At 33.7% G+C, this 72,089-nt stretch overlaps 3 protein-coding genes across 3 annotated transcripts; all 3 read left to right on the top strand.

Moving 5' to 3' along the window:
- The first annotated feature begins 21,530 nt into the window (after window positions 1-21,530).
- Window positions 21,531-22,028, top strand: LOC145035178 (uncharacterized). The gene has a single exon (XM_078983768.1). It carries the CDS (start codon window positions 21,531-21,533, stop codon window positions 22,026-22,028), a length of 498 nt encoding a protein of 165 aa, XP_078839894.1.
- A 3,694-nt stretch (window positions 22,029-25,722) lies between these two features.
- Window positions 25,723-35,492, top strand: LOC145034402 (respiratory burst oxidase homolog protein A-like). Its single transcript, XM_078982806.1, has 13 exons — window positions 25,723-26,806; window positions 26,937-27,096; window positions 27,233-27,281; window positions 28,786-28,899; window positions 32,129-32,551; window positions 32,657-33,043; window positions 33,132-33,343; window positions 33,433-33,600; window positions 33,676-33,835; window positions 33,926-34,123; window positions 34,212-34,340; window positions 34,657-34,735; window positions 34,828-35,492. The coding sequence occupies exons 1-13, from the start codon at window positions 26,146-26,148 to the stop codon at window positions 34,935-34,937; spliced, it is 2,850 nt and encodes a 949-aa protein (XP_078838932.1). The 5' UTR covers window positions 25,723-26,145; the 3' UTR covers window positions 34,938-35,492.
- A 34,185-nt stretch (window positions 35,493-69,677) lies between these two features.
- On the top strand, window positions 69,678-71,824 carry LOC145034403 (reticulon-like protein B2). The gene is made up of 5 exons (XM_078982807.1): window positions 69,678-69,976; window positions 70,757-70,937; window positions 71,009-71,150; window positions 71,245-71,314; window positions 71,418-71,824. Exons 1-5 carry the CDS (start codon window positions 69,787-69,789, stop codon window positions 71,591-71,593), a joined length of 759 nt encoding a protein of 252 aa, XP_078838933.1. The 5' UTR covers window positions 69,678-69,786; the 3' UTR covers window positions 71,594-71,824.
- Window positions 71,825-72,089: the final 265 nt, after the last annotated feature.

Genomic DNA, 72,089 nt, shown 5'->3' on the forward strand with positions numbered 1-72,089 from the left:
GTTAATCAGACAACAGTTTTTCGGGGTTTTTGGCCAGAATTGGATTAGGATCATTACCACAAACTGTTTTGAATCATAAAATCTGTTTTTATATGGTAGTGACCATGCTCATCCAATTAAAAGATAATTGTCAAAAATTCAAGATTTGTATTAGGTTATGTGATAGGCTAATTTCTTGTAAAATTGTTGATGCAAATTATCTTGACTTATGGGTTTAACTAGGTCATAGATAAATTGTTTGATAAATTTTTGTTAGAGCTCTGAACCGGCCAGTCAGGGTCGAATGCACCAATGTCGACCCTTTTCGGATTTGTATCTGGGTTTATTGTATGTGGATATGTTAGTGACCTGTTAGGTTGGTATCCAGATATATAGGATGATGTTATGTTGGTGACCTGTTAGGTCGGTATCCTGGTATATAGGATGATGTTATGTTGGTGACATGTTAGGTCGGTAAACTGGTATATAGGATAATGTTATGATTAGTGATCTGTTAGATCAGTTTGACTGTTGTATATGCTAGCTCATGATATTATATGTTGATTGTGTGTGTGGGGTTAAGTTAAGGCGGACATGCTTTGCGCTCTAGGCCAACATACCCAGGGCGGCCCAGATAGACTGTAGACCCGGTAAGGGCGTACTAGTCAAGCCGAAGGCCCGACGAGCGGTCAGGATAGGTTGAAGGCCTACGAGGCGGTCTAGACATGTTGATGGCTTGGAGAGCGGTCCAAATAGGCTGATGGCCCTGCGAGGCGGTCCAATCAGGCTAATGGCTCATTATGTTTTTTTTTAACCGACAAATACAAATATATAATCTACACTTAAACTAACACCTAATTCCACCTATGTCCACGATGGGACTTGAACCCTCGATCTCAATGAGGGAGGGCACCACCTGATACCGCTGGGTTAGAAGCCTTTTGGTAATGGCTCATGTATGCTCGTTGTTTACTTACTATAATATAGCTATGATTTATATGGCGTTGGTATTTTGGGGGAAAGTCACTAAGCTTCGGGCTTACAGTTTTTTATTTTGTTTCAAGTACTTCAGATGATTGCGGGAAGGCGAATGCGTAATCGTGCACCTCATCGCATTTTTATGATTATGTTTCTGGAATACTCTGATATGAAACTATTTTGAAAACATTTTGTAATAAATACTGGTTTTTAAATGTTTGAAAATATTTTAAATTGACTTGAACTTTATTGATGTTACATTGGGCTCTTTATATTAAATTATATGTGTATCTACATGTGGTATAGGTCACCTATAAATTATCATGTCACGTTGACTATGAAATTGTAAATTTTGACTACGAATTTCAAACATTTAATAAGAATTACAATTTCACATATGAATTGTCGTTTCACCATGAATTGTCCTGTCACTCTAACTATAAAATTTTACACTTTGTTTACGAATTTTAAACATATAATAAGAATTGTCATTTCACCATCTTGTTAACTTTAATTTTACTTTTTTTGATGTATCGAAATGCATACCGAACTGAAATAGTGAACATTTTACTACCACCTACTCAGTGAAAATTACCAAACTATGTAAAGTATGAATTCCTGACCTTCAAATCAGAAGTGTGATATGTCCATCGACAAATCTTATTACGAAGAACACAACAATTTTTTTTAGCCCAAATGAACTTTTTATGTAAAAGTTATTGGCGTGTTTGACAAAAGTAGCTGTTAGCTGGAAGCGGGTAGCGAGTAGCTGGTAGCGGGAAGCTGTAGTTTTTATTTGTTATATGAATGTTTGGTAAAAGGAACTGGAAGCTTTTGAAATATATAAAATTACATAAAAGGACAATTGATTAAAAATAAAAAAGTATATAAATATATTTTTAAGGGTAATTATGGAAATTGATTTCAAAAGCTCCGGAGCGTTTTGTTAAAAGCTACATGAAGTAGCTTTTAGAATCGGAACGTTTTGATAAAACTAAAAGTTAAACGTTCGTACTGCCAAACGAAACTTTTTGTTTAAACTAGAGCGTTTTGTCAAAAGCTAAAAGCTAGAAGCTCCTAAACGCTTCCAAAAACTCTGTGCCCAACATGTCCTAAGTTTTAAAGTTCAAAAAAATGGATTTTTAAAGGCCACATATGCGGAATCCACGTAATCTGCAAAAATGCTGTTATTATTTGGCTATTTTATAATTTTTCTTTTTGAAAAAGAATTATGTTATGTTAGATCATTTCCACAAATTTCAAATTTTTGCAAACATATCTACGATTTAACGTCATGATAAGAATTAAGAAAAGTTAGATTTGGTTTCATTAGCTTTCCTTTTTGATGGTTTGACAAAAGGTTAAAGGAAAAATCTCATTTTCCACCTAATCGAATAACTTATGCCACAAGAAAAGAAAACGTTGGAAAGATTGTACATCCGAATTTTATAACCTCACCAATTACTCTACTATTAGAAACAATGTTACGAAAAGTCTACACATCAATTTGAAAAGAATGTAACCACTTATAAACTGCGACCGAAATTAAAATTGTCATATATATTATTTTCTTAATCCAAAATAAATACAATCTTTAATTATGTATAGCAACTAACAAACACTAACATTTGATTTGTAAATATGTAGTTCAGTACCAAGATTTCACTGTAAATCATATACATAAAATACCCCTAAATATGGATAAAAAAGAACTGTGTAAAATGAAAATCGATATTACAAACGCTTATTAATATGAAAAGGAATAATTTCCATTAAAAAGTCACCCTAAAATTAAACTATTATGTTTATTCTATTTGCTAATACATTCCAAAAATTATTACAAATTTAGTTAAAATAATTTAAACCGAAAATTTAAGTTATTTAAACATATTTTTCTTTAAATAGTTGAACATTCAAACAAAAAAGCAAGAAGCTAGTTAAAAAACAATTACAATGAAGTTGTATTAACTACTAAGACTGTTAGGTGTGGGCAACATGTTATTACATGTTATAACACCCAAAGTGTTCATCTCATCATCCTACGGCGTACTTTTGGTGTTATAACACCCAATGTAGAAAAGGACAATACCAAATAACGTATAATAACACCTATCATTTTCTATTTAATTTTTTTTTCAATATTTGTAATTTCCATTTTTCTATGTTGTTTTATTTTTTAATTATGTCATAATAATTTTTAAAAAACATATAAATTAAATAACACATAATTAAAATAAATACTAATTAAAAACTACATTACAACGAAAAAAAATAAAAACGAAATTACAACGAAAAAAAACATTGACCGAAAAAAAAAACATTGACAAAAAAAAAAACACTAATATTCGTCTAAATATTTCTGCTCGATCTCCGCCTTCATTTTTCGGAGTACCTCCAACCGTTTCGGTGGCAAATTCTTCTTGCTAGTTTGAAGAATTGTCAAATCTTTCGCAATGCGATCTTCTGCGGCTTCACGACGAAGGAACTCCAAATGATCCTGTTGCAACTCATATATTTTACGCGCGATTTCGTTGTGATTGTCAAAATTTTGTTTCATTTCGGCTTGCTCTCGATGTCTACTTTCGGCTTCATCCGCGTGTCGTTGAGCACGTCTCGCTTTGTCGTGGCCTATCGGTCGTCGAGGCGGGGAGATCTCTTCAAGGTCGTTCAAGTCATCTGGTATGTCATCCGTGTCCGCATTGAGGTCAATGTTTGTGCGTGCTTTTGAAACATCAACCGAACCCGAGCCGCGCGACCTCTTCGATTGTTGTTCCATAAATGTGTCTGTTTTATTCCACTTTGGATCTTCCTTGACAATCTCCCAAATTTTTTCCAGCTAAAAAACGTGACCAGTCTCGACATGATATTGTTCCATCGCCGCTCTATAAACATCAAAATCGGTCGCAGTGCGAGGAAATTTTGTTATGGATGGAATTGAACTTGGTGCACTTCTTGCTTATTTGAGTCAATTTGCTACTCAAGGTGTCGTGATTGCAGTACTTTTCATCTTTATTCAAAATTGTACGAAATTTCCCGATCACGACTTCCCAAAATACACCTTTTCACATATCGTTTCCTTGCGTTGGATTTTTTGATGTACCGCACCAAGGCACCGCCAACGCATATTCCTCCTCCGCGGTCCACCATACTGGAGGTTCATCATCTGATTGCTCCACCGGAACCACTTTCCCTTTCCTTCATGCTCTCCCTTATTGGGCCGTTATTTTCCGCTCCCCCCCCCCCCCCCCCCTTTTGTGTCTCGGGTACTGTTTGTTGGGTGGGCAGTGGTTGTGTGATCTTTTGTTGCATTGTAGCAAATGGGTTGAAAAGGTTTTGTAGAAGGTTTATAGGCAATTGTGGTGGGGTGAGGCGGGATTGAAAAAATTGCTTTGAGTGTTGATAATATTCACGTACATTTCGTATTGTACAAAACCAAGAGGCGGATGTGTATTTGTGTTTGGAGGAGTGTTCGAGTTTTGATCCATAGTATTCAAAAGAGAAATTTGTTGAAGATTTGAAATATGAGTTGATATGAGATAAAAAAAATGGTGTGTGTATATATATATATATATATATATATATATATATATATATATATATATATATATATATATATATATATATATAGGTGTAAAAGAGGTAAAAAGATAGAAAAAAATAATTTTTTTTAAACGTTTTTGTCCATTTTACAACGGTTCAAAATCGAAATGTATACTTTGGAATTGAATTTGCATCGAAATAATTGCTGCTTTCAAGCGTTAGCATGGTAACGCGTTATACCATAATGCGTTATACCATAACGTGTAATAACGTATATGGAGCGCGGTGTTTCAGACGTTATAACATCGTTTTTGCTAGTCTACGTCGGAATAACGGCAACTGCCACTCCTAGCCGTCTAAGTTTCAATCAAATCCGTCAGGTTAAAAGCAAAGTTTTGTATTTCTATTAATCATTCAAATAAAAGACTGATAAACTATAAAATCGAACATCTCCTTTTTAAGAGTTTTGTAACCAAAGATAGTGTCTCGTCATATCACCCACACACCCACCATAAAGAGAAAACAATCGCCTTCATAACCAACATTTTTTGTCTTCATTGCCCATAAAGAATCAACCCACGTCACTACATGTTGAACGTTGTTAAAGCCCACCAACTAGAATATATTACCACCAGCTTACACTCAACCAAATATTTCGAGAACTTTCACATTTTAAGAAGAAGGGTTTACTATCTTATGTATGTTTACGTATCTCAAGATTCTTACTCTTTTCTCCAATATTTTAAAAAGTTCGTTACGACTCTAAGGCTTGTGTCTGCCGCCAAATTTTACTAAAATACCGTCTTAACTCATATATGTGTATAAATTATAATAATAGTTGAAAATACATTATAAAAATATTAATTATATACAAAATTGCCGTCATAAGTCACGCCTTACAAACGACGTGACTCACCAAGGCTCGGAAAGCTTGAGGTTTGACATTACTGTCAAGTCACGTCTTACATTATTTAGAACCTTGGTTTTTTTAAATGTTTTTTAGAATCTTTAAAAATGGCTACAATTTTGCAATAAGAATAATTATATTTTGATGCATATTTTTATTATTTAGAATACATATTGTCATATTATTTAAGAATTTTTAATCCGCATTAATTCTTTTGAATGAAACGTATTTTTTAAGAATGTACAATTCTAAAAGAATGTGGAAACAATAATCAACAAAAAAAATGAAAGATTTATTTTAAGAATTCAACTGTTCAAAATTTATTACACCTTATTCTTGAAGAATAGATAAATAATAAAAAAAAAAAATTAAATCTCCAGACACTTTACCAAGGCCAATGAGTATATCTACACCGCACAATGCAATGGAGTGATATGACAGCGAGAGAGTGCAAGGAACACCACACCCTTTGGGTGAGAGGAATATCACTTAAGGATGATTAATATATTATAAGTTCTATTATATTAATAAGGTTATTTAATTAGTATTGATCAAAAATTAATTTGGAATTAATTAAGTGACCAAAATGAGACTAATTAAATATATGGGTTGATTGTGTAAATCATTCATTCTTATATATATGGGCTTGTGATCCAAGATTCCTTATGTTGGAATAAGTCCATGGGTGACCCATGGATACTCCATGGAGGTTAAAATCAATGGAGCATAAGGAATGGGTAAAGTTATGAGTTACATGGTTTAACCCTAATAGCCACCATTTAAAAGAATCCCATGGCTCAACAAATCGTGCACTAGGGTGTGAATATGAGGGCTAGACGATTTCAAAGAGTGTTCCATTTTCTCTCAAGTCATTCCATGTGCATTTTGTGTTGTGTGAACCATTTGATGTATCACACTTGGGGCACTAGGCACTCAAGCTTCATGAATACATTCTACATCAAAGAGGTATGTAATTCTAACTTGAGATATCCATATGAATCAATGTTATTTTTGCTAGTTAGGATGAATACCTTGGAAAGTTCATATTTGCATATATAATAGAGAAAACATAGATCCAAGGTATTTAGGGTTGCATGTACACTTAGGAGTGTTAGAATGCTTAAAACCCAACAGGGGTATCAGAGCCATGGGCTGTTTTCTGTTATATTTATGCAAATGTTCTATTTTCAAAGTTGAAAAAAAAAAAAGAAAAAAAAATGACGTTTGTCAAATTTTAAGATAATTACTTGTTTTTATGAAAAACTAATTATTTGTAAAATTTGAATCATTTGCCATATGAGTTAAATTATGTCAAATTTAGTAAAAGATAAAATGATATGATTATTTTATTAGTTTTAAAAGTTTGATCGAAAGAGTTTTTTGAAACCTCCATAAGTTATGGATATGAAAAGGTTTAAAAAAAATTGATTCCAAGTTTTTTTATGGAGTTGCAAAAATTGGTGTTAGTATTTTAAAGAATTCCATAACTTGTTATTAAGTTATGGAACATTAAAAGTTTCATCCTTAAACAAACATTAAAATCCATAAGCTATGGAATCTAAAAGTTTTTTTTTTGAATTATCTTGATCTTATGAGTTGATATAGATTAATGGAAATTATGTGATAATATGTTTTCAATCCATTTTAATCTAAGAGAAGATTCTAAAATGTGTTTGTGTAACTTATCCTCAAGTTACATGAAAGGTCACATTTAAGTTTCTTAAAACTCATAAAAGATGTTTCCACAGTAGATTTTGCCACAATCATTATCCAACATGCATGAAACAAAATTTCTTTATATTTTTTTCTTGCTCGGTGATGGCTTAGGTTCAATTGTGTTGAAGAACATGTTTATTGGTCCATAAGTTTGTGGATCTGGAACATAATATCGATTTTGTGGATACATTTACTCGTTTTCTTAAACAACTATGGTTAAATTGTTGTTATGTTGATGTTCTATATGAAACATATCCACCAACATTATAAGGATCATTTGGGGAGATATGCATTGTCATATTGATCTTTTGCTATCGGACCCTTTTTTGATGGTAGATCAGTTCCCCCAACAGATCGACTTGCATCATTGTCTCGAACACAATGTGTCTCCTCTATTGGATCATTATTCACCATATATATATATATATATATATATATATATATATATATATATATATATATATATATATATATATATATATATATATATATATATATATATGGTACTCGTGCAGTGCGGCAGGCGACGATTTGTTTCATTTCGAGAAAAAAATTTCAAGAAGCATTTTGTTGCTTTCGGCATGCAGAAACTTTTTTTGGTTTGATTAGTAGTTTCCTTTTGAAGATTTATTTTTTAGAAACATTTCATATTTCATAAAATAAACAGTTTATAAATTGATAAATATTACCATTAGTTTTACAAGAAACATCATATAGTTTTGAGCATTAAATGTGTCAAGACTATGGATGGGTCATCAATCTTGTCTAGTAAAATGAGGTAATGCATTTCTTTTTATTGTGTACAGAATATCACGATGTAGTTTTGATTTATTTTTCTATCAAAATCTCAAATTTAATTCGATTTAGTTCTTAAAGATTTGATCATACTAAATTAGATATATACTAAAGTATGAACTTTGGTTCGTTTTGCCTTTTACGACCTCCTGAAGTTGATTACACGGTTTCTCTCCCTAAATTACATCCTGGACTCTAAATAAATTTATTATATTTAATATTTCTTTATATTAAACCTACCAATTAATTAAAATTAAAAAAGTTACATATTTGAGCCCTCGGTATACTTATATTTGTAATTTTGACCTAACTTTTTTTTCTTTATATTTTCATTTATTTTAAGTTATAATTTTTTCATTTACTTAATTCAAAATAGAAATAAAAATTTTAAAAAATAATAAATAATCAAAATTATAAAACATAAAAAAGAAAAAAAAAATCTAATGCCAAAATTGAATCTAGCACAAACTAAAACCTCAAAAAGGATTCCCATAAAATTTACATAATCTTGTGATTCCCTTTAAGAGCTTAATACTTCTTGATATATCTCTTAGTGTTGTGAACCACTTCTCTCCTTCACCCGAATCTCATTGCAAAAGCTATCAAAAAAAATCAAACGACATTTATGCAAATTCAAGAAAAGTTTATAAAATCCCAAACAAACCTTATAAAATCTGCACCAAATTTCTGTTAAACAAACAAAATAGTATAAAAGTAGTGGCATATACACCTGGTAAAAGAACAAAAAAGAAAGAAGTCTGGACAATCTCTACAAACATATTTATAAGCAATAGTTAGTTTTGTGCTTCCACTTTAACTTGAGCTTCAAACCATCCACAACATTCAACATATTTAAGCATAACAATGAGTATCAACTTCAAATAGAAACATTTAAACCTTTTTTCAACTCAAAGAGTAGTTGAAGATATCAATACTCATTTATATTAAAAAAATGAGTAATGTTCTATCAATGAGCCATTGGTTTTAAAAAGCGTAATGCGCCCTAATACGTTAAAGCCTTTGGGGACCGATGCGCTAAGCGCTAAGCGAAAGCGCTTGCCTAGAGCACATGATGCGCCAATAATTTTAAAAAATATATAAAAATATGTAAATACTTAAAAATAGTTTTAAATATTTAAAATATCCAAAAATCATAGTTTCATAGTAGTATCATATTAGATCTAAAATACTAATAAGTTATAACTAGAGATCGTCTAAATTATCATCGTCTTCTTCGTCAACTTGGACGACACCATCTCCTCCTCCATCATCACTATAGATACCGATATCTTCTTCCACATCTTCATCTACCAAATGTCTATGAGATGGTTGAACGATTGTTTTTCCCTTATTAACGCCCGATGTTCCGGTTCCATCATTTTGTACTCTTGATGCTCTAGTTCGATAACTAGGCTCATAAGCACCGGAGGCATGAGCTACATCTCTCCAAGTTAAATCTTCACCAACAAATACTGCCTCATCATCAATCTCACCTTCCATTCTTCCCATCAACCACTCGTTGTTTTCATTAATCTCTTGTAGGATAAGGTGATCGTTCTCTTTGTCTTTTGCCCGTCGCTCCAAGGACCGATTGAATTTGACAAACACCAATCTCTCTTGTGTCAATCTATTTTGTTTCTTTGTATGAAGCTGCAAGTAAGAGAATCAAAGAAACTAAAAACACAAAGCAGTAAAAAACAGTTTTTCTGAAAAAAAAAAAAAAAAAAAAAAAAAAAAAACTTTTTTATATAAAACACTTTTTCCTATAAAAAAAACAAATTAATTTGTAAACATTAAAAAACATGTAAAAAAAGACTTACATGTTGAAAAACACTCCAATTTCTTTCACAACTTGTAGCACTACAAGTGAGACTAATAACCTTTATAGCAATTTTTTTTAGATTAGGAGTTGAAGACCCATATGCTCCCCACCAATCGGCTATAAAAAACAAAAACAGAAACATAAAGTCAGATTATAATTTAGAATTTAGAACAAAAAAATAAATTGGAATTTACCCGGTGATTTTGTTTCCCAATGTCTAACAGCCATAGGATTACCAAAGAGTCATTGTGCATTCTGATATTTGTCCAACTCTTCTGAAATCTTATCTTGAACTTGTTGCTCGGGAACAAGCCTCATAATACAATCATATAAACCTTTGTCCACTTCTTCACAAGCTACACCACTAACATCTTTATAAATGATTTATGGGTTCAAGAAGTGTTCCACCGCATGTAAAGGGCTATGTAATTGACATTCCCACATGTGATCTATAATTTCAAAAGCTGTCTTGTAGTCATCCGGTCTTGAAAAGCTATCACGAATGCCCTCCTTAGCCCTATCCAAGGCGTCATAAATGAAGCCCATGGCCGGATATTTTTCTCTATCAACAATCCTAAGAACCGTAACTAGGGGACCAGTCAACTTAAGAGCATAATGCACATTTCTCCGAAACATGTCTTGCATAAAGTAGGTTTTTACTTTTATCCCCCTCCCGTCTGAAGACCACATAAATGCTTCCCACTCTTTAGAAACCACCATATTCCTCAAATTGGCTCTCTGTTTATGGATTTGGGCAGGAGTGATGAAAGATGTTGAAAATCTTGTGATAGTCGGCCTATGTAAGTTTCTTTGCTTTGTGAACTTTCTCCTCATGTTCACAAGAGGCACATGGTTATATATATATATATATATATATATATATATATATATATATATATATATATATATACCCAATTGCTAAAATCGACTTCTTTAATGCACTTTTCACCTTTGGAACTTGTTTGCCAATATCTTCCAACATTAAATCTAGGCAATGTGCGGCACATGGTGTCCAATATAGATTTGGTCTTTTAGCTTCCAACAACTTCCCTACAAAGTCTACACATAAAAAGTAGATGAAATTAGACAAGATATTAGCATTCATAAAAGATAAGAGATTGAGTTTGAAAGTTAAAAAGTTTACCCGCCTTCACATAAGCTGATGCATTATCAGTCACCACTTGTACCACATTCTTTTCACCAATTTCCTCCACCATTTTATCAAGAACGCGGAAGAACAAATCTGTATCTTTTGAAACATCAAGTGACCTCTTGAATACCGAACCCTTTGGGGAGTTCACCATGAAGATGATGATGTCTTTTGCACCACGGAATCGCGTCATCCATCGGATAATATAGAACAACCTTTTTCAACCCATTCTTCTTCATGCTCCAAAAGTTGTTTTTGAACATTTTTTACTTTGTTATTCAGTATATGCACTCTTAAATCATACATAGATGGTGGTTTCAACCCAAAACCAAATTTTACAATAGCTTCAATCATAATTTTGAAGCTATCATACGTCGCGGCATTGAAAGGAATGCCCGCATCGAAAAACAATCTCCCAATGTGATGACAAAATTTATCTCTAAGGTCCTTTTGACAAACTTCATTGATGGTTTGTTCTTTCACATCCTTCTTCTTACCTTTCATCGCGTCTTGTGGGTTAGGAGTATAGTACATGTCAATTTGGCTTTTTGTTCTTGGTTTTTTTTTTTTTTTTTTTTTTGGGGGGGGGGGGGGGGGCATCTTGCTACTACAGCCTACTTCAATAACATCTTACTCCTCATTTTCAATGCCCTCAAATCCATAAGCTTGTTGTTGCATCCGAAAATCTGTTTCCATATGTTGTTGTGCCTTTATTTCACCTTTTTTTTTGCATGTATGCCCTACATTCTTCTCGAACATGCTCCAGACAATTTGGGCATTTCTTTGCATCTTTATGACCACCAATTAACTGTATTTTGAGGCGGTATACTCCTCCTTTCGTAACTTGTCCACAAAAAGAGCAAGTAAAATTGTTTTTATTATTTAGATCTTGAACACCATATCTTCTACATGGGTCATCCGAAACCATTCTGTAAATAGTAGCAAAACCAAAGTTAAGTAACACTTAATTAACAGTTTAACAGTTAACACTTTAACAACATTACAGATTCACAGATCACAACATACTTTCATAACAATTAAAACACTTAATTGACACTTTATTTAACAAATAAAAAATTAACAACACATATACAGTGATATAGATTACATATTTACATCATTAATACATCTACAGATTACATCATAATCATTACTACATTTACAGGGGAAAAAGAATGTTACAGAATATAGAGTACATATATTATATATATAATATATCATATATGATATTATGAAGAAAGAAAGATCAAAATAGATGTATATAACACTTTCTGGATCATTAATAGATTTATAGATTACATAATTACATCATTAATACATTTACAGATTACATCATAATCATTAATACATTTACAGGGGAGAAAGAATGTTACAGAATACAGCGTACATATATTATATATAATATATCATATATGATATTATGAAGAAAGAAAGATCAAAAGAGATGTATATAACACTTTCTGCATCAGTAAATAATATATTATATAATATATAATACTATATAGTTATTGTTACTCTATTACATACGTGATCATGATTCATGATTCGTGAATGCATAATGAAAAGTTAAGAGTTGATATAAGAGTATAATCAGAGTAGAATGAAAGAAAGAATAGTACCTCGATTTTTAATGGAAGACTGGAACACTGGAAGTCTGGATGTACAGTTGAGTTGAAGAAGATGGATGAAGATTTGAAATTCTTGGAGAAAACGGTTGGAAAAGATGGATGAAGATTTTTTTTGTTGCCGCCTCTGAATCTTTGTTGTGCGATGTGCGACTCTTGGTTTCCAATAGTTTTTTTATTCATTTATTTAAACCTAATAGCCCACCATCTAATTAGAAGCCCGCTACTCATTAAGGCGTGCTTAAGCGCCGCTTACCGTGTCATAAAAAAGTGCTAAAAGCGGTCCGAGTCGAACACCTTAAGGAATCGCATCGCATTACTAGGTATGAAGCACTTATGTTGATCGCATTGGCACCTAGCACTTTAAGCATGCCTAGTCGGCGCATTTTTAAAACAAGAATGAGTCATAAAAAGTATTAATATAAGTTTACCTGGAATTGAGTTAAACCAATATTGTTTTCTGATAATAAAAATGATATACCCAATCCTTTGTGATGTTTATTATCTATAGAAAGTAAGAAAAAAAATAAAAGATTAAATTAGTGAATTGCATGTAGATCGAAAATATGTAACCATATTAGATGTTAAGATGAAAAATACAAACCTCGTTATGCCACTGACACCTTCGCATCCTTGAAGGCACAAATCACCACCGATGATTTAGATTAACTTGGTATCTCCTAAAAGTTGTCTAAATTCCTATTTCATTAGATGAAAGTTTATTGAACTACCTATTTTGTGGGGAATAAATGGTGTCTGTGTTAAAAGAAAACCACACATTATGAGTTTACACTTTACCATCTGATATGTTTCAAAATGCAAAGTTGTTTCCCTTTACCACATCTAATATTCACAAATTTGAACCCTCTCAAAAGTTCCTGGATCTGATCTAGTTGGATCATTTGCGAGTCAAAAGCATTTCATCCAAAGAAACAAAACCCCAAAAAACATATAACATGAAAACATCAAGAGAGAAAGAGATAGATAGATAGAAAGGAAGGGTTACCTGGACAGAGATATTGACAACAAGAGTAGGAAAAAAATAATTACCTTTACAATTTTCTCTGACAATACTTTGTTCTCTAAATCATTTATTTTCTTTTTAAAACTCTTTCATCCCAGGGACAAAAATACAATATGTACACTCATTTGGGTTTAAATCAATTTCAAAACCCCTTCATTTTCAAAAATTGCCACCCTTCATCTCATTTATTAAAAATATTTATGTAGATCTTAATGATTTAAAAAGTATACAAACGAAAATTAGTGGATAGATTAGTGGTTAGAATGAATATAAAGATAGAGAATCACAAGGGATAATTTCTATGTCAAGTTTTGTGTTTATATACAACCTTATAGTTTGTGTGTGTGTGTGTTTATGTTTAGGATAATGGTAGCAACGAAGCACTCAAATAGTAGAAGAATAGATTTCAAAAAACATTAGTACCGAGGGATACTTTCTATGTCGGGTTTTTGAACCAATTGAAGATGTCGCTTTGAAGTACAAAGGAAGGTGAATGATTCATGACCATATTGAGACTTAAGAGCGTGTTTTTGAATGAGATAAAGAATACAAGGTTGTAGATTTTATTTAGGAAGCAACTAACAAAATAATTATTTGTTAGGATGTAGTTTTCTTGTTTTTAAGACAATATCTTAAAAGTTAGGGAGCCCACAAAGATAAAAACATTTTAAAGTGTTAAGATATACTCTCTCGTCCCATACTAATAGTTCATGTTTTCTTTTTGGTTTATCCCAAAATAATAGTATGTTCTAAACATAAATGTCTTTTATCATAACATCCCTCATTATTAGTTAAACTACCATGAAATTAAATGCAATTACCATGGAAGTAAATGCAACAAAAGGGTAAGACTGTCATTTATTTAATAAAATTAATGGTAATTAATGTTTTCTTAATCTGTATCTTTTTTGTCCGTAAATAATTATTTTTGGGACACATGGAGTATATATATATATATATATATATATATATATATATATATATATATATATATATATATATATATATATATACACTTTTGTGATGGGACGGGGGCTTAAAGGCTAGAGCTTCATTGGGGAAAATTGGGGAATAAATGGAGAAAACTCATCCGACTCGCCGAGTTGTTCTTCAATTCTTCGAGTTTATGGCAAACTTCATCGGACTCGCCGAGTTGTTCATCCAACTCGTCGAGTTTCCGGTCATCTTCATATGACTCGTCGAGTCAACCTTGCGACTTGCCGAGGCCATTAAGTCCTCTTTCCATACAGACTTGTTTTGAGCCATGCAGCGGCTCCAAATCACAGATCCAAGCTTCTAGGGCATGCTTATCACGTAAAGTTGCAAACTTTACGTGCATGCATGGCCTTAAAGGCTCCAAATGTCTATTCTAAGGTCTTAATGGTACTTCATGCTCAAGAGGGACCTTAATCACAACCAAGACTGTGACTTTATGCCTCTAGAATCCAAGGAGGGTCCAGATCTGAAGTTACAACCTCAGATCTAGCCCATAGCTCATCATACCAACTTAAAAATCCATAAAAAAAACCCCTAGAACTCAACAAAAGGGAAAAATGGTAGTAGAAATGGCACTTTGATACCTCCAAAGGATGCTTGCTGAGGTAAATCTGGCCTCCCACTCCTTCCTTGCTTCAATTTCCTTTACACTCTTAGCTTTCTTCCTCTAAGATCCTCTTTTCCAAGCTTCAACACCACACCAAGGCACACACACACACAAATTAGGGTTTTAAGGGGCACTTAAAGATTGTAAATAGGCCAAAGGAGGCTAAGGCTCCTTTAAATAGAGGTGCAAACCCCGGGATTTAGGGTTTCCACTGCCAGCTCCTACTCGCCGATTCCCAACATGGACTCGTCAAGTAGGTCATTTAACATGCGATCCCATCCCGCTGCTACTCGACGAGTAGGTCAACCAGCTCATCGAGTAGAGCTTAACCTAACAAATCTTATTTAAGCAATACCTGAGAATCGGGACGTTACAACTCTCTCCCACTTGAACTAGACTTCGCCCTTAAAGTCCGCTGGAATAAACAATGTCAGGTAATGCTCGCGCATCTCCGCCTTCGGTTCCCGTGTCCACTCGGAGTCCTTTCCGATGTTCCCATTGTACCTTTACTAAAGGTATTTCCTTGTTCCGCAAAATCTTCTTCTTCCTTTCCAAAATAGCCATAGGCCTCTCCACATAGTTTAGGCGCTCATCGACCTGAATGTCATCCAACGATACCACTGCCTCCTGATCCATAATGCATTTTCGTAATTGAGAAACATGAAATGTGTTGTGGATCTGGCTAAGCTCCTCCGGAAGCTCTAGCCTATAAGACACCTTGCCAACCCTTGTTACACCATGCCCATTAATGACTAAAACTCAAGTCGGTTGGAAGAATAATATTAAATAAATGAGAATTTGGGACAAAACCCGCCAACAGTGTGGGTACATCAACCCCCAAGTTGGTATTACTTTTCTTTTTTTAATCCACGTGCCATCCTTTAAATTAACCCTTCGATTTTTTTAGGATAAAATTATATATTTAATAAAATTTAACATTATCCATTTCAGAAAAATAAAAAAAAAAATACTGAAAATCATAAATTTTTTTACCTATAAAAAGAGTATGATATAATATATCTTCATATCCAATCCTCATTTTGTATTTTAATCCCTTTTTATTTGTATTTCCTAAATATGGATGGTGAGTTTCCAAAATTTTATATAAATCTTGGAGACTCTCAAAATCGTTCTAATGCTCAATATTTTGAAAATTCTCCGTTTTTTTTTCAAATCGTAACCAAAATTTTGTCACAAATAATCTTCAAACATCACAAAATACTGAAAAACAACCACGATGAAATAAATGGGATGTTGCAGAAGATGTCGCTTTAATGTCAGCTTGGTGTTTTGCTAGTGAAGATAAAGAGCGTGGAAAAAACCAAAAAAGCATCATTGTGGGCACATTGCTACAAAAGGAGCATTTATCGCTTGAAGAAGAAAACATGAAACACTTTCTAATGTCGAAGTTTTATGAAAACTAATTATCGGTCATTATGTATTTTATATTTCCAGTTTTTCTTTTAATTAACTTGTAAAATATTTTATTACGTATTTTTGTGTGTTATGTATTTGTAAGAAGGTGTCATTTCATGTTTTGGTGAAAAGTATCTTAGAAGGCCAAATGAAGCTGATTTGTCAAGACTACTTCATGTGGGGGAGGAACATGGATTTTTGGCTATGATAGGAAGCATTGATTGTATGCACTAGACATGGAAAAATTGTCTCACTGCTTGGGTTGGACAATATGCGGGTATAAGCGGTAAACCAACAATCAGTTTGGAAGTCGTTGCATCGTATCACTGGTAAATACAGGCCACCAAAACAAGCAAATCAGAGTGCCTGATGCAAATGTGCTTGTAGGACCAACCAGAAATGTGGCAAGGGAACGCCACCAGGGGCAGGAAGAAATAACTTCCTAGTGAATAAAAAGACTTGCTTTCACTGTGGAACACCTGGACACATTGCCCGAAACTGTACAAATCGTGTATACGTTCCCTACTATGCACAAGGGTGGCCAATGCACCAAGAGGGAGATTTTACAAAAGAAACCCCTCAAGGTCACGTTCAGACAATGGCGACTGGAATGCCACGAAGGGCAAGAGTTTAACTCCCAAGGCCAAGAAATCAAATCCCAAGGGCAAGAAGGGAATGTCGGCCCAGAAGTCAAGCTCAAGAGATTCTCCTGTGAAGCCAAGACCGGTTAGGTCAAAATCATCTCGACGATCAGCTTCAAGTTCAAAATCAAGTGTTGAGACACCCATTCGCTCAAACAAGAAATGGGTTAAACTCGACTATAGATGAGTTCTAAAGGTTCACTCTCCCAAATCACTTAATGACTCTAATATTTGTTCATCTTCTGTTTGTGATAAGCAGGACATGTCATGAGAGAGAGTACCTTGCAAAGATGACAATGGTCGACCCATTTCAAAAGGGACTGGGTTCCAAAGACCAACTGATTCCGCCCTATGCTGGAGCAGCTATGGAGGCATATCATCAGACTTCGGTTTGTTGATAGTGGTTGTTCCAGACACATGATAGGGGACATCTCTCAATTTTGCAACACTCAGAACTTTTTTTGAGAGTATGTGTTCTTTGCGGGAAAGGAAGAAAAGAAGGGATCACACATGGGGTTAGTGCTTAATGACATGAGGAATTCCAGATCTGTTCTGAGATTATGCGTGCTGTCCTCAAACCTTCTGGATGTAAATTCAATCGGTGACTTATGGTTTATTTTTCTTATTGATACTCCTGAGTTTTTCTTACATTGATTCGTTTTAAAGATAATCTTTTATTTTCTTGAAGTCTTCCGTTAGTTTTGTTAATTGGGAAGTGATATGAAGTCTAGTACTAAAGGGCAATATAAAATTCATGTAATGCACTAAAGCCGAATTGTCTAGACTCTGTGTTTAATGTGCTGGTAGACACAAATGATTCAAAAGGACTAGACTTAGGTTGACAAATGAAATGACTAGACAATATGGACTTAGATAGTTTCATTTGGACTGACAATACGATGCTCGAGTAGATTGAGCAGTGAGATAAACATGGGAGCCTTCAAGATATACTAAAAATTATTTATCTAGAAATGTGGCTCAACATTTCCTTAATGTATGGACTCATGTCCTTAATTCTGGTATTGATAGGGCAACTGGGAGGTTCTGATAAAATAGGTCTGTAGGAAATTATTTTCTTGCTTTCCATCTGTCAATCATATGTTGCTTCCTTTGTGTGATTGGAACATATCCGACCTGGAATGTAACATATGCAACTATATCTCTATGCATGTCAATATCTATGTAATTCTTTTTATATGTTATCCATATGTTGCCCCCTCTATGTGATCGGAAGATCCGACCCGGGACACAACATATGCACTCTACTACCTCTTTAACCCCTATCTATGTTAGTCATATGTTGTTCCCTCTGTGTGATTGGAAGACATCTGACCTCGGATACAACATATGCACTTCTATATCTGACTTCTTTCTTAATGATTGAATACTCACCTAAAGTAAGGAGTTCTTTGGAAGTTCTTGATTATCAGGGTATATCGGGAAGTGGGAAACACGTTCTAGTACATCTAAAATTGATCTATTTAATAGGTTGTCTGTAGATCTTGCTGCTTAATTTAAGTGGACAACAATATCCTTGGTCGTCGTCAGCTAAATGTCTATTTAAGAATATAGATCACAATGAATTGTCACTTATAATTTGTCCAATTTGTCAACATCCTTTGTGTTTAAGTGGATCACAATATCAGTCATTGACCAGATCCAAACATGAAGGCATGTACTGATAAACGATATTGGATTGCCTGACAACTTTGATGCCAAATATTTTTTTGTTTTTGTCAAATTTGTTCATAGTTTTCCTCTATGCACAAATTTAGGGGGAGAATTAAAAAAAAATCAAAAAAATCAAAAATCAAAAAATTAAAAATCCAAAAAAAATAGTGTTATTTCTTTTTTATTTCTTGTGATCAGAAAAATAAAAAATCCAAAAATATTTTTGTTTCTTTTTTTATTTTTTTCAGAAAATATGAAAAATCCAAAAATATTTAGTGCTAAGTTTACCTTTAGTTTTGTTTTGTCTTGAAAAGTGAATCTAGATGTAGATGAGACTCATGGAGACTCTATCGAGATTTCTAAGCCAAGGCTTCATCCGTGATCATCGAAGAATTCTCATTCGAAGGAGCAAGAAATGAAAATTATTCTTTCAACATTCAATCTTTCAACCCCAGAAGCAATGCACGAAGTTGTTCTTGAAGATTATGTGACGGATTGCACTGAAGCCTCCTCAATCAGTACTGATATCTATGAACTTGCTGAAGTGATCTAGAAGACTCATTCTCTCTGATATTCTCTCTGAAGATTCTCAAACTGAAAGCGCTATCTTTCAAGAATAAGTACAAGAAGCCTCCTCACTCAATGTGCGTTCAATGTCAAATTTTGAAGAAAAGCCCAACTGCTCGAGATAAAGTCATTTATTGAAGATTCATATGTTCATCTTGAAGTTGTGAAGATATCGAAGATTAAAGCTGAAGCCAAACTCCAAATGAAGATTGACAAGAAAAGCCAACTATCTTTTTAGGGGGAGTTTGTTGGGTCAATTAGAAAAGAAAGCTATAAACCAAGAGGGAGATTGTTGGGTCTAAATTATGGTTTATACTCTGCTTTTCTAGGAAACTGTAATTTTCCATCTAGGACCGAAAAGTGTTTACGACCTAATGGGTGTTTACGACCGTGAACTGGTTCACAACCGTGAACCCATTTTCAGCACACGTTCCTCAAGTATATATATATATATATATATATATATATATATATATATGTGTGTGTGTGTGTGTGTTAGGTGGGTGAGGATTGATTGATGAGTTTACAACTAAGAGAGAGAGAAAGAGAGAGAGAGAGAGGGAGAGAGAGAGAGAGACAGGAGCATATGTGTGTAAGTGTGTGAATCTTGTGTAAGGGTACTTCATTATAATCAATTCAAACAAGATTCATATTCTTCTTCTTCTTTTTCTCTTTTATTTTGATCTGGCATCATCCGTTTGATTGGGTTTCTGCACCATCAAACGAATCCGATTGATACAAATTACAAAAGCAAATTTTGTTTTTATTAAACTTGTTCAGATTTTCCCTCTATATACAAATTTAGGGGGAGAATTAAAAAAAATTCAAAAATTACAAAAATCAGAAAATCAAAAATCCAAACAAAAATCAGAAAATTCAAAATTCAAAAATATGTTTGTTTCTGTTTTATTTTTCAGAAAATTTGAAAATCAAAAAATATTTTGTTTCAGTTTATTTTTTAGAATATATATATATATATATATATATATATATATATATATATATATATATATATATATTGTATGCTAAGTTTTCTTTTAGTTTTGTTTTGTCTTGTGAATTCAGATGTAGATGAAACTCATGGAGTCTATGTTGAAAATTTCTTAGCCAAAGCTTCATCCGTGATTATCGAAAAATTCTCATTCGAAGGAACAAGAAACGGAGACTATTCTTTCAACATTCAATCTTTCAACCCCAGAAACAAGGTGAAGTTGTTCTTGAAGATTATGTGACAGATTGCATTGAAGCCTCCTCAATCAATTTGTTGCCATCTTTGTACATGCTGAAGTGATCCAGAAGGTTCATTATCTCTGATATTCTCTCTGAATATTCTCAAGCTAAAAGTGCTATCTTTCAAGAATCTTTTCAAGAAGCCTCCTTACCCAACGCGTGTTCAAAGCCAAATTCTGAATAAAAGCCCAACTGCTCAAGATGATGTCATTTATTGGAGATTCATCAAGTTCATCTTGAAGTTGTGAAGAATTTGAAGATAAATGTTGAAGCCAAACTCCCAATAAAGATTAACAAGAAAAGCCAACCAACTTTTTAGGGGGATTTTGTTTGGTCAATTATAAAAGAAAACTATAAACCAAGGGGGGGATTGTTGGGTCTAAAATTAAGGTTTATACTTTGCTTTTCTAGGGAGTTGTATTTTTTTTCTAGGACTGTAAACATCCTTGGTGTTTGCAGTTAGATGTGTTCACGGCCAGGTTGTGTTTACGGCCATGAGCCCATTTTGGCCCATGTTCCTCAAGTGTGTGTGTGTGTGTGTGTGTGTGTGTGTGTGTATATATATATATATATGTATGTATGTTAGGTGGGTGAGGCGTGGTTGATGAACAATTGATGAGTTTACGCCCAAGAGAGAGAGAGAGAAAGGAGCATATGTGTGTAAGTGTGTGAATCTTGTGTAAGGGAACTTCATTCTAATCAATTCAAACAAGATTCATATTCTTCTTCTTCTTCTTCTCTTCTATTTTGATATGGCATCATCCGTTTGATTGGGATTCCGCACCGTCAAACTGATCTGATTGATACAAAAGCATATTTGGCACTTACAAAATGTGAGTTATGTCGTGAATGGTTGTGAAAATAACATGGCATATTATCTCAATGATGGTATATATCCCTCATGGGCTACTTTTGTCAAATCAGTAATTTCCCCTCAACTTCGAAAACACAAGTTGTTTGTTGAACATCAAGATGCCGCTAGAAAAGATGTTGAACGAGCATTTGCAGTTCTACAAGCTTGTTTTGCATTTCTTCGACATCCATGTCTTTTGTGGGACAAGGATATGATGAGAAAAATTATGATTGCATGTATTATCATTCATAATATGATTGTGGAGGATGAACGTTGTACATACCTTCAGTATTATGATCCATCCGAATTTCTAAATGACAGACCTACAAACCAGAAACGAGGAACCTATATTGAAGATGACGATCAAAATTTAGAGTATTCCACTCAACAAATTGCAAACCTATTTAGTTATATGATCAATAGGGCACAACTTCGCAATACAGAAGTTCATAACATTCTAAAAAACAATTTGATTGAGCATATATGGCAAAATTTTGGCATTGATGGATAATTATGTAATTTGCATCTTTCGTATCTGAAATCTTGTATTTCATGTTTTGATTGTAACTTCGTTTATCTATTTTATTAAGTCTGTTTTACAAATATAAAATACTTTTTAGTTTTATATTTAGAATAAATAATTTATTAACAGAACTAAATTGAATATTTTTTAATTTTTCTAGTAGAATAAAAAATAATCTTAATATTTATTATTTGTATAATAAAAAAATGGTTTTAGTTGGTTTGCTAATGGGTGTAAGAAAGTTGGGTTTAGTTGGGCTGAATATGTGGATGAGAAAGAAACTAATTAATTAATGGATAGTTGGGTTGGTTTTTATTGTGAATGAGAGTAGTCTTATGATCTAAAAATATTTTGATTCAATTATTTAATGATCATTAGTTATTATATTTTTTATGATTCAAATAATATAATAATCCAAATATTGTATTGAACAAAAAGTTTATTTAATTCAATATATTATGATCCAAATTAAAATGATCCAAAAGTGTATGATTCATAATATGGTTATTATTCAAAATACAACGATTTAAAATTTTATGATCCAAAAATAATATGATTCAAAAAACAATATTAAAGGCAACTATTTTAATCCTTAATATTCTTCTTATTTAAAATTTTATAATTGTTAAACATAAAACTCAAACCAATATTTAGTTTCAGAAATTAAAAAAAAATCAAAAAATAATAAAAAAAAATCCGTTTCTTTAGTTCGGTTTTGTGCTGATATAAAACCTTATAGTTTGTATGTTTGTTTAGGATAATGGTATCAACGAAGCACTCAAATAATAGAAGAACATATTTGAAAAAATATTAGTACCGAGGGATACTTTCTATGTCAAGTTTTTGAACGTGATTGAAGATGACACTTTGAAGTAGAAAGGGAGGTAAAGAATTCATGAACAATGCAGAGAGCAGCTAGGGTTTCTCAAATGCGAGAGAGAAAGGAAGGTAGAATCATCTTGTTTACATTTGAAATTTTAAAAGACCATATTGAGATTTGGAGCGTGGTTTTGGACGGAATAAACAATTCAATGGTGTAGCTTTTATTTAGGAAGAAACTAACAAAATAATGAATGGTTAGGATGTAGTCTTCTTGTTTTTAAGATAATACCTTAAAAGTTAGGAAGCTCACAAAGATAAATGCATTATAAAGTGTTAAGATATACTCTTACCGTCCCATATTAATAGTTCATGTTTCTTTTTTGATTTGTTCCAAAATATAGTCTATTTCTAAAAATAAATATGTTTTTTCCATAACACCCCTCATTATTAGTTAAATTACCATAAAATAAAATGTAATTATCATGGAATTAAATGCAACAAAATAGTAAGAGTATCATTTCATTTAATAAACTTAAATGTGATTAATGTTTTCTTAATCTGTATATTTTTTGTCCGTGAACAACTATTTTGGGACGAATGATGTGTGTGTGTGTGTGTATATATATATATATATATATATATATATATATAGAGAGAGAGAGAGAGAGATAGGATCAAGTAAGAACCTAAAAAATCGTAGTAATCATGAGAACGATTTTTGGTCTTAAGATTGAAAAAATAAATGTCAGGATTTGATTTTATTTATCGTCAAAATTTCGCAAGACGATATTGTATTTTCATAATTAATTGTGAAATTTTGATAATTTCAAGGAATGTTAATTGTTTTGAATGTAAAAGTGATAAAAACAAAAAACAATATTAAAAGAAAAAATAAAAAATAAAATGAAAATTCGGCCATGTGACCTCTCCAGGAACATGACAAGTGTCTAGCTGTTATTGGCGGATGAGTTTTTTTTACATCCACTTAGTTTTTTGGTCTAACTATTTTTTTCTTTGAAAAAAAATATGTAAAAACCAAATTCTTAAATTTTAATTTTTACAAAATGAGCACATTCATGAAAACTTGAAAAAATATATTTTTTTATTTTTATATTTATAAATAAACACAAAAAAAATCTCCAAAAATTATAAATTTTTTAGGAATACTTCTACTCACTATTCTAATAACTTTGTGAATTTTTTTTAAAAATAAATGTGTATATTGAATATGATGTAAATAAAGACGATTCAAAAATATTATTATTTAATATGTTTATGATTCTTATCTTGTTATAATATAAAAATATTTTGATTTAAATATTTAATGATCTTTAATTATTATATATCTTTTATGATTCAAAAAATATAATGATCAAATATTTAAACATTAAAAATTCAAACCAATATTTAGTTTAAAAAAATCAAAAAAAAAAAATCTCTACTATCTTCAAGTGTGAAACAAAGATATTTAAAAAACGAAACAAATAAAAAAAAAAAACGAAAAAATTATATAAAAATGAAAAAAAAAAAAAAAAAAAAAAAAAACTAAAACCTAGCATAAACGAAAAAATAAAAAATGAAAAAAAAAATAAATGAAAAGAAAAGAAAAACTCATTAAAATAACGTTTCAACGTTTGTCGTACATTATTATATTCTCGAATTTGTATTACTTTCAGTGTATATGTCTTGCGTGTGAACGTGTTACGAATAAGTAAATGGGTTTGATGTTTTTGCCATTGACGAAATAATTTGTGGAGAATAATCATCGTGGTTCATATCAAATCCGGATTATATATATATATATATATATATATATATATATATATATATATATATATATATATATATATATATATATATATATATATATATATGCATCCCGCCTAGATTTTAGCATTTTCCATTTTTTTGATAGTGGAAATTCATTTATATTCGAAAGATATTGATATAATTATATGTCAGAATATAATATTGTAAGAAAACAAATAAAAACCAAAGAAAATTCATTATTACATGGTTACAAAACTTAAACACCTACTACACCTGCTGCCATTTTCCTTATTGATTGCAATAACTAAATGAATTATTAAATGCAAATAGAAATTAATTTGGACGATCAATATAAGGTATGATTACTATATCTTTACTACAAAAGTGTTGATAGATATGCAGTCATATTATCTTTCACTACATATTCATTACTTCACTACTAGCACATACTACTTTATTACTAAGACATCGAAATGATTATCACTCCTCATTATATATATATATATATATATATATATATATATATATATATATATATATATATATATATATATATATATATATATATAACATTAGATTAAATAAAAAAACATAATTTTAAAACATAAATAATCATTTTACTAATAATAAAAATAAATAAACATATTGCTAATTTTTAAAATTAAATAAACATATATAATTATATGTATAATTGAGGGTTTAACTTCAAATATAACTAGAAGGGTGTAAAAAGATTGAGAGACATAATGTTAGTATATATATATATATATATATATATATATATATATATATATATATATATATATATATATATATATATATATATAACATTAGATTAAATAAAAAAACATAATTTTAAGACATAAATAATCATTTTACTAATAAGAAAAATAAATAAACATATTGCTAATTTTTAAAATTAAATAAACATATATAATTATATATATAATTGAGGGTTTAACTTCAAATATAACTAGATGGGTGTAAAAAGATTGAGAGACATAATGTTAGGGACCATAATTGTAACTTAAATTGAAAACAAAATTGAAGAATTCGTTGGACGTCCACAAATACCCCTTTTTTTTTTTCTTCTTCATCCGTTCTTCCACAAAAACCAGTTTAGCTATCGCTGAAAACTGAAGCTTCAATCTTCCCTTTTTACACCATTTAATTACATTTAAATCATATCTCCACATATTATTGTCTCATTTTCTAAAATTTGGAAGAAAAAAATGTGATTGGTTGCCACATAGGCTTTTACGCGTCAAAAACGGTGTCATACCCGATGGCCTAATCGGATTTAGGCATATCTGGGTCCAGAGATTCTCTGATCGTAAGCAATGAACATGTCTCTTTCCTCTCCGTCTCTCCGCCTCTAGAACAGCCGCCGCGTGTATATGTCTTTTCTTCTAATCCCCCCACACGTATTACCTTCCAATCTTCATTCTTTTTTCACAATCCATCTTTCCCAGCTTCTGTTTTTGTTGTAAGGATTTTGTTGGTGAACTAAGTTATGAGAGGTGGAAGAGTCGGGCGTCACGAGCGCCGGTGGGCTTCCGACACCGTCCCAGATGATATGTTGATCAGCGGAAGTTCTTCGCCGGCGTACACAGATACGTCGTCAGTGAATCCAGGGGAGGAGTTTGTTGAAGTGACTCTTGATCTTCAGGATGACGACACTATCGTTCTACGTAGTGTGGAGCCGGCGACGGTGATCCACGTGGATAATGATATTGGAGGAGGTATGGAGACTCCGGCATCGGCGACTTCGTCTCGATCTCCGACAATGCGACGAAGCTCATCCAACCGATTCCGGCAGTTTTCACAGGAATTGAAGGCTGAAGCGGTGGCGAAAGCGAGGCAGTTCTCGCAGGAACTCCGGAGGTTTCCATGGAGTTACGGGCACACGTCACGTGCATCGTCTTCCTCGGCGATGCAAAACACCGCCGTAGGAAGTGGAGGATTGGATTCGGCGTTGGCTGCTCGTGCAATACGTAGACAGCGCGCTCAGCTTGATCGAACTCGCTCCGGCGCGCATAAAGCTCTTAAAGGTCTCCGATTCATCAGTAAGAGTAAAATCAACGGTGTAGATGGTTGGAACGAAGTACAGAACAATTTCAACAAGCTTGCAAAGGATGGATTTCTCTATCGTGCAGATTTCGCACAATGCATAGGTTTTTCTCTCAACGAATTATTCTAGGGATTCTGAAATTAGGAGTCTGAAATCTTCTGAATATTCATTCTCCTCTCCGATTCATTTTTCGTTCTATTATTGATGCGATTCATCCATTTTTGCATATGAAGGAATGAGAGATTCAAAAGAATTTGCTCTTGAAGTCTACGATGCTCTTAGCAGAAGACGACGACTGAAAGTTGACAAGATCAGTCGAGATGAATTATACGAATATTGGTCTCAGATCACCGATCAGAGCTTTGATTCTCGCCTCCAGATCTTCTTCGATATGTACGACTAATTACAATCAATCGTTTGTTTTACTTCATTTTTTTTTATTTAACAAATTCTTCCTCTCTTCAACATTATAATCTGATATTTCAATAAACTACGACATAAACAAACAACGATCTCGATTCATTCATAGGGTGGACAAGAACGAAGATGGAAGAATCACCGAAGAAGAAGTTAAGGAGGTAAGCATTGTTCTTGTTAATTCATATACATCGCAGTCTCATTTTCGCTTACTTTAATCCAAATTCCTCGTTCATATCTTCCATTAAAGAATTGAAACATGTCCTTGATAGGAAATCGATTAAATGAACACTTATCTGAATCTTTTTCTGTTTTTGGGGTTGGTTTTGAAAAAAAAAATGGTGAGAAGGGTGGCGAGTGGTTGAAGGACTACAGGCATAAAGTCATTTTCTGTTACTTCTGCATGTGTCGAAGTTGATTTGAGTGGTCACCTTCTTTTTTTTACAAAATCTGATATAAAATCAACCCACCGCATTATAAAAAAAATAAAAAATCATTGTCTTTTATTTAGTAATTATATTTATAACTCTTTTCAATGTTCTCGATATATTTTTTTATTTTAATACCAGTCTAACAGTTACATTTACTTTGAGATGGAAACATATAACAAAATTTGTTTTTGGTCAGATTATATTTAATTAAAGCATTATTCTATAGGATATCATTATAATATAGTAATGATATTACAAGTCATGGAAAGTTCTATTGTTTACTTTTTTTTTTTTAATAAAATATATCTGGAAACAACTATCGTGAGTTTTTTTGAATGATTTTTGAAATAATAATATCTAAAACGTTGTTATGCAATATTAAAGTTGTGAGTTAAAAGTACTCGTTTGGGAATATATAAAGTTACGACATTTTCTTCGATTTTCTTTTGACAAATGCAATTTTTTATTTATGTAATTGCTTATAGATGATCATTATTAAACTCAAATTGATGATATCTTCAAATTTGAATTTTTTACTTGTATCTTTCTTATAATTTATATATTTTTTTGATTATGTAGTAATGTCAATTTATTTTTATGACGGGCGGTATAAATTTTATGTTTTTCCCAATTTTGGTCTACGAAAACCGTATTTACCATTACTTAGATACAACAATTCTATTAAACATTTTATTAATAAATTAAATAATTATAGGGATAATTATATGCAATCAAGTATTACATTTTCTTTTATTAACGTAACTCACAAGAAAGGAAATTACCATTACAACTTGTCCTATGACTATATATATATATATATATATATATATATATATATATATATATATATATATATATATATATATATATATATATATATATATATATTCCTTTTTCTAGAAAAGATTGTCCAAACTATTGTTACTATTTTGGAAATAATAAATAACCTTAGGGGATAGAGTTTTATCTTTTTTGTCTACCTGTTTTTCTTTTTTTTTTTTAAAAAAGGGTATCTATATGGTGGAATACTTTAATATCTTGAACTAATTTTGGTAATTTCGTCAAACTTAACATAAATATTATATATCATGCTAAAATCATTTATGTAGTGAAATACAAAACCTAATATTGATAAAATAATAATAATAATAACAATAAGGGGGGTTGGTGAGGACTTGTTCTTACAGGAAATTAATATATACTTTGATTTTAAATTGAAATTTTGAAAAAACAGATTATTATGTTAAGTGCGTCAGCAAACAAGTTATCAAGGTTACAAGAACAAGCAGAAGAGTATGCAGCTTTGATAATGGAAGAGTTGGATCCCGAAAGACTTGGCTACATTGAGGTACGTGTGGGTCCCACACTTCAATTTCGTAGCTTTCAACCCGTTTCCACTCTCCATTATATATAAAAAACTTGAGTTAATTCCTTTTCACATAATTTTGGTTTCTCATTAACAACAAACAAAAGTCTACGTAAATTAGCCACCACAATATATGTTACATATTTTATATAGGACACCCCGTTGTTACATATAATATAAAATGAGTTATAGCCTGATTGCTTGTTCTTATTTAAATGTTTAGGTTTGATTATACAATGATTATTGGCCTTTTAACCTTTTTATCCATAAAAGTTACGAAATTTTTAACTTTATTTTTTTCTCTCCATCTTGTTATACTCGAGGGCTTTTTATACGTTTACCTAATAGTTACAGATATTCATTATAATATATACTATAAAGTCGAGAGTGATCATCTTCTTTAAATTAATTTAAGTTAATATTATATTATTATTCCTGGTTCATTTGTCCTTTTTTACTTGGCTATAACCGGTGGTAGCAGCCAAGAAAATCAAGACATTTGTCTTGTACTTTGGTAACTTTTTTCTTATTGATTTGGTTTTCCAAATAAGTTAATGTTAATATATATATAATGCATTCTAGTAAAACAATCAAAACCTCAAAAACACAAGTAGAAAATTAAATATGATAAATATTTATGGACTCTAGCTGTGGTTGTGCTAATCCATGAGAAGTGGTTATGGTCTAGAAGTTTGACTTGGGAATAAATTAATAAAAGTCGAGGTGTCCTCATGTAATAAATATTGTTTGTCGTGTAAGTTCAAATATATAATAAAATAGAATTAGTTAATTATATTATTAAGAGAAACAGAGTTCATAGACAAAGGAAACTTGCTAATTATTTAAATCAAGTGGTGTAGTCTTTTAGAGTATGTTGTTTTTCAAAGTCAGTAACGAGTGGTTAGGCCGGAAAGCAAAGGTTAAATTGTTGTTCAACTGTCCCACGAAGAATTAAGGAACATTACATTACCCCCTTTGAATTTTGAAATAAACGTACTCTTTTGGTTGTTCAACTGCTGACTTCTTCATGTGTATCTAGAAGTCTTTTTAATCATATCATAATTCATAAAGATAAATAACTTAATCTTGAAGATAAGATTCAAAACTTAATTCATTTTCTTTCTCACACAACATAATGTAACTATTAACTTAACATTGGCACCCTAATAAAAAATAAAAATAAAATCCACTTATATCTTATTACTTATAGAGTTATATGATCAGCATCTGGACACATGTTAGCCAGGTTGCAATCCTCTGATACCGCATATTATTTGTCTCCATCATTGGATTTGTTGTGCAATTACGCGTATTCTCCACTATGCCATGTGTATAAAGTGGTCAACCTTATATATGCAAATCATCGATAATATCAACGAACATAAACAGACGATAATATTCCCATTCTCATTTATATTTCAACACAAAGCATCCAATGCTGTACCACAAGACTTTGACATTTAAAGTCTACGTCACATTTAAAGTCTAGCCCATTCTCATTTATATTTGTAAAACTAGTATCACTACATTTTTTTTGTACTTATTTATCTGGTAAATACTTGACCACCACTTGACGTGGCATGGCATACGGGTGCTGTTAACTTGGAATTATGACATTTTTTGTACACATTTTTTACCATTGCGTTCTATTTATACACATTATACCAATAATCTTACAAATTTATTAAAAAAAAAAAAAAAGAAAAAGAAAATGTGATGTTTGGTTTTGGACTCGTGGCCTCAAGAAAGGGAGTCGTCAACTCTATAATTAAGCCAAGACGCAAAGTTAGAAATTGAAAACGCTTATTGGTTCAGTGGTAGAGAGGTCACTGGTTCAAACCCAAGTATTGTCTTTTATTTATTTATTTTAAATAACATTGTAAAATTATTTGCATAATATTTATAAAAAAAAAAAAAAAAAAAAAAAAAAAGTTCATTGGTAAAATATGTAAAAAAAAAAAGTTACAATTTTATGCAATTTCTTAAAAAAACAATTTTTTTAGTTGAAAATATCTAGTTATCGGTTCCTGTTTGACCGTCGGTTCAACCCAATTTTCATAAATTTTAAATATTTTTTTATTTTTCTACATACAAAAAGATATATATATATATATATATATATATATATATATATATATATATATATATATATATATATATATATATATATATATATATAACCAAAATTTTGACTTCCACAAAAAGAAAAAAAAAAAATCGTTATCATAATGAAAATAATGAAGTATATTATAAAGACATAAACATAATACTTGAGAATTATCACCCTTCAAATGGAGTAGTAGATCAGTGTTAGACTAACGTCTAGTGTGTCGAAGTCGTATTTGGTAAAGGTGTGGTCAGCATTCAACTTGTGTACATTTCAAATAACCTGATTGATCGTGTTTTTAGTTTGTTTTGTAGATGGGCTTTTATTTAACGGTCTTAATGAAATTCAAATATCCAAATCATATAAAGCAGTTTAAATGGTTTTTTACCGGATTTATTACACCGATTCAATCGGATTATTAAAGATAAGGTTTGGTTCGATCTTATCTAAAGATTAGAATAAAACCGATCATTACTGAGCCAAACTCATTTCCGATTCGAAACGGTTTTTAAAACATTGATTTTAGGTAACAACCAGATGGTATGCCATGTCAAGTGGTGATTGTGTATTTACCAGGATAATGTGTAAAAAAGTAGTGGTATTTTTGAACAAAATTAAAAGATTGATGGTATTTTGCGAATGGAATAAAAAAAATTGTTGATAAATTAAGTATAAAAATAAAATTTGCTGTTAAAATAAATGTACTTCATGGTTAGGGATAAATAGTGATTTTAAAAAGGTAAGCGAGATATAAAATTTAAGTTAAAATAGTAAAGTTAATAAAAAATCAAACTAGGATAAATAGTGACTTTAGAGCAAATCCACAAAGCGCGTTGTCTTTAGTAATTGGAAATACTGAACAACATTAAAAATCTATTTCAAACGATTCTCTTCCTCAAATTGTTCGGAATCAATGCATTGAAAAAAATTTAACCGTAAAATCGAATCAAGTTGGGCGAAATTATGATTTAAGTGATCTGATAATATGAAAAAGGCATGTTTCCATGCATAACATAATTAACCACGCTTCTAAAATCTTTAGTATGTCAACTTCTTCAAATCATTTTTCTCTCACGATGAACTGAGATTTCGTTATCTGTCCAGCTATGGCAGCTCGAAACACTCCTGTTGCAGAAGGACACTTACCTAAACTACAGTCAAGCCTTGAGCTACACAAGCCAGGCATTGAGCCAAAACCTACACGGCTTGAGAAACCGAAGCCCAATAAAGCGAATGAGTTCCAAATTCATGTACTATCTACAAGAAAACTGGAAAAGACTTTGGATCATTACCTTGTGGATATTAATCATGATCGGTTTATTTCTATGGAAATACTATCAATACAAACAAAGGGCCGCATTCGAAGTCATGGGGTACTGTGTTCTCACAGCTAAAGGAGCAGCCGAGACTCTTAAATTCAATATGGCGATCATATTGTTGCCGGTTTGCAGAAACACCATAACTTGGCTAAGATCCACGAAATTGTCTAATTTCGTACCCTTCGACGATAACATCAACTTCCACAAGGTTCAATTTCGTTATCCTTCTACTTGTATTGTGGCCCTAATTCCATTCAATTTTAGGATTATGAAATTGTACTCAAGTGTAAACGGATTTACTTGGATTTTTCAGACGATAGCTGCAGCGATTGTGATCGGGGTAATCCTTCATGCTGGTAACCATTTGGCGTGCGATTTCCCGAGACTTATAAACCAAGATGAAATTGCATACGATCTTAGTATGAGGCAATACTTTGGGAACAACAAACCGACATACACAGACCTTGTTCGAGGTGTGGAAGGTGTAACTGGTGTTATAATGGTGGTATGCATGACAATCGCTTTCGTACTTGCAACCAGGTGGTTCAGACGGAGCTTAGTGAAGCTACCAAAGCCTTTTGATCGGCTCACCGGCTTCAATGCTTTCTGGTATTCACACCACCTGTTTGTTGTCGTCTACATTTTGTTCTTAGTCCATGGATGGTTCCTTTATTTAGTCAAGAAATGGTACAAAAAAACGGTAGGTATACTGCCTATATTCTCTCTTTCACTTGTTCTCGATTCAACAATTTCAGATGATAACCTTGAAATTATATGGTTTACGACAGACGTGGATGTATCTTGCATTTCCGGTATTGCTTTACGCTGGGGAAAGAACCCTAAGATTTTTCCGATCAGGCTCTTACACTGTCCGCCTTCTAAAGGTTGCAATTTATCCAGGAAACGTTCTCACATTGCAAATGTCCAAACCTCCTCAGTTTCGTTACAAGAGTGGACAATACATGTTTGTCCAATGCCCCACTGTATCTCCATTTGAATGGTAATTAATGGTTTCCAAAACGATTAATCTGTCATTCTATTTAATACGTGAGTATATGCTAATAATCCCTCCATATCTATCATTTTTAGGCATCCCTTTTCAATCACATCTGCTCCAGATGACGATTACCTAGCCATTCACATAAGGCAGCTAGGTGATTGGACACAGGAATTAAAAAGGGTATTCTCGGAAGTCTGTGAACCTCCAGTAGCTGGTAAAAGTGGGCTTCTTAGAGCCGATGAAACTACCAAAACAATGTATAGTTTTATCATCCTACTTTATGGTATAAAGTTTAGAAACATATAGTGATATAACTAACAACTTGATATCAGATTGCCAAGATTGTTGATTGATGGGCCTTATGGAGCTCCGGCCCAAGACTACCGTAAATATGATGTTCTTTTGCTTGTTGGACTTGGGATTGGAGCAACGCCTTTTATTAGTATACTGAAAGATTTGCTCAACAACATTGTTAAAATGGAAGAACTAGCAGTATGTGATTAAGTTGTTATATATTTTTCACATTTTGTCAGTTTGATAAATGTTTTATGATCAAATCTTTGAACCTAAATTTGGTTTTAGGATTCAACATCGGGTCACAGTAGGAGATCGGATCAGAGTTCAGGTAGTGGTGACTCTTACTCTCATGATAAAGCTTCTCCCAGAAAGAAGAAAAGTTTGAGGACTACGAATGCTTACTTTTATTGGGTAACTAGAGAACAAGGTTCGTTTGATTGGTTCAAAGGTGTCATGAATGAAGTTGCTGAACTCGATCAACGGGTATAACTTATAACCATTCAATCTAATCTTTCATATCATATCGTTTTAAAGATTCAAATAAATATTTGTTGAATTGTTATATGTGCAGGGTGTGATTGAGATGCATAATTATCTAACAAGTGTCTATGAAGAAGGGGACGCTCGATCAGCTCTCATCACCATGGTTCAAGCTCTCAACCATGCCAAAAATGGTGTCGACATTGTATCGGGCACAAGGGTAATGTTGTCATTTTATCTTATCTTTCACAGTAAAGTACAAAAACGGTCCCTGTGATTTCTGATTTTTACCCCGTTTAGTCCAAAATTGAAACCTTTTTCAGTTTTGATCCTTGTTATTGGTTTTGGTCCGTGGAACCTTTAAATATGGACAAAATTTGATATGAAACGTTGAAACAATTAAGGACCAAAATTAAAAAAGAAAAAAAAAAAAACAATTTTGTACTAAACACAGTAAAGATGAGAAAGCAGGAAGATTATTTTTGTAATTTGTTAGACCCTGTTAAATTATGTTTGATAAGCTTTTGATTAAACAGGTGAGAACTCATTTCGCAAGGCCAAATTGGAAGAAAGTTTTGTCAAAAACTTGTACAAAACATGCTGGTGCTAGGATAGGTGAGTGTTTGTTTAATGGTTATGTTGTGATGATGTATTATGGTTGTGGTTATGGTGGAGTAATATTGGGTTTTGTGTGAACTATGAATCAGGTGTGTTCTATTGTGGTGCACCGGTGCTAGCCAAGGAACTGGGTGAGCTGTGTCATGAGTTCAACCAAAAAGGTTCAACCAAATTTGAATTCCATAAAGAGCACTTTTAAATTTTAAGCTGGTTAATTGTTAGAAGAGAACACCAATGTACAGTTTTTTTCATAGTAAGAATTTAAAGGAGGATCGTATCGGATGACAGTTTTGGTTCATGGTAAATGGTAAATGGTAAATGGTATTAGTAGGTATAAAAAAAGCATCCTTTGTTGGTGAGATGAATTAAACCAATAAAAAAAAAAAACAAAAAAAAGTTATTGCGCTAGTGGTTGGATCCACATGCACAGCAACCCATGTAGAGGGTTGACATTTGGAGGGGGGACAAGACAACGACAGCTACAACAACATGGACAGAATTCTTGTAAAAGAAAGATTGATGAAATTAGAATTGCAAGGTGTGGTGGGGTGGGTGTTGTAATGAATATGAATAATGATGAAGATTGGAGAGGAATCCATCCACATCCACCTTGGCTTCAATTGAATTATTTTGAATTTTTATTGTTTTTTTTCTTTATACACATATATCTTGTACAGACACATTTCTGTACTCTCATCATCATATAATTTGTATTTAAATATCATTATATCAAACATTTGGTCTTTTTCTCTTACACCTTTTTAAACTCCAGTCATACCGAGAACTAATAATTTCCTTTTGGGGCCAATGGTTAGTATGGAGTCGTTGAGGGAATAAGAAGAATGATTTTATGAAAATTGGTACATACAAAAATAAAAGGGATAGTAAAACCCGTGTTAAATTTTTAAGGGAAAATCACTTATATGGGTATCTATGTTTCAAAATCGTTTAAAAAATATCATTCAAGTTTGATGTGTTCAAAAAACAACATCTAAGTAAAACATTTGTACAAAAAAATACCAACGAAATATATTTTTCGTTCAAATTTGATCTTGTGGTAACCAGCAATTACTGGTAAAAAATAAATAAAGGAAAAAAAACAAGAAGAAATGATTCAAAGGGGTAACTATGTTTCAAAATCGTTCAAAAAACACCGTCCATGTTTGGTATATTCAAAAAACACCATTCAAGTAATTTTTTTTACAAAAAACACCAACAAACTATATGTTTTGTTCAAATATTACTCACTAGTAACTGCCTCTTAAATGTTAAATGATGATTTGGCTTAACTATTATGATATGTCATAATAATTATTGACAAAACAATAAATGATATATTTCTTTTTTAAAAATCGATTTAGGGTTTCTTCTTCTCCTATGATTGTTCTTCTTCTAAAGTGATGATCTCGAACTCAACATTTAACGAATTGTTCGTGAACATTCAATGGAAAGTTTGTTTATGTTCGTTTATTGAATAAACAAACGAACATAAACAACTATTGTTCGTGTTTGTTCGATTTGTTACGGTCTTAGGTGTTGTCATCATTATATTATTGCATAAATAGTTTACACATGTAACACGCCAACAAAAAATATATTTCAATAAAATGTTTTGTTTTGAGGATTAGGGTTTAAGGTTTATGTATAGTGTTTATGGATAATGGTTTAGGGTTTAGAAGCTAGGGTTTACGGGTTATAGTTTAAAACTTAGGGTTTACTGGTTGAGATGTAGCTTTCAAGTGCAAGGATACAATTAATCTTTTCTTTAGTTGTAATACAGACTAATTTAACAAACATTTGAGTGATGACGATATTGATTTTAATGTTAGTTTAATCAGTTTTACTTAATCTTATATAATCAAATAAATGATTACATATTCAAATAAATATGAAGAGACTATTCATATTTTATTTTCCAAATTAGATGGAATAGTATTGAATGTTTATATTTCTATTATTTATTTGTTTTTTAAAATATGGTGATACAAAACTAAATGAAGCTATATTCGAAAAATAATAAAAACTAACTAGTTTTTATTGATTATATTTAGCATATTACAATGATTATTGACATATAGTGAAAGTAACCACAATTTTTGAATTTTGTTGGTCGCTAGAGTCAAGGGGTTTTTAAATTGTTTTCCTTAAAAAAAACTTTTGAATTTTAAATAGAAATTAAAATATTATTCATAATCTGTAAAAACTTTAAAATTTTAATTGGAAATTATAATACAAACACTAATATGTTCTTTTGGAATTAGTTTGGTATAATATCACCAAATACATACAAATAACATTAACCTTCTAAAATCTTCTCAAAATTTGCACCTAAACACCTTGCATAATACAATTAATAGTGTATAAAACACTCTCCACAATACAATTTAATTAAAATATAATACTTGCATGGCTCTACGTATCATAAAAAGTAAAATTTTTATAGATTAATTTTTAACCAAATTGGTCTAAATGAAAGCCACACTAGTTGTCAAAATGATATCATGCATATAGTGATCGTCCAAATCTGACTTCATCAGAGAAAGTTATGATTTTTCGAAATTTCAGCATAACAATATACGGGTCAGAAACCGAAGTAGAGATCGCTTGATTGTTAGTTTAATAATCTAAATGAGAGTTGAAGATCTCATCCAAAATGAGTCTGGTATACCCCTACAGGGTCCTCATCACATGTTTAGAATGCTCTTTTAATTAAGGCTAGGATCCATATTTGCGATTCGAACTTTGAAGAGGGATATCTTAATCAAATTCGAATCTACTTTAGGTAGGTAAGGCTTTCACCAATTCCAATCTTATGAAAACCCTAGATCTTTTGAGATGCATTGATTATTTTTTATCAATGGCATGTTTAATCTCAGATTATGCTTTCACTTTTGTAACTAGGATGTTAAGGATCATAAATGAGATGTGAATAACCATGAAAAACCGCTTGACAACCTTGATGTCATTTACCATATCACATTGATGTGCCAGTTAAGCACACACGTTCCATCAAAAGTGATAATTTTCAAGATGTCCATCATATCTCTTTATTGTCCTGTAACATTCCGTTTGAAATTAAGTAATTAAATAATAATCCTTGAACCCCAAGATGTAAATTTATATTTTATATTATTTTATAGTAGCCCTAAAATCCATAATAATTTAGTAGGGTGTTGGTTCCGAGAGTTAAACGTCATAATTATGGAATTTGGGGGTTAAATTGTAATTACCATGGTGGTTTTTGTTAAAATTTTCAGAAGTAAGAGGGTGTTTGGTAAATATTGAACTTAAATTGAAAGGATTTTGGAATGTTGAGCGTTGAATGGTAATTGATGGATTTGTTTTGAAAAGATTATGAGTTGGGGGGACCGATTGTGTAAATTGTATATGAAGTTTGAATGGATCACGGGATTAAACCCGTTGCTTTCTTTCCCTCTTGTTGCATCACCAAACCCTAACCCTAGGTTAGTCAGCCGCCATGTGTAACCCTCAAGCCGCCACCACTCATCTCTCTCATTCTTCCGATCAGCTTATGGCCATCAACCGAATACCGTTATCAACTGATGCCCTTGCCGCCGATGTGAACTGTCAACCAGCACTTCGTCGCTCTCGTTGTCGATGATGGTGAGGACCAGGATCGGAGGTCCCTTCTTCTGATGTTGCTGTTTTCGTTCGTGGTTGCAGTTCTTCTCTGTCCCTTGGTGCTACACTACAGCCACGTCCGTCGTCGCTCACATGATTCTTCTCCGCTGCTCCAGTCAACATTCACTCTGAGGGAGGCTGTTGCGCACACCTGCGCTTGGGTGTCGCAAGTATGTATGTATTTTTGGTGTTGCTATACGTTTTGGGTGTGCTCGTTGGCCAAAAAACTGAGAACGACCACCATGGCAACCAACCATGGTGGCTGCCGCCACTTCTACTTTCCTGCCGCCACCAACCGCCATGTTGGGTGGTTGTGTGCATGAGTTAATGCGTGTGTGTGTGTTTTTCTGCATAAAATAATGAATCGGTGGCTTGTTGCCGGATTTTGACTCGAAAGCCACCACCACCGCCGCGAGGTGGTGGTTGCCGCTGTAAACCGCCGCCGACCACCACCGCCCAAGGTGGTAGTGGGTGGTGCCCGACTTAGTGAAACCCTAATCAGCCTAAATTTTAATCTTTAGACCTAATTGGCATGTGTTTGGGTTGGAGACCCTAATTAGGGTTTAGAAAACCCTAATCTTGGAGACTTTTGCTTTGGACCTATCGGGACCCACATTTTTTTTACTGTTACTTTGGAATTACTAGTGACACCCGACCATGTTGAATGATTGAACCAATAGAGTGATGGGCTTAATGGCTTAAGTCCTTAAAGTGTTAAGTGTTTTACTTAACCCTAATTGTCATTTTATATGAAAACCCTAATTGTGTTGAGTTTTGAGTTGGGCTTAGATGTTTAGATTCTTTATGTGACATCTAAGAACAAGTATATGTACTAGGGTTTTTGGATGGGCTTTAGGGTAAGGCCCATGTAAGGGTTTGGGCCCAATTTGGAAAATTAGGCCATAGTTGGGCCTTGGTTGATTATTTGGCTTTTGGGCCTTCAGAGTGTGAGTTTGGGTCTTGGTTTTAGACCAATCTAGGTTAGGGGTAAAATAGTCTCTTTACCCTAAATATGGAGTTATGGTTATGCATTGAAACCCAAATGGTTAATTGGGTGTTGTTTTGATGTTGACGGTTCAGGAATCTACCATCCAGCAGCTAGAGTTTTATCTACAGGACTTCAACAGTGTGAGGTGGGTCTCCTCACCATCCCAATGGGTCGAAGGCACCAAGTTCGGCCCATTATGTGGTATGTGGTATGCTAGTCGTCTATGTGATACTTGCATGGAATACCTTGGGGGTTCCCAAGGCAATTGGATATAAGACCATGTGGGGGGTTCCTATAACATTCCAGGCTAAGACCATGTGGGGGTTCCAATAGCACCCGGTGTAAGACCTTGGAGGGTTTCCATGGCATCCGTAGTGAAGACCATGTGGGGTTTCCATAGAACCCGGTGTAAGATCTTGGAGGGTTTCCATCACATCCTTAGTTAAGACCATGTGGGTGTTCTCATGGTAGTGGGCTAAGACCATGTGGGGGATCCCATGGCACCCGGAGTAAAACCTTGGAGGGTTTCCTAGACATCCTTATATGTTTGTATGTATAGTTTATATGGCTTGTATGGTATTTCTTCTGATTAGTTAAGACCATGTGGGGTTCCCATGGCAGTAGGCTAAGACCATGTGGGGGTTCCCATGGCACCTAGAGTAAGACCTTGGAGGGTTTCTAGGGCATCCTTATATGTTTGTATGCATAGCTTATGTGGTTGATGTGGTTTATGTGAGTATATAGCTTATGTGGCTTGTTAATGTATCCCTCAGGGAGAACGTCAAAAAAGAAGAAGTCAAACTAACACCCGACTTGGCCTGGTCAGAACCTAGTCTAAAAACAAGTTCGGGCTTTCGCCAAGGCGAAGATCACTGATATGGCGGTTAAGGTGCAAAGTCGCACCTTAACTCCTTCTCTAGGAAATTATATCCCGGTAAACATGGGACCAATCAGAGAGTCTCACTCACCCATTAGATGATAGTCATGATCTTCATAACAAATAAAAGATCTCCTTCTAGCCAATGAGGGAATGAGGCAGAAGATGTGACGGAGGACCCTCCAATATGGGTCTGCCACATCACTCCTCACAAGGGGATGCTCAACAGAATCAGTTGTGGTACATGTTGTAATCTACTATAAAAGGACCCATCTTCCTCACGAAGAAGGGACAGAATTATCTCTTTCCTTTAATCTACTATAATCTCTCTCAGATCTCATACTAACTTGATCGTCAGAGCTTCGTCCCGGGAACTCCTTCCGGATGTCAAATAACAATCATTTCTCTCTTTTTCACTGTGATAACAAGAGAAGATACCCGCACGGATCTCCCCAATAGTTCCGACTCAATCCTCTCCAATATATCACAACATTCGGCGTCATCTGGGTGTATCTCTAGAACGTGATGGGTTTTGGTCATAAGACATCCTATGTGCTCATACAAACCCTAATGCTTGGATCTAGGTTTCTCTATTGTACATGCTTTGAATCCAAGACTATAAACCCTAATTCTAGCATGCAAGTAATCATATTAACATGTAATTAGGTTTAAGAACATACCTTGATTGTTATGTAGTAATAACAATCCCAAATCTCCTTGTATTGACTTTGGAAGGCTTAGAGTCACAAGTGTCACTCCTCTAATGGCTCACAAACACCATAAGCAAGTGGAGAAGGTATAAAGAGAAAAGTGAGAGGTTAGAATTCGTATCTAGGACCTCTTGGGAAGGAATACACGAATTCATGACCCTAGGGGTGTTTATATAGGTGTAGAGATAGGGTTTCAGTCATTATCCTTATCTAGTTGATTATCCATTAAGCAACCAATAAGATAATCCTTGAATCCTTATCATACTCGAATTCTAAGGGATTTACACCTCAAATTCGTTCACCATATATATAAGATAATCCTTACCTTATTTTGTAACTATCACATAATTACAATTCAGCCCCTCTAGTTTAATTAATTACATTTGATCACAAAACTAATTCTTAATTAATTATTGACCAATATTAATTAAACAAATATGATTTCTCCTTTAATATATTATTCTTATAACATATTAATAAATCATATTATCCTCTCTCTCTTTATTCATTTCTCCAATCAAGTTGCTTTGGTGAAGGCAACCCAAAAGGACCATGCACCATCGGGTCAAGTATATACCAAAATAGTTATGGACTTAGACACTAATCCAACAGTCTCCCACTTGGATAAGTCTAACAACTATTCTGCGTATGACTTCAGATCCTGATCTGCAATCGTAGCTTTCCAAAGCCGCTGTCAACTCTGATCATATCAGATACGCGTGTCCTTAGATAAGGGATCATATATTCCTCCATTCTTGATATCGTCTGAGATATGATTTCAAATCATTCTCTTTGTACTATATCTCGATTTCCGATTTATGACAACAGACTAATTGAACAAATCAAATTAGCCCTAGCCCGGCCGAGCATTTACGTATGTCATCACTAAACCATCGAGGGGCCCAAAAGATATCGCTTCTATCCTACTTTGGATAAAAGGAACGGATAAACTTTGATACAATGCTTGCTTGCTCTCACTCACCGAATTACACACAACAATATGTTTTATAACACCAAGTTACTGGTGCGTTTACATATTATCAATGTGCAACCGATTCGCAAGATACAACTCACACATCTCGGTTTCAAGAATATAAGATGTTATCGTCTCACCAATCACTCGTAATACAATTCATGGAGTGATCCAAGTGAGCGTGGGTTTAATCCAATGCTCAAATCATATTCATAAGCACTCATGAACGTTGCAGCAAACATTTGCTTATGTCTAATACTCTTCTAGACAATCCACACACCAATTCACGACAGTCTTCATTCATATCGACTTCCAACATATGAACGACTGTGGCCCGTTTGAATAATTCGATTATTCTTAATAAACTCAATTATTCTGGAAGTCAAAACATGCAAGGTGAAACACAAGAATAATACTAATCTCATATGGCCTCAAACCTTTGAGTATAAACAAAACACGTTTTATTTATCACCATATCGATTACTCATTATTTGTCGTTTCGGGTAATCAACTTCGCATTTGAATTCCAACACTTGTCCCATGCTCCTAGCATGCACACAATGTTTACCTATGGTTCTTACTTTTGCGAAATAGACAAATTGAACACATTTCCAATCATTCTCATTTTACAACACCAAATCCATTTTCTTAAGTGTAAGAATGTCAAATTCTTGTTACTTATAGAATATATTAGATTCTAACACTTTATGCAACGATCCTTTCGTAATGTCACTGCACCAAAGTCACAAAGACTATTGCCAATGATATTACAAAGTCCTCTATCGGAGATTGTTATAAGACAATTCCTTAGATATGATGTCTCTCTCTCAAAGTACATTCCTTTGAACATCCTTTTGCATAAAAGTTTCTAATCTAGACATAGATTTTCAATATTTACTTCCCAACATGGACACACTTCCATATTTTCCATATGACAACTCATTCTTAATAGAATCTTATCTATTCGTAATTATGTCGATATTGTCCATCCAATATGGAAACACTTCCATAATTTCCAATACTATACTTCCAACTACTCGCAAGCGACCAATCCTCGTCGAACTTTGGATTGTCCTTTGATAGTTGTTTAATTATTTTTGTCAAAACCAATTCTAGTTCCTTTTCCCTCTAAATGCACTAGACATTTGGAAAATTTTAGAATGGTCAAACATTAAAGCATTCGCAATCGATCCTATACCCGAAGCGCATGGGACACGACGCATAATGTTTTATTTGCTATGTTCTCAAAACTCGAATTGCGAAGAGGAATGCCGTAATCACAATCGAAATTTTAAGAACACACTATGTACCTTTGACTAAATTTATTAACATTCCACAACCTAATCCTTTAGATTTGAAATGAAGCATAATATTCTCTCCCTTAATTATAGAAAAACAACCTTTCAACTCTTACAACTTTGCAAAGTATGACTCTTGTTTTCTATAATTAATATTGCCAACTATGCAATACGTGCCTTAATAATCATACAATCATAACATTTATGCTCCCACTTTCATGATGATTATTATAAAACATAACACTTATGCTCCCACTAGCTTCGACATGTATTCATAAACATCTTAACTTTCAGAAAAACAATACTTATTGAATTTCTTAAGTTCATGTTTCTAATACTTAGTGTTTTGATAATCTTTTATCAAGGCTTCTTGAACTTATACACTTTTTCCTTAGATAGTTCATATGTGTGTCTTAACAATTAAGACTAATTGCCAAACCTCACAATTCAAATTATGGAAAGGGATGCCGTAACCATGATCGAATTTGAGAATGCAATTTTACAATCACTATCTTTTAAAATCTTTCTTAGTGAAAGCATTTTCTCACAATCATTTTCATGAAGGAGGAAATCTTATGACACTTAGATTTAAACGGTGTATGTGTTCCTATCCATGCGAATTTGTTAAAACCAAAGTTTACGACAAATTCAAACTCATATGGATCGAACTTTCTTAATCTTGATTTCTTGCCTTATGGTAGCACAGCTGCCCACCACGTCTTCCAAGTAGTTAAGTAGCTCACCTTTTCCTATCAATGTACTTTCCATTGATCAAGGTCCTTGCCTTTTATGCATTCAAATGAGAACTCATAGGACTCACATGCATAATTAACTCGATTGGATTGGCACAGAAACAAAATAATGTCTTCACGATAGGTTGTAAACCTCAACTCGTGTGCTAGTGATGATCGATAAGGTTTATTTGATTTGTTCTTGAAACTTTTCAAGACCATTAAGACTCCCACTGACTCCTTGACATATAAGATTCTTTTTGTCAATAAACATTTCTTGACAAACAAATTTTCAAGAGTTAGTGTAGCTTGTATCAAAACACTTCATAAATTGGTCATAGTTGGTCTTTGTCTTATCCAAGACATCACAACTTTCCACATTTGATGAATGTTATAAACCTTTAATACTTTTTACTCATTGTCACAATCTTAACTTTAAGACTTGTTATTGGAACAAAGTATGATTGTCTTCTTGATTTGACCATTTCATCAATCTTTGATTCCTCTTCTTGGACATACAATTGTACCAAGACTCACTTAGAGGATCAATTGAGATATGGTTCTTAATCATTAAGACCTATCATAAAGCATAAAAGCCACTCTCCCTTCTTCTTAGAATGGAGAAACTCTTATCTTTCTGCCTATTTGATTCTTCTTATTCGTTTTGCTATTGATCTAAACCCTTTAATCAATTCAAAATTACACTTAATCTTGTAAGTATAATCATATTTACTAAACCTTTAGTAAATGATGACGAATATCTTTGTTACTCTTATGGTGAACTTGATCAACACACAACTTTGTGTACTCGATCTTCTAGTCCTTCACTTGACACTTTGTCAACGAATTAGTCTAATTATCAAATATGAAATTTCTCATTCATTATGCAACCAAGTTGCATGATTCCAAGTTTTTGTCCAATTGAAACTTGGGCGATGAGAAACTCTCCCTATTTGGTAAATTCTTGACTTTCCATAACACAATAAGAAGCAAATCCATTATTGCTAATAATTTTAACATCAATTTTTCATACACGCCATTGTAAGGATAAATAAATAAAATTTAAAATCAAAATTTATTTTATTGCGGAAAAATTTGTCCTTCACAATGCAACTCATTGAAAAACTTATGCGAATACATCTTTCTTAGCAATCTAATTCTAACTCTAAGTAGTAGCTCAAGAATCTAATCTTTGAGAAACGCAATCGAAATCCATTCCTTCACGGTTAGATTCTGCTCACTTCTTCCCTTAAGCTTCTTTTCTTTTCTTTGATCCTTCTAAACATCAATTGTAATCTTATCACATTATGTATTCAGAACCTAGAATGAAGCTTAAAAGAGTTAGTCAATGGATTTTACCTAAATTAGAGCCATACGTTTCGACTCTCCCATCTCTTAGATCTCTTAGGTAAATAGGGCAGCTTCGTCTCTAATGCCCCTTCTCTTGGCAATAAAAGCAAATTGACTCTTTTTGGAACAACACATGGAACTACTTCATACATCGCCTTTCTCTTATGATCAAACTTTTCGATCATTGCATGTCTTTCATTGCCATTGTCTATATCCACAGAGGTCTCGAAGGCAGATTCACCAATCAACTTTGCTTTTCTATTGCGCCAAACCATTGCTGATTCAGCAACAATAAGCATATAGGTGAGATCTATAAGGGTCACGTCGCGGTTCATCATATAGTACTCTCTTACGAACTCACTATATGAGTTAGGAAGTGATTGAAGAACCCAATCAACAGCCATCTCTTTACCGACAATGGATCCTATCATTCTTAGTCTATCAATGTGCGACTTCATCCCTAGGACGTGTGCACACACCGACTTTCCTTCTTTATGTTTACTTGCCAAAAGGGGTTGAGTGATATTGAACTTTTCAATTTTACAATCTTGTGGGTTAGGGAGAATAATTGGAGGAGGAGGAGGAGGAAGTGAAGCATGATTTCTTGTTCCTCGATCGAATCGTTGAATATCATCTTCATGTGGAATGCTTGTTCCACGGGATTTGAGAAGACCATAGTTGTCGAACTTTGACATTGGGAGAAAAACGAATTCAAGTTAGTTGATTGATTGAGTCCTTGGTAAATCACCCAAATGAAATTCCAAGGCTAGGACCCAACACAATATCCTACAACTCGGGAGAGGGATGCCGTAACCCAAATGCAGAACATTTGAAGGTAAGTGAATGACGATTCACTAATTTCCACCATGAAAAACGAAAAAGAAATTTAAGTTTTAAATTTATGAAAACTCCTAGATCCTTTGAGATTCATTGAACATTTCAATGGCATGTTTAAATCTCGATATGCCCCTCTAGTTTGTGACTGGGATGCCGAGGATCACAAAGCGGGTGTGAATAACCATGCAAACTACATGGTGCCCTCACATGTTACAATCACCTATTCGATGTGCCGGTAAACCACACACGCTCCACCGAACTATGACAAACATTGAGTCACCCTTTGCTACCTTTGCTTAGAACCATTTAGTGTGCCGGTAAACCACACACGCTCCACTAACGTCTTCGCAAGGGCACAAAGTGTAATTTCATGGAATTGCATCAATTCACTTTTGCCTAAGTAACTAAGATTGGGAATTTGCGAAACATTTAGTTACTCTGTATTTCATTGTACTTATAATGGAAGGTTTCGTCCTATCCTACCCGTTCGGCTAACGACCCTCCACTAGTCAAGAGTGCGGTGGGTAAGAGTGGATACCCATTCAATCGCCATTTTATAGGCAATTTCCTTAAACACCCCTTATAGACCAGCTTCGTGAATGAGGCCTACTAACGGTAAGACTGACTTTTACTTATACATATATATAATGTTAGACTTTTAATGTTATATATAGTATAGGGTGTACTTTATACTTTTAAAATACTATATGGTTAACTTTAACAATTACACTTTTAATTCAATTAAAAGGTTAACCTAAATTTTTTATGGATTTATTAAATCTCTTTTAATTATACTCCTTAATTAATTAATAAAACCATAAGGGTGTGATTTGAACTTTTCAAAACATTACTAGAGTTTTAGAATTTAACATTTCTAATTAAACCTTTTAATCAACTTTTAAATTCCAAAACTTGAGGGAAAGTTTTGAAACCTTTTTTTCAAAACATTAAGGTTTTAACTATTTAAATTTCAAAACAACAAAACTTTTGGGGTTCAAATTTAAACTATAAAACCTAAAGGGATTAATTTGAAACTATTCCAAACTTTGTCAAGAATATTCTAGATCACATAATTCAAATAAGGCAATTAACTATAATTGGTGGTTATCTAATTAGATCTAGTTCAAATTCTTGCAAGATAATGATCAAATAATTTCCATAACTTCACATATATCAAATAAGGTAACAATTATCTAATTAGATGACCAAAATCTTTTATCTTGACAAGGATAATCATAAGGGATTAATAAAATTCGAATTTTATCAAGTTTAAACAATTATGGTAATTATCCTAAGTCATAATAGGTAAAAATCCCGAAAATCCGCCTGTCAGACGAGTTGACTCGTCGAGTCAGCCTTGGACTCGTTGAGTCTGCATGGACTCGGCGAGTTCAGCCATGGACTCGGCGAGTCCAGCTTCCAAAACATCAAAAAACGAATTTTTCAGTTATGTCAAGCATCAATACAATTGAAACCAATCAAGGCTCTGATACCACTGATGGGTTTTGGTCATAAGACATCCTATGTGCTCATACAAACCCTAATGCTTGGATCTAGGTTTCTCTATTGTACATGCTTTGAATCCAAGACTATAAACCCTAATTCTAGCATGCAAGTAATCATATTAACATGTAATTAGGTTTAAGAACATACCTTGATTGTTATGTAGTAATAACAATCCCAAATCTCCTTGTATTGACTTTGGAAGGCTTAGAGTCACAAGTGTCACTCCTCTAATGGCTCACAAACACCATAAGCAAGTGGAGAAGGTATAAAGAGAGAAGTGAGAGGTTAGAATTCGTATCTAGGACCTCTTGGGAAGGAATACACGAATTCATGACCCTAGGGGTGTTTATATAGGTGTAGAGATAGGGTTTCAGTCATTATCCTTATCTAGTTGATTATCCATTAAGCAACCAATAAGATAATCCTTGAATCCTTATCATACTCGAATTCTAAGGGATTTACACCTCAAATTCGTTCACCATATATATAAGATAATCCTTACCTTATTTTGTAACTATCACATAATTACAATTCAGCCCCTCTAGTTTAATTAATTACATTTGATCACAAAACTAATTCTTAATTAATTATTGACCAATATTAATTAAACAAATATGATTTCTCCTTTAATATATTATTCTTATAACATATTAATAAATCATATTATCCTCTCTCTCTTTATTCATTTCTCCAATCAAGTTGCTTTGGTGAAGGCAACCCAAAAGGACCATGCACCATCGGGTCAAGTATATACCAAAATAGTTATGGACTTAGACACTAATCCAACAGAACGATACATCCAGGAAGCAAACCCAGAAAGCAACGATGGCAGGTGACATTCCAATGACATCTTGAACAACGGAAAGAAGCTCGATGCGTCCAATGCAGTCACTCGATGGCGGGCAAAATTCCGTTTAGGAGGAACACACCTCAAACCGCACACCGGTCTCACAGGCACCATCCAATTCTGCAGCAGCAACTTACATAGCCAATCTATGGCGGCCAATAGCCAGCACAACTCCACAAGTAGTAATCGTAACAACAACTTCTCAGATCATCGCAATGCAACAAACAGTGATCCCTTTCTTGCAAAAACAATCCTTCCCGTACACTTCCGGCACCAAAACTTGGATCCCTCACACCATTCAGCCGCAGCCACAATATTCCCCGATGGTCCACCCACACAACACCATGGCAAGGTTGTCTCATGTGCCGCTATTCTCACAACAACTGCCAATCTTCAACCAGCTTGTACAAAAAACGCCGTGTCCAAAACCTGCACTATCTCAGTTGTAAGAATCAAGCGTGCAGACCTTGACCGGTCAGGGATCCGGCTGCTATGGATGTAGTAGTCAGTTCCCAGTAGCACTTGAATTCAACCCCGTCATGGTAGTCGGTCAACCATACAGCCCGTACACACAACAGTACAGTGAAGCAAACCCATACATGCCCCCCACCAGGGTAATACGCAATCCAACACTTTGGATTGCTGCCAAACCTACAACAGTATCAACCGTACATCTCGCAAGCAGCCATGCATAACCAGATGTACGCAAGCCCCTATAAAATGCAACAACACATACATTATGGTGGTATGTCATACCCATACATGGACAACCCCCTACGAAGCTTTGGTTTGTGTTCACTGTCACCTTTTGGCCATGAACACCTTGGGTCTTATCGCTAAATCTGTAAACTACATGTTTTAATTAATCTTGGACCGTGAACTATGCCTTAGGAAGCTTCCATGACCGTGGACCCTTTCTTGATTTGCTTTTTGAACCGTGAACACAATGCCTTTTCCTTGTCTTGGTCGTGAACTACATTCATGATTGATTGTCTAACCGTGAACTCTTGTGGTGAATTGTTTCAACCGTGAACTTCATTTGGCATTAATTCCCTTTAATTACTTTGGGTGAAAACTCATTTAATGAGGGTTATTTATGTTTTAAACCCCTAGACTTTTAACTTAATCTCAGTTATAACACTCCAATTTAGTTTAAGTTTTCAATGCATACCTCTTTGTTAATTCTTTAAACAAGCCCTAAGGCTATAGATGATAAAATGAAACAAGAATTGCAATGCAATTTCACTTGTATTTGGTTAGGGTTTAGGATTTACTTGATCTAAAAATTTCGAGTTTTGACACCATCCCCCCGTTAGAGGGAATTTCGTCACGAAATTCAAATTCTGAGTGGTTACTAAGAATTAGGAAAGAGGTAGGTACTCTGGTTCTATCTGATATTCTGTTCTGATTGGTGGAGAGTGTACGGGTTCGGTTTACTTATCTTTGGTAGGTGCTCACTTGTAGCCCTGAACAGCTTTGTCCTGAAGTTCATGGTAAGACTCATACATGGTCCATCTATCATCACTCCATGCATACAAGTCATATATAATTAAGATTGAAAAGATGGCCAGATATGTGGCTCTGCCCCAAGTCCACAACCAGACAAGGAACGGGATATAGGGAGGAAGCACACATCCTAGCTCTCTAGAATCTGAATTATATACCACTCTCACATATACACTTAAAAGTTATAGGTTGACCGCATTTGTCCCTATCCTTTGTGCTTGAACTTGACTTGTTGCATATGTGGTATTTCCAAAAGGTCTGCTGGAAGGTTTCAGAAGATATAGTACTCTTCGCATGAGTACTTCGGAGGTTTGAAACGGGAGACGATTCTGAGGTTCGTATCTGATTTATCGTTAAGAGTAATGAGAGTTTCATTAGGAAATCGGTATGATGAGGACCAAGCCAATCCATTTTTAAGGACGACATCAGAACTTCTTATCGTAATGATTGTTAAGTCGATTTGGAAGAAGTGTTTGTTAGAACAATAAACTAGTCTATGTATATGTTTTCAGTGCTTTCAGCTTTATCCTTGTTATTACTACTACTAAAATTTTGTACCGCATATAGCGAGTACTAGCAGTACGAGTGTTTTGATAACTAAAAAATAATTAAATTTTATAATATAATCCTTACCAGGTCCTTCTATAATCGTTAGGTGTATACAAGTCATGTATAATTAAGATTGGAAAGACAGTCGACTGAGTGACTCTATCCTAAATCCACAACCAGACAAGGAATGGGAAACAATGTGGAATCACTCACTCTATACCTTAAAATCTTAATTATAAATGACCCTTATGTATACACTAAGCCATTATAGCTCACCTGCAAGGATGCTTGGTTTTTATATGAATGATGTGTTTTGTTCAGATAAGAGTGTAATTTATAATTATTTTGTAACATCCCGATTTCCTGATATCAGTTTAAAGCTCTAAGAGTCATATTTCAAAGGCGAATCGACGAGTGGATAGGCCAACTCGTCGAGCAGTGACCAAATCAACCGCATGGATTTTAGACCCTACTCAACGAGTTGGACTCTATTTAAAGGTCTTTTACTTTCCTCCTCAACCCCCCTTGTCACCTTCACATCCAGAGAAAACCTAATAGCTAGCTAGTCTCTATTCTTGACTGTGTGAGACCAAAAGAAAGTGTATATTTCTCGAGGAGTTAAGAGCTTGAAACAAGGAAGAGCTTGTATATCCAACCTTTCCAGTGTTGTAACAACAAGATTGAGGTATAAAGCTACCAAATTTGCATTTCATTGTATTTGTAGTTGTATATCTTTTATGGGTTGATATACTTAATTCAATATAAACAATGCTCTGATACCAATCTTTCACACCCCCAAACCGGAAACAACGGAAAAGTTCGGGGGCGGAGGACGTCATGTTTAAGTATCACAACAATTGTAATATAGTTATCAAAGCAACAACAACCATTATATTAATAATATAAAATTTACATTGTTTTCAAAACATTACTTAATTTACAATAAAACTATAGCAAAAGATACAACATAAAGCTCCGTCTTCGCAACACCCGAGAGGGTACGTATCTACTAACGATCCTGAGAATAAAAGTGGTTTGAAAAAGTGTCAGCATTAAAGTTGGTGAGTTCATAAGCGTTTTGTTTTAGAAAACATATTCTTTGTTCTTTGTAAAATATGATGTTTCCCCCCTAGGAAATCCTATATCTTCTTATGTAATAACTGATAAGTAAAATGACTCTTACTAGTTCCTTCTACGAATACTTAATGTATACAAGTTATATATAATCTAGATCGAACAGACAATCGATTGTGTGATTCTGCTCCAAGCCCACAACCAAATAAGGAACATGAAATGAGGCGGAAATCACACATCCCATTGATTTTCGGATCCTCATTGTATATTACCCTAATGTATTCACTAGGTACTTACAGAGTTAACCGTAATAGCTCTTTGAGATATGATGAAAGTATTCCTTAAGAAAATCCTATATTCTCTTAATGAGTAATATAATTGTGTCTGTTTCTTCTGTGATCATTTAGTGAATACAAATTATATATAATACAGATCAAATAGACAGTTGAATGTGTGGATCTGCCCTAATCCCACAACCAAACAAGGAACAGGAAGTAAGGCGGAAGTCACACATTCCACTACCCATCGGATCTTCATTATATATAATTCTAACGTATTCACTAAGTAATCACAGAATTAACATTAATGGTTCTTAGTAAAATGGTGACCACAATAGTTCATTTTACAACCACTGAATTCATACTAGTTATATATAAACTAATATTGAACGGATAGTTGAATGTGTAAATCTGTCCGAAGTCCACAACCAAACAAGGAACAGGAAGTAAGGCGGAAGTTACACATTCCACTGCCTATCATATATTATTTATATATAATTATGACGTATAAACTAAAGAATGATAGAATTTACCGATACAGGTCCTTATGTTATACTAGTTTGTAAATAAATGTTGAATCTTTTGTAAATATGTTTGCTTGTAAAAATAACGATGTTTATCCCGAAAAATCCTATATTTTCCATAAACCTTATTTGTAGTCTTAATCATTCAAAGAATAAAAAGCACAAATATAATTACCATACTTAGTTTAAAAATACCTAGTTTTATCTATGAGTAAGAACTAGCTGAAGATGTGTTTGCCCTGAAAACTCGATACGATGATACTACCCTCCTATGATCACTTAGTACATATGAGTTGTATATAACCGAGATCGAACAGACAGTTAAAAGGATGAATCTGCCCTAAGCCCACAACCAAACAAGGAACAAGAAATAAAGCGGAAGTCACACGTTCCACTGTCTACCAGACTTCAATTTTATATAACCCTATCGTATATACAGAGTAATCTTATAATTAATATCCTTGAGACCGTTTAAGAAAAGTATATTACTACGTAAATATATCGTTGTTTTCTCCTTGTGAATTCTTATACCCATACTGATGGACGTTAAACCCTATGACCTATTGCAGACGTCGTAAACGTTAATGACGTTTGTTACCTACAACCTTGCCGGTCAAACTATAGTTATTTAATAAATAAACGAACATAAACACAAATTGTCATTTGTTTAGTTAAATAAACGAACATAAACAATGATCTTGTTCAGTTAATTATGTTCGTGAACGTTCGTTTATGTTGTTTGTTTATGTCCGTTCATCTAATTTTCTCTAATGTTCACTTGTGTTTTATTACATTACTATATTATATATTTGTTTATGTCAATTTATGTTCAATTATATTTATTTATCTTGGTTTGTTTATGTTCGTTTAGCATGTTCACAAACATAAAAGAATGAACATTAACAATGTAATTTGTTAAACGAACGAACATGAACAAAAAAACTCGTTTGTTTATTTGTTCATTTCCGTTTATCCGTTCGAATTCATTCGTTTTTTGGCTAACATAAATGAACGAACATGAACAACCTCCTATGAATATTAAATGGTCAAAACAATTACCGGGTTTTATTTTCTTTTGTAAAAAGACGGATGGATTTCACACCCACATCGGATCAGTTCAAGACCAATTTTGACACATGCTACAACATTTACGGACAACATGATGAGAAGCGAGCTCCTTCTACACACTATAATCTATAAGGACCAATCCAAATTATTTGGGCCAAAAGACCATAAAGTTGAGGTGCACCATACCCATAAGCCCTTATCTATCTACTTGGGGCCAAACTGAATGTAGCCCATGGAATAAATACAATCACGATGTTACCACAATCTCATGAGAAATTAAACATTTTTCTACTTATTTTTATATGATAACAAATTATTAGTTTATTTAATATGAAAATTGCTACATTAAGTATATAAGAAAATGATAGAAGAAAAAATAGGAGAATATTTGATTTCTCTGATCTCATTGATTTGCATTCAGAGGGACCTTTTAAAACATTTGTATGAAATGAATCAAAATTCATATTGATTTGGTCGAAATACTTTTATTTGTTTTATATAACATTATATTGTACTTTCCATTCGACTTAAACTGCATAGTGTGATCGTTACAGAATTATTTTTTATTCCCAAAAAACTTAAAAATAAAAATACTTCGTATTAAATTTCCAGAAGCAATATCATCCTTACAAGGGTGGAGTTAGGAATTTTGGATAAAGGGGCTTATAGCTTTATATATATTAATTTTTTTACAACAATTCACATTTTTCCATCTATTAAATCTTATTATTGTAAAAAGATACTTTGATTTATAAAGTTGGTATGGGATCAAAAATCAAAGAATCTAAATTTACCATTTATAAATTTGAATATCATTTTTTTAGATTAAACATTAATTAGCATTTCCATATTACTTTTTTTTGAGGTTATGGGCATGTATTATGAACATCTATACTAATATTATCATTAACAAGATGCGGTTGTAGGTCATGAACATCTTTTTTTGTTTGAAAAAATGATCGATGATTTTTTTCTATCAAGTTTACCTTATGATTATAAGAATTAAAAGGTCAATCTAAATATTATCATAAAATGCAAATTATATCGTTCAACAAAAATATTAACCACAAGTTTTAAAAACCTTAAATTAAAGTCGGTATATGACAGTGCCGTAAATTCAATTGTAATAGCATCTTGCCCTCTTTGCCGACGATTAGTAATTGTCACAGGTATGTAATTGTGTTTGTAGGTAAATTATAGTCGATACATAATTAGGTTACACATGAGGTTGGTGGGATTTCTTTTGGGCTTAAAACATGGGGTTTATTACTAATAAAATAATAATATATGATACAACTAATATATGAAAAATAAGGGAAGGTTAGGGGCAGCACACCTGCTAGTCCTCATATTGCCTCCGCCATGCATCCTTGTAAATATCAAATAACCAACGCAATTATCCAATAATTTTTTTAATACGCTTATGCTCAATAGTCAATCCTTATTTATCCCCCAAACAAAAGCTTAAGAATATTCAACTTTTTTTTTCTTTGTTGGATCTGAATCATATGACTAGTATTTTTGGAAAAGAATAAGGAATTATAAAGTAAAGGTGGTGGAAGGCATGTGAAAGAAGAGAAAAAGTTGGGAGATATTTAATTTGTTATGGGAACTTTAAAGGCATTAAATCATTGAAAATAATTTCAAATTAGCGATGAAGATTGAGTTGGTCGTTTTCTATTAAATATTGGGTAAATATAGAAAATGGGTAATGGACTATTTTTATATAAAATATAATTATTTTAGAAAATTATAATTAGATGATTACCTATTGAAATATTCTGTTTATAAAATACCTTATTTTATGATGTTTAATGGTATTTTGTAAAAAAAATGCTCAAATTTGTTATAGTTGGATAGTAATTTTTTTTTTCAACAAATTACTGAAATCGTCCTATGGTTTGGTTAAATTTGCATGTTTGGTCCCTAACGTTTGTTTTGTTCATGGACCGTCCCTATTGTTTTATTTGGTTGCGTTTTTCATCCCTCACAAACATGAAAAGACTATATTACCCTTAGTCATTTTTTTTCGATTTTTTTAATATTAACCTTTTAAAGATTATTATTAAAAATAAAAAAGACAAAACTTCATAAATGATCCCTGTGGTTTTTGAAAATATCAAGTTTAATCCCTAAGTTCAAAAAACCTCACGGATCGTCCCTATGGTTTCAAAACTTTTAACATTTGGTCCTTCCGCCTAACTCCGTCAGCTTTCTACCGTTAAGTGAGGGGTATTTTCGTCATTTCAACACTCAGGGACCATTTATGAAGTTTTCTATTTTTTTTTTTGGAAAAAAAAAGAAAATAAAATAAATTTAAAGGGTACCTACCTATCTCTCTTTCTCTCTCTCTCTCTCTCTCAACCCCACCCTTATTCCCTTCTTCCCCACTCCACTCCACCCCACCCCTTTCTCTTTGTTTTCTCTCTTACATTCACGGGAAGAGCACCTGCAACCTAAAATAAAAAGGGAAAATTCAATCCTTGTTATCATATAACTTCACCTCCACCACATTCGTCCATAATTTATGATCATCATTATTGCATCATCGTAACCATATTTGTTTGAAGTTTGTTTCTCTATAATGATTCCACGATACAGTCGCTCTGACTATCACTGCATCATATAACACCCATCAAACCCAACGACGATACCACCTCCTACAACCCTAGCGTCGTCGATTTCGGTTACATCTCCCAACCACTGTCAGCTGCTTGTTGCCATCATCACTTTTTGGACGCGATAATCACCGCCCTTCCCCTATGTGTGTGCGTGGTTTTTATTGTTCCGTCTTGTGTTTGTGTCTTAGACTGGAAACCACAAGTGAATAGTGAGTAGTTGACCTACGTTCCAAATTACATTGTTGAAATCGTTGTCAATAATTGTGAGTAGAGACCGCAACTGCAACACTGGTGGTGGAGCACCATCACAACCACGTCAAAGAAGTAGAGCTAGAAGATTCAGGCCCATGTCTCTTATATTTCCTATAAACCTCGTACTATGTTTTCTTCAAAATCTTGTTCTTATTGCAGAGAGGATGAAGGCTCTGTATGAACTCATCTCAAACGCCAACAAGATAAAGGAATTTGAAAGTTACCAGATCGAGATGCTGCTAGATAGATTGGGACATTTTGAGGCAAATGAGAGATTAGCGGGTTCCTGTAATGGTACTCAATTTGATTCTACTCAAGAAAACCAAGATTCTACGAATTTTTTCTGGGTTTCGATGTTTATCTCATGGGATTTCGGGTTTGCAATTCTGGATCGTCCATGGTAGTGCTTCTTCACAGGTCGAGACCGGATTCTAAAGATGTGATTCGGTGGACAAATCTGGAATTTCCAATTTTGGGTTTTCTTTATTTGTGGGTGTGTATGGGGAAGACAATGAGTAGAAAAAGTTGAGACCCAGATACTGTGAATTGGAGAGCTGTGAGTTGGAGATTTCATTAAGAACCATAGAAGGTAGAGTTGGGTGTGAGATTTATGGAGCCATTAAGGGGATTTGGGGGATTTGAATAAGCGAGATTTGGTAACACAGTTGTTGCAGCTTCGATTGTTGTAGCTTTTTTTAGGATTCCTCCATTGTAAAGTGGCGAGAGAGAGAGAGAGAGAAAGAGAGAGAAAGAGAGAGAGAGAGAGAGAGAGATGGGTGAGACCCCTTTAAATAAAAAAAAATTTCCAAAAAAATAGAAAACTTCATAAATGGTCCCTGGGTGTTGAAATGACGAAAATACCCCTCACTTAACGGTAGAAAGCTGACGGAGTTAGACGGAACGACCAAATGTTAAAAGTTTTGAAACCACAGGGACGATCCGTGAGGTTTTTTGAACTTAGGGATTAAATATGGGTCAATAAAAAAATATGGGTCCCTCACCTCATTATCTATTTTCCCTCCCTCATCATCACTCATCTCTCTCATCCCATTCTTATCCTCTTGTTTCTCACCGGAAGCCGCAACCACCAACAAAGCATCACCGGGAACCACCTAGAAACATCACCGGAAGACACCAGGAAACAAACACTCTACATCATCAATCTTTTTTCTTCATCTTTCTGCCCCCATCTGCTCCATCCTTGCTCTTCCTTCTTCGTCATCTACCTAAATAGATGGAGCATCGTGTCCGCCAAAATCCTCCAACCACTATCATCTCCTTCACTGAGTTTTGTTCTTATTTAACCCCATTCTTCTGGAAGACCGTATTTGATTTCAAGGATTTCATAAGTTTTTTCTTTCATCGTCATTTTCAGATTAGGTTTTGCTTTTGGGTTTTGATTCCATATACGGATTTCATTTCAGTTTAGGTTTTGATTTTGGGATATTGGTATTTGACTTTGGTTAGGATTTTTATTTCAGAATTTGATTTTGTTATGGTTTTAATTTCTATGTTCAGGTTTTGATTTTTGTGTTCAAGTTTGATTTTCAGGATTTAATGTTGGGGTGTGAATTAATGAAATCGATTACGTAGTCTGTATTAGAGCTAAAATCGGTGGATGCTAGAGATGTTGGAATCGCTTGGTGGTGGTGACTGGTGGGGGATAGTGGCTTTCAGTGGCTAGTGGTGGTTTTCAGTGCCTATGGTGGTTGTCAGTGGCTTATGGTGGTTGTGGTGCAAGTGGGAGGGACGATTTCAGTAATTATTTTTCTTTAATTAATAAATAATAAATAAAATAGCAACATATGAAAACGAAGAATAGAAAGGGTAATATAGTCTTTTCATCTTGAGGGAGGGACGAATATAGTCTTTTCATATCTGTGAGGGATGAAAAACGCGACCAAATAAAACAATAGAGACAGTCCGAGTGAAAAAAAAAAAAAAATTAGGGACCAAACACACAAATTTAACCAAACTATAGTGATGATTTCGGTAATTTATTCTTTTTTTTAATAATGCTATTTTCTAAAAACTAAATAAATATTTACTTGTTTATGGAGCAAATGAATTTTGGTGAAAAGTTATGTAAATGGATTATGCCATGTCTTTCTCCCGAAAGAGTCTTGATACTTATGAATGGAGCACAAAGATACAAATTTAACATAAGGAAGGGATTAGAAAAAGGGACTCGTTATCTCATTTTCTTTCATTATGGGTATGCAACGATTAAACGTTTGCATCAATTTGGCTTGTGAGGCACGTATATTTAGATGTATTTTTTGTGCCTTTATATGGTCCTATTTTCTACCTCTTATGTATGATGATTGCCTACGATATAAATTTCATAGGTGAATGGTGTCTGATCAATATAGTTAACATTCATAGGTTATTTAGATATTTCTATGTTGCATCCAGAACTTATGTGTTTTACGAGATGGTTGTTGGTTAGATGAGCCAAACATTGTGAAGGAGGATTTAAGAGATTATTATCAATCTCTTTTTTCGAAACAGATTGGACCCCGACCGATTTCTAATCCTTCTCATTTCTCTACTTTATCTGATTCTCAGATTCGTTTTCTGCAAGCTCCTTTCACTCATGAGGAAATAAAAAATGTAGTTTGGGATTGTGGTTCTTCCAAGGCTTTGAGACCGGATGGTTTTTCTTTTGGGTTTTTAAGCATTACTGGGATATTTTGGAGCATGATGTGGTTGATTTTGTGACACATTTTTATTCTCACTCCTCGACTCCTAAGGGTGGTAATGCTTCATTTTTACTTTGATCCACAAGATTAGAGACCTGAAGAATGTGAAAGATTTTAGACCTATTAGCCTAATTGGTTGCCAATATAAGATTGTTGGTAAACTTTTAGCTAATAGATTGGTGGAGTTTATCGATAGTGTGGTGAAAATTAACTTACTTAAGAGTAAGTTGTATGGTGTGGGATTCAACACTGATCAAGTCTCTTCTATGGCTCAGTGCATGGGTTGTATTTTAAATATTCTTCCGTTCATTTACTTGAGAGTTCCGGTTGGTCAGAAAATGACCAGAGTTATCGCTTGGTCTTCCGTTATTGATCACTTTAGGAGCAAATTGTTGGGTTGGAAGTCTAAGTGCCTTTCCGTTGGGGGACGCCTTACTCTGATTAAGTCTGTTCTAGGCTCTTTAAGCAGCTACTTGATGTCCATTTTTCCTGCTCCAGTCATTGTTTTGCACTCCTTAGAGAAGATGAGAGCTTCTATTTTTTTTGGGGTGCCTGAAAGATCTTGTATGCCTAAGAATCATATTAAAGTAATATTGCTAATTAACATATGATATTAATGGGTCACACTAACAAGTTGGTACAATTGATTATTTATTAGAAATTGGTTTTAATAAATATTTAATAAACTCTTATGATTAATTGGAAATTATATATTTCTAGGAAATAATAATTTTCATTACAAAGTAACATTATATATAATTCATATGGTATAAATTAATAAGTCATGCACAACATTTTGGACTAAACAAATTCTTTTATCTTTTACCAAAAAATTAAAGTTTATATTTTATAAACTTGATTTATAAAATATAAAGGTTTTGCCTTCTTCCTTTTATTATTTTATAAAATAAGAGTTAAAAAAATGAAGAGTGTGGCTTATTTTATTATTTAAATGAAAGTATGGTTTTTTGATTATTTAAATAAGAGTATGGTTTTTTGATTATTTAAATGAGAGTATAGCCTTTTGATTATTTAAATAAGGTATGAATTTTTGATTATTTAAATAAGAAGAATGAGTATTGTGCATGTTATATATATATATATATATATATATATATATATATATATATATATATATATATATATATATATATATATATATACACACACACACTAGGAGAATGTCCGCGCGTTGCGCAGGAACACCTATATAGCTGAGATCTTTACAAATATATGTTTTTTTTAAATACAACAATAATGTTGTTGTTAAATCTGATATAATAATTCCTACATTAAAGTGATATAATATATTAATTATTTTGACTTATATGATAATATATATATATATATATATATATATATATATATATATATATATATATATATATATATATTTATTATTACTGTATAATCTCAACCCTTTTGAATGATATCTACCTGTGAGTTACTCATGAATAAAATTAAATATAATATATGGTTTAATGTTATTTATAGTTGTTGTTATTGTTAATTAATTTTTTAAAATTTATGTGCTTAACGTTTCAATTTCTATCATTATAATTAATTAAAACATCAAAAATTATTTTAATTTCAAATGTAACAATATAATAATTTATATACAGTTATTTATAACTATTGTTATTATAAGTTATTTTAAACTACTTATTTGCAAACTTTTAACGATTATACAAAAATCTTTAGGAAATATTTTAGTTAAATTGAGATTATAATTTAGTTTTTGCATTTAGCAATTATAATTTATCACTTTTAACCACTCACAAAATATTCATTGGGTTTTTTAAGTGAACCTGAAATTTATATTTAAGGTGACACGTAATGTTATATTTAAATTAATAATTTAAGTATTTTATCTAAACTTTTCAAAAATTGTAGCTTTAAACTGATAATCGTTTACATTACAACAACATTTTATATCTAATAAATTAAGTATAATGTGTTAAAAGTTAAAAACAAAACTTTATAACTAGAAGTAAGGATATTATTTTAATATTGAAGTTTAGTTTATTTATGATTACACTTTAGGTTTGATATTTACTTAACTTTATTAACCAACTTTTAATCATTATTCGAAAGAAAATATAATTTATAACTTTTAACTATTTAAAAATATTATTTGGGTTATTTAAGTTAAACTAAAATATATATTTTAGTTGATCCTGTAATGTTCTATTTAAATTTATAACGTAAGTATTTTACAATAATTGTTCAAAAGTTGTAGCTTTAAAATGATAATAGTTTACATCCAACAATATATTTTAAACTAATAAATTAAGTATAATTTTTTGAAAGTTAAAAAACATAACTTTATAAGTAGAAGTAAAGATATTCTTTTAATATTGAAATGTAATACCGAACCAATTAATATATCTGTAATAATTAAAGACAAACTTTGCTTTTATTTCGTTTTATATAGTCGTTTGAATTTTATTATATCGTCCAAATTTGTAATGTCGTTTGAATCTTAAAATTTCATCCGAATTATAAAATGTTGTCTGAATTTTATACGGTTATCGAAATTCATAATAATAATAATAATAATAATAATAATAAATAAATAAATAAATAAATAATTAAAAACAACAAAAAAAAAAACAAGGGAAAATGACTTTTGAGGGTAACTAACTGTTGTGTTTGTTCTCATTTAATCACTTTCCTTTTTTTTTGTGCTCAATATATCATCGAACTTGTTGTTTGTGTTCATCATAACCCTTTTGACCGACTTTTGACCTGTGATAGTCGGTCAAAGGGTTATGATGAACAAAAACAACACGTTCGGTGGTATATTGAGTACAAAAAAGGAAAGTGACCAAATGAGAAAAAATACAACAGTTGGTTACCCTCCATATTCATTTTCCCTTTACTCATTTACAGCAAATCTCACGTCATCTCTTGCTGATATTAATGACTTTATGGGATTCATTCTTGTTAGTATTCAAAACATAACTCACAAAAGAACATTATTCATACATGTACAACTTTGTAATGCACTTAAATATTTATTAGGGAATCTTGACTAAGCAGGTGCATTTCATGACTACATTTACATTTTCAAACAAATAATTGATCGTATCATGGATTCTAGACAAGTCTACGAACGAGTGGAATCACAAGTGTTGTGATTTTTTAGTTTACTTAGCTTTAAGATCTAATTCATGTGATAAGATACAACATCAATATGTACAATAACATGCAACTTTTGCAGACACAACACCATAATATACGTTGAGGTAAACGTTTATGCTGATAAATATATCTTTCATACACAGCCATATCATTTTGTAAAGTGGTGTTAACAGTTAACCACAGTAAGCATAGCATAGACCATGTTTTAACGAAGTTATCCCTCCGAAATCAGTGGAGAACGCAGAACGTTTTAGTAGGGGTGGCACTAAAAAAATTTCCGAAAAAATCTAAATTAGTAGTGACACTCGTATTTTAAGCCAATGCACCTAATAGAAAAACATTAAAAAAAAAAAATTACACTACGTGCCTGAATCGGAGCAGTGGACCGGGACCCTCCGGGCACCACTAAGGTCCGTCACTGTCCGAAACCCTCTTCGTATACATTATGGCCAAATAAGGTTACAATCTTTGATAATTTTGCAACTTTAATTTCATTTAACTTTTCGGGGGAAATGACTCAGGAAGGTAACCAACTGTTGAGTTTGTTCTCATTTGGTTTTTTTTTTTTTTTTGTACTCAATATATCATCGAACTTGTTGTTTTGTGTTCACAATAACTCTTTACCAGATATCACAGGTCAAAAGTCGGTCAAAAAGATTATGGTGAGCACAAACAACAAATTTGATGATAAATTGAGTACAAAAATATGGAAAGAAGCCAAATGAAAACAAACACAACAGTTAGCTACCCTCAAGAGTCATTTTTCCAAACAAACAAAACAGAAAAAAACATCACATTGGAATTATGAAATTGGAAATGAAGAAATACAACATTAGCAAATTATATCAACCAAACAAATATTATTCTTATGTGTCATGCTAGTGGACGGTCTGGATTTTCACCACGTTTCATTCAATAATTAAGCTAGTGGTCCCGTTGTTTAATAACGTGCGTGCAAGGCCCGTTAATGTCCACACGTACGATTGATTGATGCGTACATTTTATAATGTTTTTAATTAATTAAAGTCGTATCCTCCTAATCTTGTTCTTGCACCTTTTTAATTGATTTTGAAAGAAAAAAAAAGTGTTTATTTTTAGCAAATCATCATAACTAATATTTTGCAAAAACGGTTTGTCATTTTTATTGGCTATAGTTTGTCATTTTTATTGGTTATAGTTTGTCATTTGTCATTTTTTATTGGTTACCATTTATATATTTTTAGCATTCAAGTATAGTCTTTTTGAGTTTTGAGAGGATTTTTCAAAGTTCGATTTTTTTAGAAAAGCCACAATTTAAAATTAAAAGAAAAAAATAATAAAACTAACAAGAAGAGAAAAAACAATTAAAAAAGTCAAAGAAAATGGTTTTGGTTGTTCATGAGATATTATTTTTAGACAAAACTTCAAAAATGATCCTTGTGGTTTTCGAAAATATCAAGTTTAATCCCTAAGTTCAAAAAACCTTACAGATGGTCCCTGTGGTTTCAAAACTTTTAACATTTGGTCCTTCCGGATAACTCCGTTAGCTTTTGGCCGTTAAGTGGAGGGTATTTACGTCATTTCGCTGCCACAGGGACCATTTATGAAGATTTATCTTATTTTAAAAAGAAAAACTAATTATTTAATATTAAAGGGTCCTACCTCTCTCTCTCTAATTTCCTCTGTATCAAAACACTTATAAGAAATCAATGTGTATAGAGACCAAAAGAACCTACAAAATACAAGTATATTTAGTTTGTAGCACATTCCGAATCATTGTTGTTACCCGTAGATCACCATCTCTCATCGGAAATCTCACATTGGGTTCATACTAGAAATAAGTGTGTCTGTATGTGTTCATCCTCTAAACTCATCTCCTGATTCTTTTTTATGGTTATCCAATCAATCACATGAACTCATAACATCTGATACAAGAAACATCAATGATAAATTGTTGGTTGGAGGCTCATTTTTGCAAGATTAACAACCTTGAAGATTGTTTGATTTATTACCCACCCAAAACCCTACGCTTCATCCCCGAATTGTAATCCCTTCGAATTTGATTTGGTCCACAAAGATTGTGAAAGATTATGTTGGATTATCTGTATGTAATGCGAGGAAATCGTGGGTTTTATCTCCCTTGCATAGTCATCTTTGTTGTGAAGGGTAGGGAGGAAGAATAGTAATCGGAAATTCTTAGAGCCAGTTGTCGCTGGTGGAACATGAAATCTGTGAAAATGAAGAATGCGAATCCCAGATCAATGTTTGGGGTGTCAAATGTTCATCGGAAGTAGTGGAGAAGAAATAGGAAAGAAAACGAAGAAGGTCTACAGAGGATTTCGTCTCTGTAAGTGGTTGGGGATGCACCCGTCTTCTTCCTACTCCCAGCACCATACATATACAACAAAACATTCCTCTGAGCCTTATAATAATTCTTCATTGTACCCAATGCGCAACTTCAGTGTATCCAGACACTCACTTAGAATACAAAGAAAGCGCTGATGCTTCAGAACATACTGATGATCCTCCGGAATCCTTTCCTCTACTGCTCAGAATCCACGCAAGAATACACATACCGGCCCGGAAGTTGGCTGCTCGATGATCTTCTAACCACCCCAAAAAGGCATAAACAATCCATACTTCGACCCAGAAGTTCTCGACTGCCCATACTATCATCACGAGCCTTCCACTTGAAACGACCCTGACCACCGCCAGATTCCTATCCATTCACCACCTGCCGTGGAGACGCCCATCTCTCTCTCAGACATATACCACCTGCATTTTCTCGCCCTGCAACTTTCCCTGATCACCAATGACCCTGATCCCATGAATTCAAGCCGTAGGTTCCTGTATTCAACCCCTAACCGCTCTTGCACAAATCTCTGGTTCCCTCAATAAAATGCCCGGTTCTCCCCCACTAAGGTTCGAACCGTCCCCAATTGGCATACAACCATCCTGCCAATTATTTTTACCAGCCGGATCACACCTGCCCCTGGCAAGTGTTGCGCAACGCCCGAAAATCCCCTTTAAGGAAATTAATCGATCTCATGGACTCTAAACCTCAAATGAAATCCTCAAGAACTTCTTGTCACGATGGCCTCTAGTCGTTCCAGGTCTCGTACCAATCCAATACCAAACAACTCAATTGTTCAATAACATCACTGACCCATAGACTGAACCACGAATCATCATACTCCCCCACCTCGACTCATCAACCAATGTTCCAACACATGGATCGTCCCAAGAACAGGGACCTACTCCCATATTCAATACCCAACATAGATCGAAAACTACTGCACTGATAAGCTCTACTGGTCTCCCCACTAATACCACTAGAATACGCCCTACTATACTCAAATAGGTGTAACGTGGTCCTCGACTATCTCAGTCCTAACTGACTATCTGCTCATGATAATCACTGCCTCGCGACACACATGCTACCTGATACTCTGGAGGAAAATCATCATCAATGACAACCTGCAGGGTTTACCCCCAAACCCAAAACTTAAACATCATGCCTCTCATGTTTCGCACACGAACATAAATAACACCAGTCAGGTCATAGAAGTTGACATCTCCTCTATCGATTGATTGCTCAACTCAGACCGAAATTTTCCCCTCCCTCTGACTCCATACCAAAATACTCTGAAAGGCTCTCGACCTCCCTCTCAAAGGACGCTTCTTCGAACTCAATCATGGCCCACAGGCCTAAAACCCATAGCATCCAATCTCTCCCTCATCAATCGAGACCGGAGAACCGTAAGCATCATTCACTACGAACCATGGTACCTATCCCATGACATCTCTTCTCAATATTCTCTGGTGTATGGTACCGGAACCATAGCATCAATCCTTCATCTGCTCCGATGTATGGTACTCGAACCATAACTTCACTCCTCAATCTGCATTGATGTATGGTACTCGAACCATAACATCACTCCTCAATCTGCTTTGATGTATGGTACTCGAACCATAGCACCAATCCTCCACCTGCTCCGATGTATGGTACTCGAACCATAACATTCTCTGGGTGATAACTCCGCTTGCTCAGCTCATCCCCGGAAGTACCACCGAACTCTGCAACTCTTCCCCTCGCGGTTTTAACTACTCCTTTGCTAAGTACCACGGTACTTATCTAGGTATCTCCATTAAATTACTCTTCTACTCGAACCCCCTCAAGGATTCCAACTAAATATTCTCATTCATCACATACTCAAAAGCACATCGCATAAAACAGCAATCCCTAGGCTAAGGCATCACAAATCAGGCCACTCTAGTCCTAAGATATGGAATACCTAGCATGTCCCTAGCATGCAATAATATCTCATAAAGTGCATCATAAATATATCATAACACCAAAGTAAGGGTATTTTGGGGATTCACCGTTCGGGCGCTGGCTGACCGTACACACCTTCCACTCTGTTTGGTTCCAAAACCTCTTTTTCTTTTTAGAACATTTTAGTGTTGTTTGAAAATTTCTCAAATCCTCGGTTTGAGTTCAAATACGTCCGAAGGTGCATCCGAATCCCTCAAACCAAGGCTCTGATACCAAATTGTAACACCGTAAATTTCAAAACAAAATTTTCAAATTTTTATAAAACATAATTCATTTAATATTCAGAAAACAACCATTTTCAATCGTTCAATCCAAGCAAAGCCCCTTGCTCCAAGCCTCCAAACTCCCAAGATTTCTTCAACAAATACCCTTCAAGCTCCCAAATGCACTTTGATCCACACACACACACGAATACTAAGGGTTTCTGGACTTGAGGATGAGTAAAGAGGCTAGGGGAATGGATGTTAAGTTCTTTATATAGAGCTCAACCCCGAGAATTAGGGTTTTCTCCACTCAGCACCTACTCGCCGAGTCCATCTTTGGACTCGCCGAGTAGGCCACTTGACACGCGACCAAAGTCGCGACCCTGCTCGCCGAGTCCCTCCATGGACTCGCCGAGTTGCCCTTCAAGATTTACACTTTTAGTCATTCAACTCTACTCTTGATATTTTAGGGTGTTACACAACTGTTCGAACAAATCATCATTCCTCGTAAGTGGATAACGGTTCTTCACCATCAACTTGTCCGACTCATGGCCAGTACCTCTGCTTTGCCCTGGCGGCTGTTGGTGATCCTCAATGCCATCGGAGTCGTTGCTACAACCACTCCCCATGCTGCCAAAATCGGACAATCAGCCTTATTTGTGGCCTCTCTAATTGTAATGAAAGCAAATCAGACAAGATCCCTGGGTAATGGTAGTGACAGTGAAATCTCTGCTGAAGTGACCAGTCTTGCCACACTTGTAGCTTCCAGAACCACCATCCCTGCATGCTCTCTCGTACGTCTGGCCGCACCGACCCCGACCTTGATGGCCCCTCGATCTGGAATATACAAACTCGGGCTTCTTCCTCAAGCCCTCAGATACCTGAGCTTAAACCGATTTCTTTTATATCACTAACTCCATATCTATCTCTTGGTTGCGAGCCCGAGCTATCATGTCCTCCAATGTCTTGTAGCAAGACATGCAAACAAATTCACATATCTCATCCTTCAACATATCATGCAAAAAAATTCACGTATCTCATCCTTCAACATATCATGCAAACAAATTCACGTATCTCATCCTTCAACGTACCAATAAGGCCCTCTCACAGAGCATGTCGGTGATCTCAACTATAGTCTCGGTAGTTTGGCGAAAGTCCTGAAAGTCCCTCGCCAACTGTTGAACCGTAATCACAAGCACAAAATCATCCTTGAATCTTGTAATAAAGTAATCCCAAGACATTATCTCAATAGCATTGCCTCCAAAAGCATAGTCCACCTTCTCCCACCAATCACGGGTTTTCTCTTTCAGAATACAATATGTAAATATGACCTTCGACCCTTACGGGCAGAAGCTAGTTGTTCCCGATGTCCCTCAACCACCGTCTACTAGCAATAGGGTCCTTCATTTCGAAGAACTCAGGATCCTTACATGCACAAAAATATCGAAAAGTAAAAGAGCGTGCACCCACAATGGCAACCATCTCAGTATGAAATACGCCCAAATGCTCATCCAAAATATCCATGATGCCCTCCTTGATCGTACCAAAGATCACAAGAATCTGCTTCAGAATGTTGCGGGTAATCTCAGACGAAATGAACTCCCACATTTGATCATCCAAGGGTCCGACTCCAGAGCCCGAACCTGATCCCTCACCGAGACCTAAACCACCTCGAGTGACCACCATACTGAAAATAAACAATGCAAACCATTAGAAAACACTCGAAGAACCTCACACCATGCGGGTCCCTTAGTATCCTTGTGACTCCCTTGACTCGAGTACATATCATGCGTTTTCAATAGTATGGGCCCATGTGACATCCCTATTTTCACGGCCAGAAAAGATCGATTTTGTTTATGCTTTATAAAAATCAGAGTATCTCTTTTAATAAAAACGTTGCGGAATTTGTTCCCAGAAAAAAACAGGATAACTTCATTATCAAAGCATTTCCGAAGAAATGTATTTTTATTCATTATAAACAATTTGGGATGTCATCGTCACTCATAAACATAAGCATAAACATAATCATTTCCGAAGAAATGTATTTTTATTCATTTACACTAGTGATCTATATCTCCTTAATCTCTCAGTGTAATGTAACTTTACCTCATCACTTGTGATACGAGTAAACTGAGTGGGTCAGGTTGGGAATGGTGAGTACATAGAATTTTTAATCCACAATAATATAATTATTATGTTTAATCATCAAACAATTAACCAAATTATCCATCCCCATTACTTTTTTTTATTCCTAAGTACATCCCCTAAGGATTTATCCTAAGGATCGTCTCCTACATCATATTTACCTCTTATCTCCTTACATCGCATTTCCTTATATGTTTGTTCTTAAGGACTCTCCCTAAGGATCATCGCCTATATCGCATAGACAATATTGATTCAGGGATTACTCCATCAATACGTGCCCAACAAGGGTTAGGGCATCCACGTATGAATACGTAGTTACAACATCGCCTGAACTCGTAATTCATAGCAAGGGGTTAGAGTATCATCACATGAATACGTAGTTACAACATCGCTTGAACTCGTAATTTATAGTAAGGGGTTAGAGTATCATCGAATGAATACGTAGTTACAACATCGTCTGAACTCGTAATTCATAGTAACTGATGTATCGTATATATATTACGGGAAGTGATTTGTACATAATAATTTTTTGTCTTTCATAAATTGAATTTATGTATTATAGGCTTGTACATTATTATAGTAATTTAAAACATACAAAAATTATATCGCATATTTGGGGGTAAAGAGTAGCTAATTCGAAGTTCGTTTTTTGATTAGCCTCGTAGATATCGTTATCACCAATCAGGTTAAAGCCAATCCCGAATTAATAGGCTCGGAAAGTTCCCAGACCTCAAGCTCAGGATCAGGTTCGGTAGATAATCTTCTGTTTATGACCCACCTACGCAGCTAGTCTCACACATTCTTTGCGTTACTGAAGACTCCAGAGCGATTCATCATCAATCTGTTTCAAAACCAAAGATTTCAGGTTCAAGATTTGGGTTTTTCAGATTTCAATCGACTGAGCGAACATGTCAGATCACGAGGATCATAAGTCGGAATCGTTGATGGAGAAGATATCGGACAAGATTCACGGTAAGGATGATTCTTCCTCGTCTTCAGATTCAGACGACGACAACAAGATTTCAGCGATGAAATCGAAGGTTTTTCGCATGTTCGGTAGGGAAAAGCCCGTCCACAATGTCTTCGGCGGCGGAAAGCGTATGTTATCGTTATTACTTACCCTTAACACTTCAGTTTTACTGGATTTTGATTAGTCTTAAACCCTAACTTGCTTTAGTTACTTCTTTAATAATCCTTTCTCTCGATATTACTACTTCGGTTATCGTTTGAGATTTCGTCTAAATGATTCATGAGTTGTATATACGTGAGTAACATAATTTACCGATTTACAATCCTAGATAATAATCGACTATGTTCTCTAATCAATGGATCGATTTATTATTCTGAGAATCGTCGCTTTTATCATTTACTTAGGCCACAAGGAAATAAGTATTCGTCCTATTACAATATCAAGACCTGTTGATCTCTACAAGGTAGTTCATGCAAAAATTTGATCGGATCCAATTTTCTGCATCTGGATCTAGACCTGACATATCGTTATACCTCTAATAAAATTTTTTTTCTTAATCAAAACCATTTCCTCTATGGTCGTCTAAAGTTAAAGCAAAAGGTCTATCTTTTTCTTTAATCATCAATCCACGCTGTTAACGAAGCTCTTTTCCAGTTAATATGTTACCTTTTTGCTTCATAAAGGCTGCTAACATTCCAATTATCGTTTCTTGATGAAAGCTAAATGTTAATAATTAATATCAATAAAGCAAAAGGTGGTTTCTTCTTGGGTTGAAAAAGTAAAAGTTTCTATTTGTATGCAATAATATAATACCACCAATGTGAAACATGCTTAATGCCATTGCTGAAACAATCAATGGAGGTCTTACTCTTATCTGTTCATCATCTAACTTTTTTCTATCTGTAAAGCTGCTGATGTGCTCCTATGGAAGGACAAGAAGGTATCTGGTGGAATCCTAGGTGGAGTTTCAATCATCTGGTTCCTTTTTGAAGTGCTGGAATATCATTTGCTGACTCTTGTTTGCCACAGTCTGATTCTTACATTGGCAATACTATTCCTATGGTCAAATGCCTCAGCTTTCATCAACAAGTAAGTGTTCTTATTTTTCAAATTGTCTCCCCAATTTGATACACTCATTCATGAGTTGATGTTTTATACAGATCTCCACCAAAAATCCCACAAGTTGTGATTCCAGAGAAACCTGTTTTGGAAATCGTGTCATCCGTGAGAATTGAGTTAAACAAAGGTTTTGCAGCAATTAGAGATATCGCTTCAGGGAAAGACCTCAAAAAGTTTCTATCTGTAAGTTTCTTTTTTCTTCAATCTTTTATATTCAATTTTATACAAGAATCTTCGTTTTCTTATTATCTATCATTGTTGTTTAATGTTCTCTCAGGTTATTGCTGGTTTGTGGTTTGTGTCAATCATCAGCAACTGTTATAACTTCTTGACATTGGTTTACATATGTAATTTCCTAACTCCACACAACTATTCCATGTCTATTAGCAACTTTCAATAATGAAATTCTGATTTATTTATTTATTTTGAAAAAAAAATATTATATTGCAGTGGTTGTGTTGCTGTTCACGGTGCCTGTGGCGTATGATAAATATGAGGATAAGATTGATCCGCTTGCAGAGAAAGCATTGATTGAAATCAAGAAACAATATGCGGTTTTCGATGCAAAAGTGTTGTGTAAGATCCCGAGATCCATGAAAGAGCTTAAAGCTAAGAAAAAGGTTTAAGAATATGCAACGACTTTGTTACTGGGTAGGTGTGTCTTATATATCTAAATCTTAAAAATGGTTGATTATTGTGTTTTTCTTGATGATTTGGGGTTTGTGAGGTTGGTAATAGAGATTGATTGATACGTAAAACCCTCCTCCCCAATATAATTTCTTGTGTTTTTAGAGTTGTGGTGATGTCTTTGTGTTTTTTTTTTTAAAATATATACATGGTGTTACAGTTTTTGTTGATGTGGCACTTTGTCTTGAAACTAATATATGATGTAGTATGTTTGTCTTTGTGAGAACACAATCTTGGTGGTGTGTGGTCATTTCTTGCATGATGTGTATTAAATCTTGTCGACTACATTAGTGGGTCCTAAAATTCTATTTATTTATTTATTCTGATTCTGATTTTGATTCAGTAAATGTCACCATCAAATTATGGAATCCGTGTTTATAGCTATCATTATAAAACAAGTAAATGTTAAATGACCTAACAACTTGATTCCGCTCA

This window comes from Lactuca saligna, chromosome 3, assembly GCF_052625555.1.
Source record: "Lactuca saligna cultivar CGN05327 chromosome 3, ASM5262555v1, whole genome shotgun sequence".
Lineage (NCBI taxonomy): Eukaryota > Viridiplantae > Streptophyta > Magnoliopsida > Asterales > Asteraceae > Lactuca > Lactuca saligna.

Coding starts and splice junctions, on each gene's coding strand:
- LOC145035178 (XM_078983768.1), top strand. CDS start 21,531: ATGGCATATTATCTCAATGATGGTATATATCCCTCATGGGCTACTTTT.
- LOC145034403 (XM_078982807.1), top strand. CDS start 69,787: ATGTCAGATCACGAGGATCATAAGTCGGAATCGTTGATGGAGAAGATA. Junction 69,977..70,756: donor TGTCTTCGGCGGCGGAAAGC/GTATGTTATCGT, acceptor CTATCTGTAAAG/CTGCTGATGTGCTCCTATGG. Junction 70,938..71,008: donor GCCTCAGCTTTCATCAACAA/GTAAGTGTTCTT, acceptor TGTTTTATACAG/ATCTCCACCAAAAATCCCAC.
- LOC145034402 (XM_078982806.1), top strand. CDS start 26,146: ATGAGAGGTGGAAGAGTCGGGCGTCACGAGCGCCGGTGGGCTTCCGAC. Junction 33,836..33,925: donor TTAAAATGGAAGAACTAGCA/GTATGTGATTAA, acceptor ATTTGGTTTTAG/GATTCAACATCGGGTCACAG. Junction 34,124..34,211: donor TTGCTGAACTCGATCAACGG/GTATAACTTATA, acceptor TTATATGTGCAG/GGTGTGATTGAGATGCATAA.